Genomic DNA, 72,089 nt, shown 5'->3' with positions numbered 1-72,089 from the left:
TGTAACACCTCTCCTGCGCGAGCTGCACTGGCTCCCGGTGGTCTTCCGGGTGCGCTTCAAGGTTCTGGTTACCACCTTTAAAGCGCTCCATGGCTTAGGACCTGGTTATTTACGGGACCGCCTACTACCACCAACAGCCTCCCACCGACCAGTACGCTCCCACAGAGAGGGGCTCCTCCAGGTGCCGTCGGCCAAACAATGTTGGCTGTCGGCCCCTAGGGGGAGAGCCTTCTCTGTGGGGGCACCGACGATCTGGAATGAGCTCCCCCCAGAGATACGGAGGATTCCGGATCTGCGCACCTTCCGCCACAAGTTGAAGACGCTTTTATTTCATCAAGCTGGCCTCGCCTAAATCTTCTCCCTTTTAATTGTAAATTTTAAATTTTTAATGTATTTTAAAATTATGGGTATTTTAAATTATGGGTATTAATTCAGCCAAATTTATTTAATTCATTTTATTTGATTTTAAAGTAGGGAGTAGGGCGGTATAGAAATTCAATAAAATAAATAAATAAATAAATAAAATAAATGTCCTTTCGGCCCCGTTCCATCCGGCTAGTAACAGTCAGGCTGAGAGATTTGTGAGGTCAGCAAAGGAGGCCCTTTCACGATTAAGCCCCGGAGATTGGCAGGAAAGGGTAGACAAATTCCTAATAGCACAGCACTCCACACCCTGCACAGCCACAGGCCGAAGCCCAGCAGAGCTATTAATGGGGCGGAAACTCCGAGGAATGCTAGACAGGCTTAATCCCAATTACTCCCCAGAAGTTTTCAAAGGGGGGGGAGAGGAAGATTAGAGAGTTTACCATAGGAACACCGGTACACGCCAGAAACTACGGACAGGGCCCACTCTGGGAGACAGGGACCATCACAGAAATCACAGGGCCCAAATCATACCGGGTAGACATGGGGGATGGGAGAGTTTGGCGCCAACCCCTGACCATGACTTACCAACCAGAAACACAAACTACAAGCCCGAGTAGAGCGGAGGACTTAGCTGAGGATTCGGGTATCCAGCACCAGCCCATCGAGGTAGTCCAAGCCGCCGGAGAATTCACCGCCCACAAGGAAGTCCCGGAGGCCTCATTGGCGGAGCAGGGAAAAACAGAAAGTACCTCCAACCTGCTCAATGCCGCCCCTCCGACTGAACTGCGCAGGTCAACTAGGACTCGCACACGCCCTAATCACCTGAGAGACTTTGTATGCAAATAACACCCCAAGTGACTTCTGGGAGGGGAGGAGTGTTATGTAAATAGGTTTGTTTGGCGGGAAGTTTGAATTAACTGACCTTCAGCTGATTGGCTGACCACCACAGCTGCAAGGTATATAAAGGGAGCTGGCTCCCTGGGTTAGTTGCTGGATTCTCACTATACAATAAAGAGCTGTTGTCACTCACTACTCTGGCTTGCTGCGTCCTCATTCACCCAACTTAACAGAAGGATCCCAAAATTACCCCACAAATAGAAAATTCTATGTAATTACATGCCAAATACAGAAATCACTTAAAAAGCAACAAGATTAAGTAATTATTTTAGGATAATTACATTACAAAACTCACGAAAGCTGATTAGTGGCACTTACTTGTAATTTTAAAAGAGAATTCGATAGTATCTTATCAGTCAACAGGATGTAGACAGAGTGAGAGGGGGACAGAGAGAATAAGATTAAAATTTGAATGTAGAGAAATAGAGAGGCAGAGGCAGAGACAGAGACAGAGACAGAAGTGTGTGTTTATATGTATATGTGTGTGTGTATAAATATGTATATGTGTGTGTGTATAAATATGTACCTGTGTTTGTATGTATATCAGTATATTAAAATATTATTTAATGCTTATATTATTAAGGCATATTATACATATAGTATTTTATGAAATTAGTCAACCAGGGTTTTTTGGGTTCTAAATACGATGTAAGTGTTTTAGAATCTGTTTTCTTTCAAAAAAACTTTTCCAACTATCTCAGCATATGTTTTTATTTATGGTCATTTTATAGAAATTCTTTCCATAGTCTTATTCAGGATTTATTATTCTGTTTTCAAAATAATATGCTGTATTGATCAGTTACCTGTGTTTATTTATTTATGCTCATTTAATAGACATTCTTTCTGTATTATTATTTAGGTATGGAATATGGAAGTTCCCTAAGAATCTAAAAATATGCAAGAACATGATTCAAAAAAAGAAAACTAATGTGAAATTTGTTTCATCCAGCTGGAACAGGAATAATAGGAACTATTAAAAATACTCCAGATCAGAATATAGTGGAAAGCAAAGTACAGAGACGCCAATGGGAAGAAATGGAATCTCAGGCTAGGTCAGAAACACCTCACATAGCTCAACTAAGTGGAAACACTAGCTACTCTTAGCTGCTCTTGAAAGCTAGCAGATTTCAGTTAATACTATCAGGAAATACTAGAGAGGGGTTTTTTTTTGTTTTTTTTTTTTTAAAATCCCCTAGGAGCCTTGGTGGTACAGCAGACTAAAATGCTATTAAGTAGCACCAGCTGCCTGCAATTACTGCAAGTTCAAATCTCACCAGGCTCAAGGTTGACTCAGCCTTCCATCCTTTCAAGGTAGGTAAAATGAGGACCCGGATTGTGGGGGCAATAAGATGACTTTGTATAAAAAAGAACACCGCTTGGGGGCCCCGAAAGCCCTACTAAGCAGGTATATACAAAAGTATGAAGGCTATTGCTTAACGCATTGTAAGCTGCCCTGAGTCTCCGGAGAAAGGGCAGCATATAAATCGAACCAATAAATAAATAAATAAATAGATTTCCGAATCCCAGAAGAAGGAAATGCAAACTTCAAGGATGTGTCTATGGATATACCAGAAATCTAATTCTGTTTGAAGCACACTTTTCCTTTACATCTGACATTGGTTGCATAGCTAGCAGCTACATTTGAGTTTTTTCTTTTAAATGAAAAATAAACTGGGGAAATTCACTAGAAACTATAGTGCAAGTGAAAGAACATTTTTAACTTTCCTTTTTTTTTTCTTACACTTTTAATGAAAACTCCTTCCTTTCACACAGCAATTAGCGGGGTGGGGGTGGGGTGAGCTGACATTGATGCCAATAGAACTTTTCCCCTTCAGGCTAATTGCTGCATGGGTGAAGAGGGAGACTTTAGTCTAGATCACAACTCAAGGAAGGGGATTGTAAAAACTGTCATCTTATGTCCTCCAGTTTCAGTGAAAATTGTGGTTTCCTGCCAAGCTTACTATTAATTAATTAATGTCAACAAAAATAGATGTAGCTACTAGCTGTGAGCTTATGAGTAGCTTAGAGTTTGTTTCTTAGCAAGATCTAACATTATTGCCTTCACATAAGAAACTTCATGAAGCCTTATTAAAATTGCAGGCTGCTTCCCTGTTGGCTGTTTATCCATTCTAATACATTGTTCTGCTTAGCATGTGTATTTGGATATATTGGTCCAGTGAAATCCTCAGTGACTCTTTTTTAACTCTAACGCTAAAATATGGGAGGTGGCCTGTGAATTATATTTGCTTCACAAAATATGTCACAATATGATTTTTCCTCCATTATGGCTCTACCAATACCTCAGGAGTGGAACGAGGTGACTAGCCACCGAGCCTGACTAGGTGACTCAGTGGCTAAGACAGTGGGTTGGACTAGTTGATCTCCAAGGTCCCTTCCAACTCCGTTACTGTTACCTGTATCCTTACAGCAAATCTGAGAAATAGACTAGACTGAGAACTGTTAATAGGCAAAATGCCATCTGATAATTGTCGTGGCTGAATAGAAATATGAGTCCAGATCTTAAGTAAAGTCAGAGCTTATATCATGCTGGTTTTATAACACCGTATCTATATGATTACACATCACAACTACTGTAGATTGGACTGGTCAACGTAGGGGCATTTAAGGAGGGAGATACATCAAAAAAAGTCGACAGCATTCATGATTATGTCATTGAAACTCCATTTGTTTTATGTGTGCCATGCTGGATGTATAAAAGAGGTAGGACTTCACATAGTTGGAGCCACTGTCTTGTTTTTGTTTTGTGGTTCTTACCTTGCTTTCGGTGACAGGATCTGAACAAAAAGATACAAAGTAATAACACTGGCAAATGTCTTTGAACTAGTGCAGAGTGCCTTTTATTCCCCTTTCAGGTTTCAGAGACATTGATATATGCCTGCAGGATTCAAAGGCTTCCAAGCAGCAGAAGAAAAGTCTTTCTTGTTGAAAAAATATTGGTTTTTGCAACAAAGCTTTCCATCTGGAAAATGTTATTTTTAATAACATCAAGGCCCAAAACAATGAAAGCAAACAAATCAAATCTAGACCCAGAACTGAAGCCATGTCAATCAGAAGATAGTTTAACTACTGCCTAACTGACAAGCCAGAATGAAATGAAAGGAGACCTTGATTTGCTAAGAAGCAGCTGCATCTCAACACTGGGTGAAAGGCACCAGTGAGTGGTGTGCAGGATTAACCTGGCCAGCACTGGAAAACAGAAGTCTGTTTGTTTTCCTTTTGTATTTGCATGCCAAATGGAACAAGTATGTAATGGCACCATTGTCTCCGAAATGTGTGTGTGTGTATCCAGAAGAAAACATATGATATGAATAGAAAACAATTAACAATGAGACAGAGTCAAAGTGTGAAACAGATTAGACAAAGAAATCCTTTTTACATTAGATACATAATGAATAATAATTTATAATTGATGAAAGTGGAAAAAGGTTCCTCAAAATATAATATACATATATAGATTTATGCTCAATCAATAATGCTCTATAGATATTCCTTTTTGTGCTGAAACCTGATCTTTTAATAAATTGCTAAGGGCTGTACTTAAAAAATGGGTGGAACCAAGATAAGGAAATAGGCAAGGCTTGGATAAAAAATTAAATATTATTAAATATAACAAATATGATTATTCCTCAATTATGTCTCTCTTGGTTATCTAAATTAGGCAACAGATGACTCAAACTCATAATGTTAACCTTTCAAAGTAAGGGTATCAACATAGATAATCAGATTGTATCAACTTGTCTTTTAAAAAAATTGGAATTTCATCAAAGATAAGACAAATAATCTTATAGATATTTCAATAACAATTTTCAGATACTCTCTTCATTTTGGATGATTTGTTGTCTACAGAATTTTCCACACATGGCTCAGCAGCTGATCTTTGTTGATTGCATAACCATGATTTTATCTCTGGTTGGGCACCGAAGTGATTGATATGTTTTTCCAAATGTTGATGTACACAGGATTGAATATTTTGCATATCAGGTGCAAGTTTCTATATTTTGTTGAAATGTCATTTAGCCAGCATTCTGCTTCAACACTGTTAATTACAACAGCGCATATAGCACATATTATCATATTGGCTCTAACTATAGATTCTAAATCTATAGTTCTTTTAGAAACTATAGTTCTTTTTATATCTTGAAGTCATGAATATTATTGGTAGAAATGTCAAAATTCATCTGGTGAGAAGTTTTTAAGTAGGTTTTCTCTGTTACACCAAAGGCAAATTAGGTTTTTTGGCCAAGTAACTATTTCTAGTAGATTGAAGCAAGTTATTCACTTATGTAGCAAGAAAAATTGTGTTTAAAAAACTGTTGATACTAGTTGCACTTTTATTATTACACTTCTCTTGTTAATTTTGGAAAAGATCTTTACTTTTCTGCCCTATACAAAAAGATGAACTGTAGGCCACTCTCCAATAACTTGCAGGGCTCTAATAATCATTTTTATATAATAGTTTACTGTTGCAAAGGTCCTTATGCTCTTTTAGAACTTCTTAAATGGCTGAACTCTTGAACAATGTCAATAATTAGTGCCAAATTGATGATAAAATTGATTGTAGTCTTTCTTCAATTCGTTACACTCCTTTCATCTTCCAAAAAGTTTGCAAATAATAGGATACTAATATTACTTATTTGATTGATAATACATTGAAGATAGTCTAAAGATATCTTGAAGTTGCTAGCCTGGTTTATATTATATATGACTGAAAATGCTACTCAGCAAAATTGGGTACTTCTGGACAATATACATTGTAATGTATGATGTTTCACCTACCATTCTATTGGTACTGTGGAAACATTATACAATCAGTTAGGTAAGAAGATATCTAACTAGATAAGAATAATCAATGAATACATAAACCCGTTTTAATACTGCTTCCATTTGAGTTGCTGTAATTCAATACAATTTATAGGGCTTTCTGTTTTTTTTAATTTCATGTCTAACACCGATGATCCAAGTGACATGCATTGCCACAGCATAGTTGAGACTTTATCAATAATAATAATAATTACAACCATTTTGCTGAATATTTTTGTCCTTAGTTCTTGTGAGAAACTACTTTAATAGCCATCAAACAAAAATATAGACTAGTATCTGACATTGGTCTATTCCTTTTTGCTAAATTCAGTATTGAAAATAAGAATTATTTCCCACACTTCATGAGAATTGAACCTGTCAAAAACTTTAGGGAGTTCATTCTCATCAGCATTTTCTAATGCTGACCCAATCCTATATTAAGGATGCTATGTCCTTTTCCCCAGAACAATCGCCGTTTTACTGCCTTTGTTTCACCTGCACTGTCAACAAATATTCTTTCTCATTGCATTGACATAGGATCATTTTTTTACAACCTTAACCAAGAATAGAACATATTTTGTGCACATTTTGCATCTGAAAAAATTCACTTTGCACTCTTCTCCAGGTTCTGCTTACTGAAGTAATTAATCCTATTTTGATATCCAGAAATCAGGTAATTAATACAGCACCATACAATGTTTTATGAACAGTAGCACAGGTCTCCTCATTATTTTTAGTGTTTTTTCTTTAGGTTTTATTTTCTTGTTTATTGTATCTTCCTCTATTCAGTTTCTCTTAACAAATATCTCTAAGATGAGCAGTGTTGAATGTTTTATGCTTTATTGAAATGCCATATTTCATTTTAAAAGTCTTTTTAAAAAATATTCATATGATTTGGCTGAACAAGCAATGAAAATTTATGGCAATCACTAGCACAGTAACAGGAGGTTTTTGCAAAAATTCTACCTCTACCTCTGCTTTTGCTACAGGGATGAAAAGAGATATCTGAGATATCCTGTAATGTTGTTATCATTTTTGTTCTTCTCAGGAATCTGAGACTCTCTTGATCAATTGAGATCTTTCTAGAGGGGAATTTTGAAATTCCACGCTAATGTTCCTCAATACTGTGGGGACAAGGATGACTCAGACTCACATCAGGTGTTAACAGAGGGGAGAATAAACAGCATTCAACAAAAGCCAAGCATAATGTTTTCCTCAGTTTAGTACAAAAATGACAAAAAATAATAAGATGTAACTTTGTGGGGAGGAGGGAGGAAGAACAGCCAGTTTTATCTAAACTGAACTGGCTAGAATTATGTGGCAATGAAAAAAAAATGACTGTATTAAGAGCAAAAATCTAAACTGAATTGAAATGAAGCAGGTGGCCATCTATGTCAAAATTGAACAGCTTTCTCTCAACAAAGGAGGAGGGATATGACATCATCTATCTCCAGTCTACCACACAGTCCTTTCAGAAGTTCCAAGAAGGGTCCACCCCCATTGCACTACTCAGGTGATCTTGATGACACAGATAAACTTCCAAATGGCCTCAAGGACTCTCTAAAAGAATGCAAATGATCAGCTGCCTGCAAGGAAAATAATTCCTTCCATTCCCCACCATCCAGTCAGAGCTGAAGAGGCTTTTGGATGTGAAGCAAAATGTCTTCAAAGAAAAACAAGAAAGTCCAGTTGCCTCTTGAAAAAAAACACCTTTGGGGTTTGTTTGTTTGTTTGTTTGTTTGTTTGTTTGTTTGTTTGTTTGTTAGATTTGTATACCATCAATCTTGTGTAGAGACATTGCCTTTCTCATAATGACCAGGATTCTCTACTTTATGCAGTTACTTATCTGTTTATGTGAAAAAAACAACAAGGAAACCAAGACAAACTATCCAGGATTAATTAGTTAATTAAAGAACAAAGAAAAATATAACTTGAAAGCTTCTCTGGAAATGCAGCAGGATTCATATCAGTAGTGGCTTTCAAAAAATTTTACTACCATTCTCTGGGCGTGGCTTGGTGGGCATGGAATGGCTTGGTGGGCATGGCTTGGTGGGCGTGGCAGGGGAAGGATACTGTAAAATCTCCATTCCCACCACAATCCAGGAGAAGGATACTGTAAAATCTCCATTCCCTCCCCAATCCAGGGGAAGGCTACTACAAAATCCCCATTTCCTCCCGATCAGCTGGGACTTGGGAGGCAGAGAATAGATGGGAGTGAGCCAATCGGAATTTTTACTACCGGTTCTCCGAACTACTCAAAATTTCTGCTACCCGGTCTTCCATAACTGGTCAGAACCTGCTGAAACCCACCTCTGATTCATATGATACCTGTGGTAGCACAGATGTGGGCCTTGCTTGCCCCTTTAAGTCATCTTTTTCCCCCCAGAACCCATATAGTTCTCTAGTTAGCATATGAGCAGCATAAACAGGCTGGGTTTACCAATTACATCAGGCCACTACATAGCTTATAGGACTTTGTTTGCAACCATGTTTCTTTAGCAAGTTATGGTTAAACAAGCAATTGCTTTTCACACTATGTGAACCCTATCAGACTGAGAAACAACTCACTGATCAGTTATTCGATCAGTGCTGGTTAATTGAGGTATAGAGGTATCCACAGAGGTTAAAAATAAACTCAAGATGGTGGCTGCACAATTACACCCCTGATCCTTTTTAAAAGAGACAGGGATATTTTAAAAAGGTTCTATGTGATTTTTTTGACCCCTGCCCCCTGCAGACCCCTGTCCTTGATTATATCTTTGCTTTTCATATGACTGTAGATCTTGAGCTGTTCTGTTGCTAACAAAACATGCAGTCTAGTTTTATCAATGCTTTTCTTCCCTTATTGAACAGCTTCCTTACAGAACCCGAACCTGTCTGAAAAACCTTTATCTTTAAAGACTTGTCAGTCTCAAGATGTTATAAAAACTCAAAGTACACAAGCATAATAATTTTAAGAGTTTTTTTATGCTGGTAATAGTGCCAGAAATGGATACTGTAAAGTTTATGGAAGTATCCTGATATAAGAATCTGTCTTTTTCCCATTTGTATTAATATTTTTTAAAATTTGATTTATATGCCGCCCTTCACCGGAGACTCAGGGCGGCTTACAATGCATTAAGCAATAGCCTTCATACTTTTGTATATTTATACAAAGTCAGCTTATTGCCCCCACAAACTGGGTCCTCATTTCACCTACCTTAGAAAGGATGGAAGGCTGAGTCAACCTTGAGCCTTGGAGAGATTCGAACCAGCAGTAAATTGCAGGCAGCTGTGTTAATAACAGGGTGCTTAGACCACTGTACTATCAAGGCTCTTAATAAATTTCCTATTTATTCATTCACAAGTGTGTCATTTCTGCATTAAGGTATGTTTAAAACAAACAAACAGACAAAAACAGCATACTATGGAAAAGGGAATTTAAGTATTTATTTTTTTAATATATTTTCCTGAAAAACAAACATGTTTGTGTTTCTGTTTGATGTATCAATTTCCAAAACATCCACTTGCAAGTGCAAATATATCTTCTTTTAAGAATTGTTTGATTGTAATTGTAGCCTCGACTATGTAAGCATAACATGATTTTATCTTTCCTGCAGTCCAAAAAGTCATTGGTAATGGTTGACTGGGCATAATTCTTTTTCTTTAGTCTCTTCTAGCTTCACTAGCAGCCATATGTTGCTTTTCATAATCTCTTTATTTTTAAAAATTATGGTGTTATTTTTTTTTCCTTCTGGCTGAAGGGTGTCCAGGAAATTGATAGTTTTTCCTCCCTACTCTATAGCTAGTCAAAATCAGGTGGGTGTGTGTGGGATAGCATAAGATTCTGTATGAGAAAATTAAATATCTTTCAGATTAATAGACATTCATTCATTCATTCATTCACATCTGACTCTGGCTGATCTGGAAAAAAGATAAACGGGATTTAAATTTGATAAATAACCTGGATGGAAGACCATCATGAAATCCTATCGTGATAATCACTACATTAAGAAATGTAAATACCTTCTTTATACTTTGATGTCATATTACTTAACTTACATATTTCTCACAAGGAAGTTACTGAGAGATGTTCATGCAGTCACAGGTATTGAACTTGATTAGAACAAAGTAAACCATTAAAAGTTTCTCACATCCTTATACTCTTCCCCAAGAAACCATATAAATAATTTACCTTTAACATATGTGGATTATGGCTCAAGTATTATTTATATCAGAAGCTCAAATTCAGTAAGAATACATACCAAACAATCTTATGTAACATAATTCCTCTTAACTTGGAAGGTACTACATAGAAGCTGGAATTTTGCCCAGAACCAAGATAAAGTGAATAAAATTCAAAATTATAAATTGATCTTATATAATACAATTCATTTGAAGTCTCTATAGCATTAAAACAAAATAAGAGCTATCCAAGTGGACTTTTTATTCTGATCTAGTAAACCACATCTTCCATTTAATTCCAGTGGGCTTACGATTAAATATACTGCTCAAAAAAATAAAGGGAACACAAGCAGAAGACATCTGAGATCTGAATGAATGAAATAGCCTTATTAAATACTTTGTTCTTTACATACAGTAGTTTATACACTGCTTAAACAACTAAAGGGAACACAAAATTACTTTATGTAACGAACAAAGTATTTAATAAGGCTATTTCATTCATTCAGATCTCGGATGTCTTCTGCTTGTGTTCCCTTTATTTTTCTGAGCAGTGTATATGAATAGGGCAAAAACAGTTCTTGATCTCTTTAATTTTTAAGTGGAGTGGTTTTCCCCCCTTTTGAATTGAAAAATAAGATGAGAGTCTATTCTTAAAGAAAACAGCTGCAGTCTTTCAATGTTTTTCCATAGCAACTGCCCAGCATTGACTGAACAGAATTTTACTGCCTGTTAGAATGAATATTCAGATTTCAAGAAATCAGCTTCACATTTGTTAAGATTGGATGTTGTTGGACTGAGGCATTTTGTAGCATCTTGAAGGTTGTACTGAATTGATTAAAATGAGGAACTTACCTAAAATATGAGACTGAAATACATAAAACCCAAACATTCTGAAGTGTATTAGAGAAGAATACCTTTATTTATTTGATTTCAGCACTACTGAATTCCAAAATGAATTTGGGTGTATGTTCTGTCTAAGCGGGTTGTGTGTGTGCATACACACGCATGCACATATGTATGCACACTACTTGTAAAACACACACACACACACACACACACACACACACACACACACACACGGTAAAAGTTGAGCACCAACAAATTGTTACCACAAAATAATAACAGCTGTAGAATGACAAGTTGCAACTCACAAGGAGTCCTGCACAAACGGATTACCTTAGTTTTGGTGGAGGTACCTTTTATCTGGAATAGCAGACAGGTGATCCTTTCCTACTCTTGCAGATGGAACTGACCTGTTCTGGATCAGACCCAACTAGCGACACCCTAGCCATCACCCTAGACTCTACCGTGCACAAAGGAGCACTTCTGTCTTTCCTCCCCCAAAAGTTTAATTAATACCAGTTGAGTTTCAAGCCATACAACTGCTATGATCATTAGCAACTGTATAAAAATTACATGTTAGTTAATAATAATTAATGTTTAAATAAATTCAGAACATCTATTTATATCCCACCTTTATTATTATTTTTACAAATAATCTAACACATATTCCTCTTCCTATTTTCCTGACAACAATAACCCTGTGAGGTGGGTTGGACTGAGAGAGAGCGATGGCCCAAGGACACCCTGCTGCCTTTCATAGCCAGCTTTCATATATCCATAGAAGTAAAGAATGATTTTTTTTTCAAAAAGAAGAAGAAGAAGAAGAAGAAAAAGAAGAAGAAGAAGAAGAAGAAGAAGAAGAAGAAGAAGAAGAAGAAGAAGAAGAAGAAGAAGAAGAAGAAGAAGAAGAAGAAGAAGAAGAAGAAGAAGAAGAGGAGGAGGAGGAGGAGGAGGAGGAGGAGGAGGAGGAGGAGGAGGAGGAGGAGGAGGAGGAGGAGGAGGAGGAGGAGGAGGAGGAAAATGAGAGGGGCTGTCTTAATGCTTTTTGTATAATCCTTTTCTTTCTAAATGTTCCTCTAATTACTAATTCCAAAAAAAGCAAAAAGGAAATGAACAATTTTAAATGCATATAAAATAATTATCAATTATCAGTGACTAGTGAGTTTATATTATAATCTTTAAGAACACACATACCGAGGCAGTTTGGTTTTGTGGGTAAGGCAGCAGGCTAGAAATCTGGAGACCATGAGTTCATGTCCCACCTCAGGTGACTTAGAGTCAGTTATTCTCTCTCAGCCTCAGGAAGAAAGTAATGGCAAGATAAAACCTAAAGGGGCAATTGCCAGGAGCCAGAAATGACTCGAAGGCAAAAATTTAAGCATGTATCTGACATACTAGTATATTTTATAGGTCCTATAAATATGGAATATGTACAAATTTTAGAATATTGTTATTACTTGTACTTTTAATTTACTGATATACTTATATTGTGGTGCACCAGTTTATTTTGAGGGGTTTTTTTACACAGCATGTCTGAAATTAGAGTGATCATTGCTCTAGGTGACTTACATTGTTAGCTTCAGGATTCAAAGTTTTCTCCCATCAGGTTTCAGAAGTTAAATTGAAATCTTAGCAACACTGAAGTCTATTTTAGTCTATTTTTCAGGGCAACAATGCTGTAAATTCTTTGAAAATGAAAACTGTAGTGAAGGTGTTTGAATGGGAATTTTCTGTTCCTTTGATTTGTTTCTATTAACTTGTTATCTTTTATCTAGCTCTTCCAATTAAAGACAGAGATAGTAAGAAAAGGGCAAGGACTATACTGAAACACCTCTCACTTAGCCAGTTGATATCGACAAGACGAGCTTTCAAAAATGTTATTGAAAGAGTGGATTGAAGCAGAAAGTGAAATGAAAACAAATAGGCAGAGGTTCAACAAAGTGAACAAAGTGGTATTCTTTAATCAGAAATCAAGATGGTCATTGTTGTAAAAAAACATTTCTCATCCCCACTTGCTGCTCAATTGACCCATAAATATCAACAAGACAGGAGAAATAATTATTGCAAAAATTTGATCCGATTCTGGTTATATAACCTGACTCCTAATTCTGATTACAAAGTGCTATTTTCATGTGTAAAGCTATATATTTCTTCTCAGTAATAACTCAGCTGAGAATTTCAATTCATATTCTGCTGGCAAATTTCTTTCACATGGCTACCAAAAACTGTGTATTACTTCATGTGCCAGTTTCTGTAGTAGATGTGGTATTCTTCCATATGCCATTTTTTAAAAAGTTATTATATTTTGTTTCTTTCAAAGTGTAGATGTTTATGTACTGTGAGAATTTAATCGCCTTTTGAAGAATTGAATGCTTTTTATGGGGGTAAAATTTCATCTGAACCCTAATGCAGTTCTTGTTTCAGTTTCTCATTCCAATATTCAAGCCATATTAAATAGAATGTTTCTTTGAATTATATATGACTCAATTTTTCAGTTACTTTTCAACAACAATCATATGTTTACATAAGTGGGCAAACTCTCATTCTCAAGGTCATTTATGTCTCCTGTATTAAAATGCCATATAAAAAATTCTTGTTAGATGATTCTCCACCCTGTAATAGCTTTGCATAATGATTCCAAAGGACTCTATGGCCCCTCAAATGATACTACCAAATTGCAATATTTATTGTGAATGAAAACAATATTATAAAATGATATTATAAGTAATCTTAACTGTATTTTATTTATTCAAATATAATTATATGCTCTCTACCTGGGGTTCCCCTTGGGGTGCACCTGGAGGCTCCAGTTGGTCCAGAATGCGGCCGCGCGGGGGATTATGGGAGCAACGGGGCGCTCCCATGTGACACCTCTCCTGTGCGAGCTGCACTGGCTTCCTGGGGTCTTCCGGGTGCGCTTCAAGGTGTTGGTGACCACCTGTTGGTGCTCCATGGCTTAGGGCCGGGGTATCTATGAGACCACCTTCTGCCGCCAATAGCCTCCCACCGGCCAGTTCGCTCACACAGAGAGGGCTTCCTCAGGGTGCCGTCGGCCAGACAATGTCGTCTGGGGACCCCCAGGGGGAGAGCCTTCTCTGTGGCGGCACCTGCCCTCTGGAACGACCTACCCCCAGAGATACGCACGATACCAGACCTCCAGACTTTTCGTCGGGCCCTGAAAACACATCTATTTCATCTAGCTGGGCTGGCTTGATCCCATTCTTGCGGTTTTAATTTGTAATTGGTTTTAACTGGGTTGTTTTAAATTGATGGCCAAAATTATTTAATGTCTTTTAAACTGCTTTTAAATTTTATATGTTGTGTTTTACCGTGGCTGTTCACCGCCCTGAGTCCTGTTGGAGAAGGGCAGTATACAAATAAAATAAAATAAATAAATAAATAAATAAATAAATAAATAAATAAATTTGTAGTTTTGAACCTAGCTTGTCCTGTTTTTTGGAAGGAAGCTTTTGGAGTAATAAAGTTTGTGCCTTGTTCTAAAAGGGGGAAAATAACAAAGAAAAAAAATAAGGAAAATTTTACTCTCCAAATCATGTCAGTGAAATGCATCTAGTATAAGTGCAGATAAAATTAAGCTTCTAAGGCTTACTTAACACTGCAATCTCTTATATATGCAACACAAAGAAATTTGATGACCCAATGTTATTTGACTATTCTTTCAGAAGTCTCTAATTCTGTTTCAAGAAAGGCTTGAAAAGAGCCTCTTTTTATAACTTTATCTGGAATTCAGATAAAAGTACACTTAGCAGCAATTTACAAAAAAGCATCAGCTCATCCATTGTAAAACTGATGCCGAATGTTTCCACTATTATAAGGCATTGATGGTATGTTAATCCTTTACATATTCCTGGCATTCCAAATTGCAGCTCTCCCACAGTGCCAGTTCTGCGGAGGATAGACAGACGTATTCATTCAGAAAGTAATTAATCATTAATAATAAATCAAACACAAATTATTAAAGAGTGATGCTGATGAAGTACACACTAACAGCCTGTTCTTAATCTAAAACAACCTAATAATACCAAGTGACAAGTATGTAAAATAATATAGCACAAATGCCTTAGATAGAAAGGAAAGGAAAATAGAAAGGCCAAACAGGGAGCAAGATTTGGGAAAAGAGGGGACAATAGGGAAATCACAATCAATGGGAAATTCATTGAATCCAAGGAGGATGGAGAGCAAGTTCAAAGAAAGGCGAGGGAAGTAGGATTTCAAAAGGTGATTCTTTTTAGCACAACAGATAACTAGATATGAAGAAACCAGAAAAATAGAAATAGAAATTAAAAACACTGCAAGCCTTCTTCCCAAGGCAACAAAATGTGAAGTTCAGAGCAAGACTGAAACTAGAAGCTGCTTGCTAAGCAAAGGAAGGAGAGGTTTAAATATGTATCATTAATGTTTCCCATCACGGGAAATAAAATAAGAGGTTTAAAAAGACAACATTCACTCGCACACTTTGCATGGTCACAACTTATTTGGGAGGGAGGGAGGGAGGGAGGGAGGGAGAGAAGAAGAAGGAAGGAAGGAAGGAAGGAAGGAAGGAAGGAAGGAAGGAAGGAAGGAAGGAAGGAAGGAAGGAAGGATTCTCAATTTTTATAAGGGTATTTGCCCTGAGCCAGAAGTATTGCTAATCCAGCTATGTCTACCTGAGAAAAATGGGGGACAAAGAAGAAGACAAGGACTAACAAAGCAGGATCCCAAAGAGATAAAAGGGGGAAGGAATGTTGAACTTGATTAATGGTTTTGCTTTGCAGGTCAGGCAGCTTAGTATATGGATAGAGACAACCAAGAAATAGCAGGGATGTAAGTTAGTTTAAAATTTGAAAAATCATCCTGGAAGATGGCAATGAAAATCCATTTCTATACTTTAGTCAAAAATGTGTAGAGGTCACAAAAAGTTAAACTTAATTCAAAAGAGATCTTCTTTTATAGAATGCCATGTATTTACCTTCACAGGGTATGAAGGCTGCAATCTGTTTTTGCTTTATAGGGCAGCTGGATTTTTTATGTAAATGATACTTTTGACAGTGCTTTGAACATCTGGGACATTTTTTTACTTTGTAAGCATTGTTTATTTTGATATAATTTAACTCTAGAAACTGTTTGTTAAGGCAAATGCATTTGAAGAAATTAAAAAAAAACTATTCAAAAATATGTGGCAAATATTCCTCATAGCATTACTGTCCGTAGTTATTCTCCAAGTTTTATATAACCTGAAACATAATGAACTCCATTTCCTTTGTTAGCTACCTGACACTGAAAAATTCATTGAATTGGGTGAGTCTATCTCATATATTAGTTTCACCTTTTAAGTTGCATTACTGAAATAAATGAACTTTTGCACGATATTCTAATTTTTCGTGTTTCACCCTGTATTTGTATTTAACAGACATTTGTATTTATTTGGTTTTTTTTTTTTAAATAAAAAAATAAAATTTGGACTTGCAACTTGATCTATTCAAGTTTTTCTCCTCTTTTCCTCCATTCTACTATTCTAATGTGAGTATTAAACCAATAAAAAGTATATTTTAAGTACAGTAAAACTTCAATTTAAGGGATCATTTGGCTGGAAGGAATGGTTCGTTAAATCCAAACGTCTATTAAATCCAAATTTAGTCAACGTGCATAAATTTGCAGCTTCTGTGTAACCATAAAATTGGAATGGAAATGGAAACAATAGCAAAACTTCTATTTAAATGTCTGGGGCAACCCAATGGATAGAATTGGCTTTGGAAAAAATGACAGCAGTTGTTCTCTAGTGTTTGGGATTAATTGTGCTAGCATATACAACTGTACTAAAATCTTGTTGTTTCATAATTTTAAATATCTGGATAAAGGCCAGATTGACTCAAAACATCTATATACTAATTTTAAAGGATGGTTTGTTTGTTTGCTTTGAACTGATCATTGAACATTAAATTAAGCTGTAATCATATTTTTAGTTCTTTCCAAGTTCCCATGAAAATGTCTGTTTTAATAATATCATAGATTTAATACAAGGATTAATTTACCAGTGTTGCAGCCTACCTCTCATTCCTGAGGATATCAAAAGTTTGCAATTCAGTTGCTTGTTATAACTCATGGAGGAGATCACAGAAGCATTTTTAAAGCTTTTATTTGTAAAGAGCAAGTAGCAGTTTTATTTAATCTCTGTGGATTACAGTGTTTATCTATATGAGTATATAAACACACATTGTTAAAGGAAAATCAATACATTTCTGTCACATCTAGTAATGATGCACAGCAGAACTCTAGCTTGCATTGAATATGTGCCATTGTAAAAAAGAATATTTTTTAAAAGTTATGACACTATCATTTAAATTTTCCTAATTCAAAGCTTTTTTCAATTTCAGAAAACCTATTTTACCTGATGGCAACTTTCTGTTTATCCTCTATCTGCTGTACCTTTTAGAAGAGAAATTCCATGGAGTGACCCTGTAAGTTGCCCAGGTAGTGCACGAAACCTAAAATAATCTTGAATAATAAATGATGTAAGATAATATGAAATGCATCCTGTCAATATATCTTGTCATTTGAGAAAGTATTTTTCATACAGACAATCAAGTACAGGGCCCTTAAAAGCACACAATTTATCATACATTTTCCACATAAAGTTGTTTGGATTTACTCCGAGTTGCACTCTTAACTACATAGGTCCTATGAAGGTACATGAGATAATCTGGGAAGATTTTTTTTTTCATTATGGGAGGGAATGAAGCCAAATGCTTTGAAAGAGGTGATCTGCCTTTTTCTCAGAAGCTAGTAGTGGCTAACAGAATTGGACAATTTTCATAGAAGGGTTTGGCTTGTAGCTCCAGAAGGTCCTGAATGAAGCAGATTATCTTGACCGTTTTCAATCAGAATTCAGAGCTACTTATAGCCTTGAGATGACATTGATCATATTTGTGGATGACCTTAAGATGGAGATAGAACATCCATCTGTTGATGTCATTTATCATGGAATCCTTTTAGATTGCCTCAAAAGATTGGAAGTGGGAGGCACAGTATTACAGCGGTTCTCTTTCTTTTTCTAGGGCTGTTTCCAGTTGGCGAGGATAGTGGTAAAGAGCTTGGGACAAGGGCCATGCTTTGTAGAATTCATCCAGGTTCTATACTCTCCCTGGTTTAATGCTCTCTTACACATTAATATGAAACTGCAGGGAGATAATCTGTTGTATACTGAGGTATATCAGTATGCTAATAATATTCAACTATGGATCATTGTCCCAAAACAATCAATTGATGCTATCAAGGTTCTTTATAGGTCTTTCCTTTTGGCTGATTACTGTGATAGTCTGAATGGGGAAGAACAGTCTTTAGCTCAAGGCTACCAAGACTGAGAGGCTATGGGGTTTAAGGTTCTCTGGATCCATAGACTTAGTGTGTGTGTGTTTTTAGAAGATTATTTTTGCAAACTATATTGCTGTTTTTGACTTTAATCCTCGGTTTACCACCTAGAGTCACTCCTATGAGATGGCAGATATATAAATTGTTTAAATAAGTTGTTCAGGATAGAATGTATGATGGGGTGATTCATTCTCTGGCTGATAAAAGCAATACAGATGGTAGTATGATAGATGATCAGCTATTTTTTTCCACTTGCCCAATCTCTGCTCTAAATAATAATAAGGCCCACATAGAGCGCCAATGTGTTGTACAATGTGTGACTTTAATGGAAGGATTTTATGACTAATATATAATTCCATCTTGAGAATGGACAGAGAGTAAGATTGTCTTCACTTGCTTGACTAAGCTCAAGAACTGTATACCACAGTTAGTGTATATTGGAAATTCCTTTGTTTTAACGGCATGATTTAACTTTAGGTTAAAATTTTAAATTTAGTTAATGATTTAACTCTTTGAATTTATTTATTTATTTATTTGTATTCCACTTTTATTATTTTTATAAATAATTTGAAACTGCAAACATATCCATCACAACTTCCTTCTTCAATTTTCCCCACAACAACTTTATGAGATGAGTTGGGCTGAGACAGAATAGCTGGCCCAAGGTCTCCCAGCTAGTTTTCATGCCTAAAATGGACTAGAACTCACAGTCTCCAGCTTTTTAGCCTGGTGTCTTAGTATGCAATGCTTTCTACATGGGGCTCCCCTTGAGGAGCACCCGGAGGCTCCAACTGGTGCAGAATGCGGCCGCGCGGGGGATTATGGGGATTATGGGAGCGAGGGGGCGCTCCCATGTGACACCTTTCCTGTGTGAGCTGCATTGGCTTCCAGTGGTCTTCCGGGTGCGCTTCAAGGTGTTGGTCACCATCATGGCATAGGACCTGGGTATTTGCAGGACTGCCTTCTGCCACCAATAGCCTCCCACCGACCAGTACGCTCCCACAGAGAGGGCCTCCTCAGGGTGCTGTCAGCCAGGCAACCCCCAGGGGGAGGGCCTTCTCTGTGGCAGCTCCTGCCCTCTGGAACGATTTGCCCCCGGAGATACGAAGGATATCGGATCTTCGGGTCTTTCGCCGTGCCCTAAAAACTTTTCTTTTCCATCAAGCAGGGCTGGAGTGAACTCCCCCCCTTTTTTTTCTAGCTTTTTTAGTTTTTTAAATTGTCAATGGGTTTTAGTTTGAATGTTTTAAATTTTGGGGCCAAAGTCATTAAATTCTTTTAAAAATTTTAAATTTTGTATTGGTATGTTTTAGTTTGGGCTGTGCACCGCCCTGAGTCCACTAGGAGAAGGGCGGTATACAAATTGAATTAAATAAATAAATAAATAAATAAATAAATAAATAAATAAATAAATAAATAAATAAATAAATAAATAAATGTTTGAGGTAAGATATAACTGAAAAAGACAAAGCAGAATAAGGATCATAATAATATTAAAACTAATAATTCATAAAGTATTTTTGATAATAATACAGATGCCTGTAGCATTTATCACACTAAAAATATAAGAAAAATATCTTGCTCCAGTAGAACCTCTTGATAAACTATTCTTCAGCAGTTACAATGTGCACTCTCTTCTTTAAGTTCTATTGCTTAAGAATAACCATCTTGTGGTTGTGACAATGTGGGAGTTTGAAATACTATTCTATTGTTGAGCAATGCCATCTCTATCCATTGGCTGGTGGCTCATTTGTTCTATATAGAGTACAAATTCATAGGAAAAAGGTTCCTGGTTTCTTGTATGAGCTCTCTTGTATGAGAGCTCTTGAGATCCATCTTCTCAGAATGCTTGCTCCTATGATCCTGAGGAGGACATTCAGAGGGTCTGAGTTGATTCACAAGACATAAATTACCTACAGTTCAGTGGTGGATTGCCCCCGGTTCACACCGGTTTTATAGAACCGGTAGTAAAACCGGTGGGAGGCTCTGCCCACTGACCCCAACATCATCAGAATGCTTCTGCGCATGCGCAGAAGAGTGCGCGCCCTCGAGCGAAGCAAGCACATGAGCGTGGCCTTGTTGCGATCCGGTAGTAAAGGTAAGTAGAACCCACCCCTGCTACAATTGAAGATTAAAAAGGCTCAAAGGATTTACTGTATTCCTTAAAACCCTTTCTAAATTCCTAAAATTGTACATTTCCCCCCCTTTTAAAATATATTTTGTGTGTCAATATGGCTTAACTGATGTAATATGAATATATATTTTATAACCATGGCACTTATATTAGGGTTACTTTTTGCCAATAGGCAGTAACTAAAATGTGGGTACTCACTCTTTGAAAACCTTCTAGATTAACCTGCTGTTCATCCAGATGTTTATAGTTCTTCCCTCTTGTTGTAGTAAATGATCAACAGAGAGCTACATATGGTACCACTTAACATAAGAGAATTATATACTGTATGATGAGAACATCAGAGCTCAAGTATGCTATATAGATACCACATTGTATGCCTTGCTTTTATTGTAGGGATGAGTAAGCATAACATATTCTTTAAAAATAATAGAACAATAGAACAGGCAATGCCAGTTTTATATACATGCTTATATCCCTTTTTTTCCTCTAGAAAACTGAGGCTATAGATACCAATACCTATTTTAATACAGATATCAATACTGATACAGATATAGATGATATAGATATATACTGTATGTCTCCCTTAATTGTTCCCTTCACCAACAATTTTGTCTAATAAAGTGGATAGAGGAAGATAAATAGACTCAATCATCTGAGTGGAGACTTGAAAATAAATCTTCCCAGTCAATGACCAACCTATTATTTATTCCATTGCACTAAGTAAAAATTTGTGAAATCAAGGTGCCTCCACTACCATTAAGTTCTTGATTATATCACAGTTTCCATTTATGTTCAAATGAATTGATTAATGGGCCCTTCCTTCTCAAATCAAAACAGTTGGGGCATGCCAAGAAATTAAATGTGAAGTTAAGATATTATTTCCTATGCCCAATATCTAATCATATTTATTTTATGAAAACAAAGTTCTTGCTTCTTGCACTATCTTTGTTTGCCTTTTTAAAAAAACAGTTAATAGGTAAAGCACAGAAACTGTTCATTAAATATTGGGTTACCACATTTGGGCTGTAAAAGTTCAGACACCACCAGATGGTGACAGAGAGATGTAGAATATCCTAACTCTTTGATGCCATCTAGTAATCGCCAGGATTGCTGCAACCCAAATACAATAAGCCTAATTAAATGCCACAATGGCTTTCTTTTTGAATTTGTGCAAAAGTGTATACTGTGATTAAATGTTTGTAGATGATATCCATGATCGTTAGTTACTGTTTGGCAGAGGAGTATAGCTAGATAGAATTAAGTATATCAGCCCACCTACAGTACCTTAGCATGATGACAAAGGCAGGCTTTGTTGGAAGATTTAGAGCTTGTTTTAAAAATAAAATATGAAGAGTCCTATTTCCAAGGAAATAGTGATGATTTTTTTCCTTCAAAAAACGTAGAAGTAAACTCAATATTTTCTTCTTGGAGTCAAATGTCCTTTGACTCTGGATGGATTGTTCACAATCATAATTGCCCTCTGATTATTATACATGACTATAAGAAAAGCAGCCAGTGTCATAACATAACGAGGGAATAGCTGAATATTTGAAATTGTCATGAGATGTTCACTCTAGTCTTCGTCTATGCTTTTTATTTATGCTTCAGCTGAATGTTTTAAAATTTAGCAACCGGCAACAAAGCACACTTGTTTTTCTTTTGCAATAAGATGTAAGGGTGAGCTCCACCAGGTACACAGGTTACTTAATTGAAAGGCCATAATAACAAGATCTTGGGAGTCTGATTGTGTCTTATCCTTTCTTATACCATGTGAATTAGGAATCAGTCTGTTTGAACTTTAACTAAGTGGCACAAGTAACCAGGCCAAAATTATCTTCCTTTGGACACATTATGTGAAGATCCAATTCCCGGTAAAAAATCTTAATGCTGGGAAAGGTAGAAGAAAATAGAAGAAGAGATGACCAACAGCAAAATGGATGGACTCAGTTTACAGTAGTGATCAGTGCACCATTGGGAGACTTGAAAGACCTGCTTAGGAACAGATCACCATGGAGAAAAGCTGTCTATGTGGTCACTAGGAGTTGAAAATGACTTGTTGACACATAATCAATCAACCAATCAATCAATCAATCTGTCTGAACTGCTCATACAGCTTTCTGTTTGTTTTGGATTTATGCCTTATTTTTCTGCTCTTCACTTTGGTAATGTATGTGACTCATCTCTGTGGAAGTCAACTTACTTCTCACAGTAAGTGAGAATTTACTTCTTCTGAAATCATTATTGTTGGGGGTACAGAAGAACTGGGTTTTTAAATGTCTGCTCTAACTGACCTATTCTTATTAAACCTGCTGCTAGAGGAAAAATGAAAAATAAATTCTTGCTTTTTAGAATTGACGAGCAATATAATGTGTCCTATGGTAACTAGCTAGCTATCTCAACAGCTCCTGGGCCTTATTTCTGATCCCCCCCCAAATTTATGTACAGCAGTTTGAGAAGGAAGGAAAAGCCCTACTTTATTTCCATAATTAATTTTCAATGGCTGTATTAGTCTTTCACAAGGTAATAGTGTTAGAATATTTTACCTACATTGCTTGTTAACAATCACATTGAATTTTATAAACTCCAGGTTATTTTTTTTCAAAAGACCAAGAGGAAGCCCCCAGTTTGTGGGGGCAATAAGCTGACTTTGTATAAATATACAAAAGAATGAAGGCTATTGCTTAGCGCATTGTAAGCCGCCCTGAGTCTCCGGAGAAGGGCGGCATATAAATCAAATTAAAAAAAAAAGAGTCTGTGGGAAACCAATTATGCAAGGGGACTTGGAACGTTGTCCAAATGGCTGCCTCTCAGTAGGAACTTCCAAAGACGGAACAGAACAGAAACCAAATTTGCTACAGGGGAAGAAGCTGGCCAAGAAAAGTTTAGTTTTGAAAAAGGGTTGAATCCAGCTGGCTGCTATAGAAAAAAAAGAAGAAGCATATTTTCCCTGTGGTGAATGGCAGATGGAAAATTGCTCAAGATGCTGGTAACTCCTCCATGGTCAGCAGGACATGGGGTGAGGACCCCATGCAGCTCACTTCCTAGTGTGCACAAACACTCAAACGTATATACCTATGCAACATGAGAAGGTAGTAGAAACACAAAGGAGGATGAAATATGTGATTTTGTTACATAGAACAAAGCAGACCCCTTCTATGGCCTCTGGTAGTAAAAGGTTGGAAAGATTGTTGAATGCTTATGCATGTTTTCCTGATCTTGAATCACTTTCTTGCAGAAGAAGCTGTTAATATCCTTGTTTAGTACAGTATTTTTTGGAGTATAAGACTCTCTGCTGTGCTTTAACGAGGTGCTAGCGAGTGAAGCGATCTCCATGCTTTGCTCTGACTCTCAGCTGTTCTTTAGAAGCTTTTTTTTCAGCCCTAACTAGGTGCTAGCCAAATAAAGCGATCTCCCTGTGCTTTGCCTGCTTTTGTCATTGCTGCTTCCTCTCAGCTGTGCCTTAGAAGCTGTTTTTTATCCCCAAGCAGGGGATAAAAAACCAGCAAACTAATGTGCTGAAGCTGACCAGACTAAGGACACTAGTCAGATGAATACCTGCTGGCAGATTTTTTTTTCCTATTTTCCGTTCCAAAAACTAAGCAGCGTTTTATATTCCGGTGCATTTTATACTCTGAAAAATATGGTACCTTGTCTTAATTGCGCTACTTCAGTGTCCTTATTTCTTAGGAAGAAATATATCAGTCATTGTATTGATAATATTTTTTTTATTTCATTCACTCTTTACATACTCTATTCTACTAGATTTAAGTGCTGTTAAAACAGTCGTCATACTTCAGCAAATAGTCTGCATATATATTATGCAGTATGCTCTTTAGGGGACTTGCAAATTAGATAGCTAAACGGACATTAGTTCTGCCAAGTCCCAACCACAGTGATTTCTAGTTCCCACATCTCTAAAAAGGATGAAGACTGGAGCCAGTACCAGATTTTGCAAGCACTTTAATTGGGCTGTTTCTGACTCCCAAAGTACCAATGCTGCTATGCATACAGTTCCCTTCTGATTTAATGTGCCCATATCAGCTTGTTTCATGAAAGAGGAAGATAATCATTCTGCCAATCAACAGATTAAGACTGTGCTGTATTTCAATGAACCTGGTATTGGAGAACTAAGTTCCATTCTGCCTGGAATTGTATGCTTTTGATTTGAAAATCCTCTCTTTAGTTTTGATAAGAGTTGGCAGAACCTGCTTGGGAATTAAAAGTTGTCATATGGCCAAAGAAATATAGTCAAAGACATTGAGGAATCTAGAATCTGAAGAGATTTTAAACCACAGACCTCTGAAGATGTTATCAAGGTAGACTTATAAACCACAGGAGCATATTTGAGACCTGAAGCCTGAACGTATCACTGTAGATAATCTTAAAAAAATAGTAAAAGCAGTCTCAGTCAGATTACGTTGGATTCATGATGCTCCTATGTAGCTTGCATTTAACTAGCAGTTAGCATTTAAGTTTTAACTAGCAGTTAGAACTTAATATGATGTATGAATGAGCCATTGTGGTTTGATCAGCAAATCATGTGCAATATGAAGTGCATCTTCAGATCTCATGGTGAAGATTTTCATTTCCTTTCAGCTTCATGACCACAATTTAGCCAAATATTGTGGTATTGTGATGCTTTTGGTGAATGTTATGGATTCCCCCTCATTTTTTAACCATTCCAAATCCTTTATGCATTCAAAATGCTCATGTCTGAAGACAAGACCTCAAACTATAAGCATAGTAACATTTTTTTAAAAAAAATTTTTTTTGTCACACTGTGGTAATGAAATGTTCTGCAAGGCCAACATTATTTGGCCTTGCAGAACATTTCATTACCACAGTGTGACAAAAAAATCTTTTTTTAAAAAAAATGTTACTATGCTTATAGTTTGAGGTCTTGTCTTCAGACATGAGCATTTTGAATGAGCATAATTTGAAATGATTTAATTTTAATGTTGCCTCTATTTCTCACATAAATTACATAATTGTTTTCATGGTAGATTAGAGTCATGGTTCAAGTGTATTTTAAAAGAGGGTAAGCACAACAATGAAAGAAACAGACCTTTTGAGTGCCATTCTGCTATCTTTGGCCTCTGAAGATGTCAAAAGCCTGAAAGCAATACAAAATCATATATAATCTTAGATTCACTGATGATTTCAAATATGAATATCGCAGCACCATTGAGAGTGTCCTGACATACGTCATTCTTGCATGGTATGGGAGCAGCTCTGCAGCGGACAAAAACGCTCTACAGAATCATTAAAACTGCCCAGAATATCATTGGACTACAGCTACCAGCCTTGGATGACATCTTCGAATCTTGCTGTTTGAGAAAGTTGCATAACATTCTCAGAGACTCTTCCCATCCTGCTTACAATGTTTTTGGACTGTTGCCTTCTGGCAGAAGATACAGAACAATTAAAACTCAGACCACATGTTTTCTGAATAGTTTTTATCCCAGAGCTATAATTGCACTCAACAATGAACTAAAGGGCCATCATCAGTGACCTGTTGGACAGTATTACTTGCTCTGTGGTGTGGATGTTTGGGTGGTTTAGGGGTGGGGAATTTGTGGTGGGTGGGAGTGTGTTTGGGGATTGTTATGTGTGTTGAACCTGGTCTTTGGGTGTTAAGTGAATTTCGTTGTATGGGTGTACTGTGTATACACGTACAATGACAATAAAGTTGTTATTATTATTATATGAAACAAAGAGACTAAAGGACCAAGATGTTTTATAGATCCTGAAAAGTACAAATTTGAAATGAGCAGCAAACAACTATATTAAAGGAATTTAGATTGGCTGTGATCATAAAATGTGCTTAACCAAGTCACTTCCAAATCTAGTAGCTGCATTTGCACAAATAGCATTGAATGGATCATTTAAATAAGTGCAAGGCTTAAGGCATTCATTTTGTCCATTAACCCTCTCAACCTTCCCAAAACATTGCCTCAATGACTATAACCCTGCCACCTCTGGAGGCATTATTTTTTAAGAAAATAAAATGTATGGTCCTCCAGCTATAGGAAACTAGTACATATCCTTTTTAAGCCACTTTGTCTGTAGGCACAGCTGTACACCTTTTAAAATAAAAGTCTGAAAGTTAGTTGATGAATAGAGGCTAATTTGCCAGCATTGTACCATACACATATAACTTTAAAAAATTGCCCTGCATCAAGGAAAGCTGGTAAATCTCAGCTGTTGAAGATCAAATCAAGGCAAAGGAGGACAGATAAAGGAAAAGGGATTGACAGTGAAAGGAAGGAAGGAAGGGAGGGAGGGAGGGAGGGAGGGAGGGAGGGAAGGAAGAAAGGAAGGAAGGAAGGAAGGAAAGAAAGAGGGTGTGTGTGTCTGAATTTGATATCCAGAACGCTGCATACATTTCCTGTTCCAGATGAATCACAGAGGACAATAAATTACCACAGAACAGACAGATCAGCACTTCTATGGGAAGAAATGGAATGCTTAGTGAATATTAAAATATTTTAAAATTAGATTATAAAGTTTTGCTCACAGCTGTTGACAATATATAAAATTGGCTTGCATTAATACAGGAAAATAGTACTCAAATATAGGAATTGCTAAATAAACTCCATAAGTTTTTATTGGGTCGCATTTTACCTCAGATAAAACATCTGAGTATAATTTGAAGGATTTGTTTCATCAATCAATTTATTTTATGTGAATAAGCTGCTGTTTTTAATTCTCCAGAATAATAACAGAAGGTATTACAACTATTTCACTAATTGCATGAATCATTTTTCTCTCTCCTAGTGTTGGTCATATACAGTGGCCATCTGACCATTTGTAACCAAAAGAGAAGATACAAGATTTTATTTAAGGGTCATTTCCTTCATCATGAGTGAAGCCAGAAAATGTTAATGTGGTTTAGGAGCTGTGGAGGCACAGTGGTTAGAATGCAGCATTGCAGGCTGACTCTGCCCACTGCCTAGAATTCAATTCTGACCGGCTCAAGGTTGACTCAGCCTTCCATCCTTCCAAGGTCAGTAAATGAGGACCCAGATTGTTGACGACAATATGCTGACTCTGTAAACTGCTTAGAGTGGATTGTAAAATATTATGAAGTGGTATATAAGTCTAAGTGCTATTGCTATTTTGAACAGAAAATGCTAGCAAGTTTTTCTATATTTTTTTTATGCAGATAAAGTTGAGCTGCAGATGCTAATAGTAGTCCCCGCTAATGGTTACCTTGTTAAAGCCCCAAAGTCCTCATTGGTGGATTGAAGATGGCTGTTCAAAAAGTAGAATCCACCTTTGCAGCCACAAATAGGGAACGAGTAAGTGACTGGTTCTTATAACTGTCTCTGGATAAAGAGAGGTTGTGAAATTGGCCAAGCTGTTCTCTTTCCAGGTGCTCCTTGCAAAGAGACCACAAGACAACAGTTTCTGGAGGTGGGGGGGAGAATCAGGAGATGAGGTAATTTGTCATAATTGCTCCAGCTGCAAATAAGTCTTTTAAAGGATGCTAAGTTTGCATTTCCCTTGATAGACACTTTTGGAAATTGCTTATTAATTGTTTAAAAGAAGTTAGACACCTTCACAGTTACAAAATTGCAACTACTGGGTGAGTGACTTCAATCCTTAATAAAAGAAAATGAAGATCTATTTTTATAACTGTTAAGAATTTAAAATAAACAGCAAACTACAAGAAAAGGTATTGGCTATAGAAAGTTTTAAACAGGTTAAGGGCTTAGAAAAAAATTCTGAGGAATATTGAATTTTGAATAATAAGACTTTGAAATTATTTTTAAAAACTAAATACACATTTGTGGGAAACAAAAATATATTTTATACTGGAGGCATAATAAGATACTGTAAATAATTTTAATAGCATTCAGAGATATTGTAGAGGAACTGCACCAAGAACTGTGGTGTTGGAATATCAATTATGTTAGCTATGTTCGTCTTTTGGGGAACAGTGTGCTCCCAGAAGATGTTACAAAAAAAGATATGAAACAAAATCTACATGAGAACAACATGAATAAGATTTTGAATAAGAATTTATCATCAGATATAAAGAAAAAACAGGATAAGGCTGTAAACATTTAAGAAGAAAATTTAAAAAAATGGCAGAAATCTACTGTCACCACCTATTCTTGAGGCAGTTTCCTCACTTGGAAACTGGATGAAGCAGACCTGGAAATCTCCATGAATAATCTTACACACTGGATTTTTTAAAAAACATACCTAATTAAACCAATGAAAGAGAGATTTGAGAAAACAGTTTAATTGCTGTAATTTACATAAAATTGAGATGTGGCTCTGAAAACCCGTATTCAGTAGTCTGTACAAAGGTTTTTGAATACACAGGTTTGGAACAGATATGTAACCACTCCAAATTGAATGTACAGCATTATTTTTTTTAAAAGTCACCTTTGAACAACTAAACGTTCTCAACAGCTATGTCAAAAAGCCACACATCTGTCATGATTATGTTTGCATCATGATAGCTGAACCAATTTTGCAAGTTGCAGCATATGCATGATGAAGTATACATGCAGTATCACTTGCCCCCATTGTAGAGTTCTCACTGGTTCCCAGTCTATCACGGTTTTTATAAAACTGCCCATTCACCTATCTGATTCTGTAGGGTGGGGTGAATAGCAAAAACTTACTCAGAACAAAGGAGCTCTTAACTTCCTCGCCTCCTGAATCTCACTCCTCCTCCTAGTTAAGGGAAGACTGTGATTGCATTTTGAGATTATATAAAGATCCCTTAGCCAGGAAGCCACTAAGAATTAATTCAGTACAGCTACAAATCTACCTGCATAATAACACCTTAACAATATGATGACAGAAGTACTTTAAAAATGATGTATTACTGTAAGACTTTCATAAAAATGATGCATTAGACATTTTATTTATTCAGATGTTATAGTAATGTATGACCTTTATTTTTTAAAAAACAAATTTAATTTCTATTTCTGCCCTTCAAAACATGTTGATTTTAACATTTATCATCTCATTAAAGTTAATACGACTTAAGTTGGTCATGGTGACTAGTCGTTTCAGCAATATTGCTTATCCCAGAATAATTTATTTGGAATACTGACCCATTATAAAGATGGCAGATTAAATTAGAATTGCTTTTTGTAACTGAAACAACTCCTATAAACTGCCCCCAAAGGGTGTGTGTGTATTTTTTTTTAAATTGAAAAGAAATACTAGATTTGAATCCTAAACCGTTTTTTTTTTTTTTTTTTAATAATAAGGATGAATGGCACTTCTTGCCTGTAACTATTCTCCTGGCCATCTCATTCTTTCCCACCTTGTTTGTTCTCTCTCCCTCTAATGATATAGTTTGCCTATTTTCCCTGTGTGGCCCCACATCTCCAAAATCACCACACTGACACCTTTTCCCTCTCGTTCCATTAGCTTTGAAAATAATACAGATTCACTGCAAAAATGCTTTCTCACTTGATAGCCTTGGTTCTACAGAAAGCCTCCAGAAGAATGGGTAGATGGGGGAGGAAATGAATGTATATGGCACATTTGTGTTCCAAATTAATGATTGGATTTTTTTTCCTCCCATTTTATATGCTACCTTATTCTTCTCTGTCCTTGAGTTCAAAATTGGATGGATAAATATATTGGGTTAACTGAGGATCAAATTAGACCAAACTAAACCCATTTAGTTTTAATTAATTAGCAATCAAAGCATTCCCCTGAAAAAGTCACTCTGGGAGAACACTATTTAACCTGTTGTCCAAAATAAACTGGTCCCATCCCTCAACTGATATTAGCATCATTGGGTCTGTGTTTGAGAGAAAGGACATGAATAGCTTCTATATTTGTTTTTCTTCTTCTTCCCAACTTCCTAATTTGGAGATTTAATTATTTCATCGTATTTATATTGTTTTGGTCTGGCTGTAGGTGGTTTCAGAAATAATAATTCCTGTTTGGATCAGAAAAAGACCATTTTAGTGTTATTCTCACTTGGGTAATAAGAAAAATATGTCCATCATCTCCATGTAATACTTGCTAAAAATCTGCTCAAGATTTAATTTTATATACAATGGAATTTGGTAGATTTCTAAAAATCTAATGTCAATACTTTCCCTCTTTGTTGAGAAAAAAGTTTAATAACAGATAATACCATAGAAAATACAAGAATTTGCATCTACAAATTCTAGAAAGCAAATCTGTACGTTGAAGATTGTCACTTCTGTATCATAGCTGTCTTTTAGAGTTTGAATTCTAGACCTTTCACTCTTTTTAAAAATGTATTTTCTGTACTAAAAATATTTCTTTGAATACCAAATATTCCAAGAAGAGTAAAATGTACACAAATGAAAATTAGTTTTTCTAAATGGTTAAAGTTACAAATTCCACATGCCACAGGGATATTTCCAAGAATTCCTTGCTTGTGAAAAATTCTTAGGTTATCAGGTATAATTTCATTTGGCCTATTAGTATTTTTAGCTCTAATAAAAATGGCAGAAATATGAGTCTCTATTAAAGAGAGCCAGATGGCATCAAAAGTTCATTCCAATTCTGAATTTTACTATTCTTACTTTACAAAGATACTTATGTTTGCTTCTTTAGTTATAATAGATGCTAAATAATAGCATACATTATAATATGGTAAAACTACAGTTGCCTTTAGCCTAGGGAAAACACCCATCAAATTTATGAAATGTGAATTCACCATACTCTTATTCATAGTGTTTTGCTTGTATAGGCACATATTTATAAAACATAAATACAGTGCAGAATGGAGTTAAAATTACTAGCTATAGATTATACAGGTAACAGAGATGCAACTGGCACAAAGGGACTTTAAAATGCATAAGCAATTCTTACATGCCAATATTTTCCTCTTGGACAATGTGACTGCTGAGACATCATTACAATTCTGTACCAACTTGCATGACGATAGATCACATTAAACATAATGGAACTTGCATCTGAGTAGGCAGGGATGCAGTTACCCAACCCTATTCCAAAGATTCAAAATTATTCATCCTGAAATATGAGTAATATTGCTTACCCATTAGGAAGAGAGATGGGTATATTTACTTACAACAGAGGTGGACAATTTTTTTATAGCCAGGTAATTCACTTAATATTTTGGGGTGACCAAGTGCTGCAAATGAGTATACCATATAACATATATGGGAGAGGAAAGGATTGTTTTAGCTTTAGAAGTCATTTAGGGCAGTAGTCACCAACTGGTGATCCCTGAGAAAATTTTGGTCTGCGGTGAACCTGGATGGAGGAGCTGCTCCGGGATGAGCAATGACCAGTCCTGTGACTAGAGCTCTGGAATATGGCACTGGCCAGGCAGCTCATGGTGGGCCTGTAAATCTCCACCATAGAGGGAGGTTCATGCAACTTGCAACTTTGCAGTGCAGCCCTCGCCGGCCAGAATGATGTAATGGTGCAAGGGGCGGTGGCGGTGCAGGCAGGCCAAAGCAAGGCAACCCCGGGCTGTTTCGTCCCCCCGCTGTAGTGTCCTGTCGGTTGAACCCACCAGTGGCTGTCCCCGCCCCTCGCCATCCCTTCCTAGTCACTCCTCGCCTAGCCTGAGAAGGGAAGGGTGGGGGATGGAGATTCACTCCATATTCCAGAGCGGGACCGAAGCTTCGTCTCTTGCTGGATCTTCCGGCAAAGTGGGTGTTTCTTCCAGCCCTTGTTGGTGCTCTGCGCACCTCGGTGTCTCGGGGAGATGCTTGACTTCCTCTCAGCCCTAGGACACTGGCTGGCTCATGAGATGAAACAGAATGAGAGAGAAAGAATGAAAGAGAGAGAATGAGAAAGAAAGAGTGGGAGAGAGATGGGAGAAAGAAAGAGTGGGAGAGAGATGGGAGAAAGAAAGAGGGAGAGAGAAAGAGGGGGAAGAGATGAGAGAGAGAGAAAGAGAGAATCAGAGAGAGAATCAGAGAATGAGAGTGAGAATCAGAATGAGAGAGAATCAGTGAATCAGAGACAGACAGTATGAGAGAATCAGAATGAGAGAGTAAGGGAGGGAGGGAGAAAGAGAGGGGGACAGAGAGATGAGAGAATGAGAATGAGTGGGAGAGAGAGAAAGAGAGTGGGGGGAGAGAAAGAGAATGAGTGGGAGAAAGAGAGGGGGAGAGAGGGGGAAGGAGAGAGAGAGAGAGAGAGAGAGAGAGAGAGAGAGAGAGAGAGAGAGAGAGAGAGAGAGAGAGAGAGAGAGAGTGTGCCTGAAGGACCCCATCCCGTCCCTGGGAGTCCAAGCGGCGCGCCTGGACTCCCTAAAGCCTCCTATCCTTATCATATAATAAAATTTTTTAATGACAAATTATTCCAAATGTTTTTATTATTATTAGAAACAATCCTTTTAGCAGAAAAATACAAAGCAGTTGTGAGGTTAACAATACTAGTCCTATATAACAATAGAAATCCTGAATGAACAAGTGGGAGGATTTAAGTAGGCAGATTTTTTTTAAAAAAAATTGCTGAAATTAATTCAATTACCTAACAGGTATTGTGGTTAAATCAAAGTAATGTTAATGTGAGTAATAAGAAAAAATTAAGCACACACAGATAAATTATTAGCTAAGCAACACAAGTGGCACTGCAAGATTTATAGGTTGTCCTGGTTCCAGTTTGAGGTATCACAAGGCATACTGCAAAAGAAAAGAATCAAGGGAGGCCCCTGTCTTCTGATTAACAATATAAATAAATCCACTGACAGTTTAAGATCGTTAACAGTTTTCAAAATCTTGTCCAAGAAGCAGGCTGTTAATGCTTGCCTGGTTTTAAGATTAAACACCACTGTGTTTGATAGAACATCTGGCATACAATTCCATGTCAAGCTTTCAATCCATGTTGAACAATTGAGAATGGAAGAAAGGAGGCAAAACCCTGCAGGTATCTATAGTTGTTTTAAAGTAAGAAACCGGCTTTGTACTGATCCCATTTCTCATTATGAAAAGATAGTTGTATGCAATAAACCTTTTAGTACATAATAGGTAGTGATCACTTGAATTCAGCCCAAGTTACTGCTGATGAATTATTAGAATCCCTTAAACTCCAGGAAGTCAGTGAGAGAGTGTTTTATTAAGGCACTGAAGCAAAGGATAGTTCATAGAAAGAAAACAACATCTTTCATGTCCAGCATGAACTATATGCTTGCTGCACTGACTCTGGAGCAGACAAATGTTTCAAGGATCAGGACATCATCTATCCAAGAAGATTTAAAATAAAGCAGGAAGTATAACTGCAGCAGTGTCGATGCTCACTTTTCCTGGAAACTCCATGGCATACAGTTGAGACAGTAGAATGAGTCATGGGGAAAAGCACAAGAAGTAGGTTTCAGGAAGCAAAATGATTTAAGTTTAATGATTAAATATGACAGATACTCCTTCTGGGCACACCTTAGTATTGCATACAAGACCTCTTTCGTAGTTTCTGTAGAAGAAACTCTAGTATTTATTGAGAAATGAATGTGCCCTTCGTCATTCTTCTGCATTCAACTTTGTTTTTGCAGATTTTCTCAATTCTTACTTTCATATAACAAAATGGGTAGAAGCATGCACCCATACACATATATTTTTGTTTCTTTTTAGGCACATTAATTCCCCACTACTTCTGCCCCTTTACTAGTATTCTTCCTCCATTTTCCCCATCTTCAGTAAACATTATACCAAAGAACAATAATACATTTGCTTGCTCTAATTTTTCAACTATTACTTATAACTTGTTATAATTCATGCCATTTCCTCTATCACGTTTTGAGTCATTTATGAAGAATCAACAAGAATGGAGGGAGGGGAAGCAATTCCCCGCAGTTACAAAGATTACGCAGGTAATCTTTGGCTTACAACTGGTTGCTTAGTGATAGTCAAAGTTATGAGAGACGTACCTGAGGGACAACCTGGATTTGAAAACTGGCCCATATCAAACCACTGGTTTGTTTAACAACTGCAGCATTTGCTTAATGAACATGGTGGCTGGCGTTCACTTAACTGCATTATTGTGACCATGATGGGAAGACTCTATTACAGTTATAAGTAGGAAACTCCCTGTAGCTGTTTTAATCTTTTTCAACAGATTAATTTTCAGATAGCTGCATCATATAATCTGCCTAACACTCACTACAAATAATTTGGTATTGTCCCCATTCAAAGACTACACATTCATTTACATTCTCAACCAAAAAAAATTTAAAATTTTTTAAAAAATTTAATTGCAATTTGTCTGCTGGAGTCTCCTTGTTGAGCTCTGTTCATCTCTCTTACTATTTTTCTCTTAAAATACATTGTACAATCTATTTCATCCTCATTTTTCCAGCCACCATCCTCTTATATTTTTCTCATCCATTGATTTCCTTTTTTACTTCATTATTCACAGAAGTTCATGGTTAATGTGTGAATACATGTGAACACATTTTCATTCTGTTCCAAGCAGCTTCCACATTGTTCTTTCGTTACATCCAGTTATAGTTTTACCTATAAGACCAATCTTTTCTCTTCCTGCAGCTGTCCTACTTCCACTCTAATTTCTTTCTTTGCTTTTCTTCTACATCCATATTTCAAGATCTGCTCTTATAGACCTGTATAAACTCTTGAGTCTCAGAGAAAAAATTACTTTCTTGAGATCAGCACTGGTTTGGAGAAGCTAATAAAAAACAAACCCAAAATCGCGGAATTATAGCACTTTTCCACTCCCAGAATGTCTACTGATCTATTCTTACAAAACTTTTGTGACTAGGGGAAGTTTCAAATTACCCAATGAAAAGAGAAAGTAATGCACAAGTATTTTCTGGTATTGAAGTAAGAAGAATGGGGATGGGGAAGTGACAGTCATAACTGAGTATTTTAATTATTGCTTGATTACCGGATGTACTTCCCTATGGTTGTATAAATAGAAATTTCCCCCAAGTTTGCGTCAACAGTTGATGTCATTTTTACTGCCACCATAGCCAATTTAAAGGGAATCAGTTACTCAGATCGTGTCCTTACAGATTTAATGAAGGACAGCTTCAAGGCACTAATTGGTTGATTCTTCAACTTCTTTTCCTTCTGAGTCACTAGTTGGCAGAAAAAACAATTATCAATCATTTTCCATTTATGAGACACAACTCAGGATTCCATATGCTCCCTCCTGTTTCATCTTGCAATCCTCCTATACCATATCATCTACCCAAGGGGTGTCAAACTCGCGTTGACTCATCATATGACGTATCCCAACTTTTCACCTCTTTGCTAAACTAGAGGTGGGTGTGGCCAGCATATGACGCATCTAGCTCGCAGGCCACAAGTTTGACACCCCTGATCTAGCCAGATGGGTTTTCCCCTCATAGGACTAGCAATTCTAACAAAACAAAATAACCTGTCTATTGGGATGGAGCTTGCACCGAGATCTACAGATATATACTAGGGCCACCAAGTGACCATCAAGACCATTCCCACCAACACTGACAGGAAGCCACTAGACCAGTGATGGCAAACCTTTTGGGCTCTGTGTGCCACCTCTGGCACGGGTGCCATAGGTTCGCCATCACGGCACTAGTATATAAAAAGAGAGCAAAACCTACATTCTACTAGCACAGATGATGTTATCTAGTTTGGCAATGAAACATCTTCAAGAAAACAATCAAGCTCTGACCTAAAAATCTAGTATATAATTAGGTTAGGATCCATTACAGATTATAGACATAGACTATAATGCAATGCAACCTAACTAGGTAGTTCTTGAGTAAAATGAGTTTTCTAGAAATTTCCTAGCTCAAAAACAACAAAGTACAAACTGGATGAGACAGACCCTGTGATGGCTCATTGTCTTAGAAAAAGGAAGGCAGTCTTGCTAGTGTTTACAGTTAACATGTTTTGCAAAAATTTATTTTTGTATAGGATTTTGCTTTTGAATGGTTTTTCATTTCAATGCAAATGCAATCCAAAACTTTTACTGTACTATATACTTGTTAAAGTATTTTCTCTCTACATGTCCAGACACACATACATACAAAAACACACACACAGTAGGTCTTGATTGTAAAGCATAATCTTTTTGTTTATATACACAGCAATAGATTTGCAGCATGACATAAATGCAAAAATATATTATGTACAAAATTTTATTAGCATAGCATTTATTTTAAAAATTAATAAGTACCAACAATTGAAGAATCTGGAATTATAGTAGCATGCATGTCTCTTGTCATATTTGATTTTTCTTTCAACTTTGATTGAAGTAATGTGTGTTCCACTACACCAATTCGTATGTCCATCTGAATGGTTTCTTGCTTCAGTTTGGTTAAAGCCTGTTTTATCTTCACTAATGGAGCTATTAAAGGAAAATGTAAAAAACAGTATGTTTTTTCCCCTTTCAGATTACTGCACAGTTATTATTTTTCCCCCATGATTCAATTTCTTTTAATCAAGAAAGCTAAATGAACAGAAGAACGACAATATTCTGAAATCATTTTATAGATTTTCATTTCATATCAAACCTACTTATAAAACATAATGTATTTTCCATCTTCATGACATTTTAGATCTGAAGATATATATTAAAAATGTACATATATTCCCAATAGTTACAAAGATAACACAGAATGTTCTATTTGAAAAATGCCTGCATATTACCTCACTGTGTTTTTATCAACTTTATTTACTTTTATCGATATCTTCAGAATTAAGCAACCCTCCCAATCTTAAAAAGACTACAAACATGATTCAGCAATAAACAAGAAATCTGCTACATCTTCATTCCAGACCACATTTAGGTTTGTGGAGATATAAAAATAGAATCAAACTGCAACCAGTATCTTCTATTTATCTTTTCACAGCTGAATAGCCTATTTTTGTACCTGTTATACAAATTAAAATATCCCAGAATGTAGCAGTGTCAAAGCATTTCTATTATGTTGCCAAGAAAATAGTCCAGGTGTGTCCATCAAGAGATATTTGGGAATATTGAGATATTTTTTTATATTTGGGAAAAAATCTCAAGAAAAGACTTCGAAATGCCTTACCTCCATCAGTCATACTGCTTCCCTTTTCTTCCATTTCTTGTTTTACTTTCTCTAATTCTTCAGTAATCTTAGACAAAAAAATAACAAGTTTTAATACTTTCACTTTGAAGTTAAGGATATCTCTTTCTCTTCTACACAGAAAAACCTATGTTTCTTTACACTATTAAATTGTTGTCGGAGTTAAATTGACTCCCTTTTGCTCTGCGAAAATGCCAGCCTAATATAAAAATCTTATTGACATCACAATTCAAAAACAGCTGAGGTATCAGGTTCACAAAAGTCAACCTACGTTCTTCATAGAGCAAACAGAAAAACTAAAAAGTATAAAACAGAGCAGAAAGATGAAATACTAAGCTCATTGAACATAATGGGAGAGGCTCAATTAACTGGAGTATAGTCTCCACTACACAGACCAACACAAATAAAGAAAAACAGTGCTAAAAATTGCACTGTGAAAATACTCTGATTCTAAAACAGGTTAAGGAAAGCATGTATATTTTGCAGGGTTCAAAAGAATAAAAAAGTAGGCTTTTTTATTTAAAATGTGCCTGGAGGCTGTGAGGGTCTAGATAAGGAAGAACAGGCTTCAACATAACTCTAGGAAGACTGGAGAGGTGAGTTTGTGACCCCCACCCCCACCGGATCCAGATCTGGAGACTTTCCAGATTGGTTCTGGATGGGGCTTCACTTCCTCAGTAGACCTCTAGGCAATTTTAGGGGTCCTCCTGAAATCTATATATTGCCTGAAGAAAAGACGGGGGAACATAGCCAGGAGAGCTTTGCATTACTTTATCTTGTGCTCAAATTGTAATCATTTCTAAATCATGGGGCCCTGCTTATGGCCATTCATGCATTGGCCTTCTCCCAAATAGATTTCTGCAATGTGCTGTACTTTACATGGGGTTGCCCTTGAAGACCATCCAGAAGTTGCAAATGATCCAAAATGCAGCAGGATTGGTATTAATGGACCCTTCAGTACACCTATGTGACACTACTATTTCATGAGCTGAACTAGGTTCTAGTAGACTTCTGGTTACAATTCAAAGTGCTGCCTCAGGACTTTGTGGTATAGACAGTAAGGAAGATGATCTTCCATTGCTAGGCAAAAGGGGCTGAAGCATTTTTAACAAGATAGCATTTGGAAGTGGCTTAGGCAGGTGTTTCTCTAATTCACATAAGTATAGGAAGGAGGAGGAAGTACAGAACAATCAGGCTTGCAAGATTTTTTTATTTGATATTCTGAAATAATAGAAATATGTTTCCTACACATTTGAAAACTTTATGGAGAATGGACCTCGACTTGCTTTATTTTCTCTATATTTTCCTTCTTTTATGTATTCTCAAAAACTAAAAGTAAATAGCAGATCAGGTAAAAAGAGCTTCACTTACTGAAGAACCAAGTTCTGTTTTGAAAACCATCTCCTAACCAGTATCATTCATCTCTAAAGCTGTTTGTTCCCAAAGATCAAGGAATTCTCTGGGTTCAAATATCACACTAAAACATGAGGTGGTTTGTTTAGGTTTGCATTCTGTAAAGCATATGCAGCCTTTTTGAATTATATTTACATTTTTAGAGCACAAGATGGGCACACTTACAAATGGCTGCAATAAGGGTGTGGCCTATTACAAAATATTTATTCATAAGAAATTAAAAGAACAAGATAATTGCTCACCATCTTCTTTATTACTGTTTACCTGCCACTGTTTAATGGCAGATGGCCATAATTTCAATCAGAATAGTAATGATGTTTCATTTTTATGTTATATGTCTTTCTTTGGAGTCAATGTGATGCCCAGAAGATTAAAAAAATTAAGATGAGGCTAGACTTTGCAGCATATTTCCATTTTTAATTAATTCCTTTAAAAAATTAGGTGAGGCATGGAGCATACATATCAAGGAACATGTCTGAATCAAACATATTAGCATCCCAATATTCCACAACAAGTACACAGAACTTTGAGGGTTGTATGAAGTCAACCACTGAGGACAGTAAACCATGATTCATAGTTTGGTCTAATATGTGAAGCAGACATCTATGCATTAAAAAATAATATAGTCCTCGATTTATGACACAATTGAGCACAACATTTCCGTTGCTAAGCAAGACAGCTGCTAAGTAAGTTTTGTCCCATTTTAAAACCTTTCTTGTCACAGTTGTTAAGTGAATTACTGCAGTTGTTAAGTAGAACAGCTGTTAAGTGAATCTGGCTTTTCCTGATTTTGACAAAAGGTAACAAAAGGTGATCACATGAACCCAGGACAGTGCAACTGTCATTAATACATGCTAGTTGCCAAGCGTCCAAATTTTGATTACACGACCATGAGGGTGCTGTAACCGTCGTAAGTGTGAAAAACGGTCTTAACTCACTTTTTCTGGTGCTATTGTAACTTCGAATAGTTACTAAATGAATGGTTATAAGCTAAGGACTACTTGTAGTTTCACTCAAATAGAAACAGTGTGAGTGTTGGAACACAAGAGATATTAAAGCCACTAGAAGCCAAAACTGAGAAAAATATCAGAAACAGCAGCTTGAGGAAGGAAATTTTGTACTTTAAGAGACTAACATCTGGCTGTTGCTGTTGTAGCAGCCTCTACAACCTGGCCCAATCTTGAATGTCAAAAGCGCAGTAAGTAGCTAAAATATCTGCAGTCTAAGAGAAAAAAAAAGACCATTTTCCTTCCTTAAGTAATGATTGTCTGTTTTCTTATCTCTTAGATGCAGTATCTGCTGTTGAGAATTTCTGTTTGTAGGAGGGCTAGAGATACTCAAGTTACGTTATGCATCTATACATAATGTTGGTAGTTTTGCTTTTTCATTATTTTCAGTAAAATAAGATTCCCCAAAGTAAATCTGCCATTTGGCAAGATGCAGTGGCCAGTTCAAGTGGGAGACAAATAAGGATTACTTAGCTACCACAACCACCTCAGAGCAAGGTATTCCAGCTGGCAAGAGACTGTGGGTGGAAAGAGCAGTATTGCTGTGGCAGCCAGCCAAGTCAAACAGATGGAGAACAGGCTGGCTGCAGCAGCTCTGGGTTTTTTATGCCATTCTGCCTCAATGCTTAATAAAGTAAACATAATTTAAAATCAAGTGAAAATGGAAGAGGGTAAATGAATCACACTCAGACAACTGACCCTTGCTGAGGAATACATAACTATGACATATTATTTTTTTTAAAAAAAAACTCTTATAGTATTGCAAACTACCCTACTGAAGCTCACAGAAACCCAACAAACTTAGGAAGGTATATGAAAGAACTATTGCACACTAAAAACTAAGATGATAGCTGAAGTGGAAGAAATACAGAAATCATAGTTAATATATTTTGTCAAGTTTTGAAACAGAGAGCCGCATTGGAAGGAAAAATTTACTTCGAACTGGAAATGTATGAATAAGCAGAGCAAGTGGTTTCATAGCCGAAACAGCACTGTGTCTCTGAATTTCACATGCAATAGCAATAGCACTTAGGCTTATATACAGCTTCATAGCTCTTTACAGCCCTCTCTAAGTGTCAGCATATTGCCCCCAACAATCTGAGTCCTCGTTTTATTGACCTCAGAAGGATGGAAGTCTGAGTCAACCTTGAGCCATTAGGATCGAACTCCTGACAGTGGGTAGAGTTAGCCTGCAATATGATCACTGTGCCATCACGGGAAACCTTTTCAATCTCTTTTATCTATGATGATAATATCATGTTCAGGGGCTTTTTCACAGGATGGTTCCTACGAATTACAAATCTTGCTTTAATAGGTCATACTTATAATGGCTCTGTTAAAAAAAAAAAAGACTTTATACCCAGGGTTTCCTTCTTCCGTCGACTGACATAATTAAAACACATTGTACAATTGTATCTTGTTCAATGCTTAATGCATAAGAATAATCAACAATACAAAGTAGATAAATGAAAAACGTCTATTATATAAATTGATTTGATTCTGATGAAACACTCGCCAGAGGCCCTGCCTTTTAGTCATGTAAAGTTATATACTGTACATTCATTTATTTAATATTAAGATCTTATAAAATTTAAGTTATTTGAGAAGGAAAATCAGTAATTCATTCATCCTGAACCATTTCACAGAAGCAGAGTACAGTAAATCATTTAATTGAGGTCAGTGAACTGGCTTCAGGGAGTGAACTGACAGAAGTGGAATTTTCAAGTGTCCATTCAGAGTGCTCTAAATTTCAAATCATACAACTTATAACAACTAAGCCTTCATGACTACTTCAGGATAAACCCACAGCTTACTTTCAATAAGGCATCCACAAGTTAAGACATTTAACTCTATCACAAACATGCTAAAACACCATATACTATGTACCGAATTGGTAGCTTAGCACCACTATTTTAATGTAATGAAATTTTATTGATTTATAAGATTTATATGGCTGCCTATCTTATACAATATAATCTTGGGCAGCAAATGGGAAAAAAATCCAATATAAATTTGATAAAAGATACACATAGAAACCTCACACAATTAAAAACCATCATCCTCTAAATGAGGCGCCATAATAACCTAACACAAATATTACATATACTGATTCAGCTCACATCCTGACTCAGCACCTCAGCGAACACCATATATTCATGGTCTTTACTGCACTCTGAACACATATAGACTCGGATAACCTTCAGATGTTTGTTCAAGCATACCTCATCCAGTCTGGGGTGGGAATGATACTCACTACAAGAACTAAGCGACATTGCATGGTTATGGCTCACCACCCAAACTGCCAGGAGAACGTTTTTCAATGGCTTCATACAGAAATTAAATATTGAGGAGATAATAAAATCCAGTGGTACTCTATATTGGAACAAACAAGGTTTCAAACATCACATCTCATGATTACAACCTGGAAATGACCACTGATGAGCAGAACTACTAACTCCCAGTCCTTGTAGACAGTCCAGCAAGATACCATGGTCAATGGTATTTAATCTGCTAAAAAGCATAATGAGACCAAGAGAGATGGATTCCCCTATCAAGAAGAATGTTATCCACCAGGGTGACTGATGCTGTTTCTATCCCATGACCAAATCTGATTACTAATTACTGACAGGATTATCTGTAGCTGAATGCCACATTAACAACCACCTTCCTCTTTAAAAAAAAAAAAGCTTGGAAACTAGGAGAAAGTTGTCAAAAGTAACTGGGTTAACGGAGGTTTTAAAATAGCTAGGTTAAGGAAGAAATTCAACTTTAAAAAAATTCATAATCCCCAAACCTAGAGAACACTGACATTTTTCCTGATCCAGCTGATCATCTTTCACCAAGAGTCTGAAGGAATCAGCCGAACATGGAACAAAGTGACAGGTAGCAGAAATCATACTACAGGGGATCTTAACTTCTCTGGAGTCAATAAGCTCAAATAAATACTGGATAACAACACAAGATCCCATGCCATTAGTCACATTGGATTAGCTGCCCAAAAATGCTTAAAATCAACCAGTAAACCTAAAGTCTTCTCCCACACAGCCTTCTCTAAATGATCCTGATAACATGAAGAGAAACCAGGTAGGAGTCTTTGGATGCTGAAAATATAAAAAACTAATGTTTTGCCACTCTTATTACAATTACGGAGCCTTGAGGCTTATCAGAGCTCAGTTGCAGCCACTTCAGATTTTGTGCTACCATTACTCTGGGCATCTTTTCAATTGTTTCATTTCCCTCAGTGCAATAAACATATGGGATCAATGATTGAGCAGAAGCCTTAAAGGAGTAATTTTACTGAATATGTTGTCTGTTTTCATATTCCAAAGGTTGACTAAATGTGAGCTAGAACTGCCTGCCAAATTGTCAGGAAAATTTACAAACCACCCTTTGGAAGCCATCGGGTGCCTAAGGGTAATCAATTTTGACCATGTAGAAATTCAGAAGAGCCATAAGATCCCATTTCAACAAAGAAGCAAATCTCAATACTGCAAAGGACAGATATCACTAGTCTCCATTTCCAGATTGATCTGCTTAGATGATGATAAAGCAGGATCCCTCTCACATGTCACGAAGCCGAGATTACTTGGAACATGCCCATAGTTGCCATGGAGTTCTTGAACTCAGAAGCTGTACCAAAAACCACCCTCCCAGTGGTTGGGAAATGCAGTCCCCATGACTATAAATCTCTACCAGATTTTTGGAAATAACATATCCCAGTCTCCACAATTACATCCTTATTTTCACCATATTTAAATATGAGGGGAAACAGATATGTATTCACTTGATATATGACGTAATACTAAGATAAACAAGTACCTCAGACAGAATTCTTGTCCTCTCTGTCACACCACCACTTCCTTGCTGATATTTCTCTTTGGCCTGTTTGGGGGAAGGGAAAGGATGAAATATTAGGAAATATTTTAATCAGGTGCAGAATGTCTATGAAAATGTCTCCTTTCAGAAGAACAATGTTAAATGTACATTTGCTATATTTTTATGAGTTGAATTATAATATAAATATAAAACATATAATACAAAACATTCAGCTAGCAATAGCAGCAGCTATACTGTAAAAATACTTTAAAAAGCAAAATAGATTACCTCACTCAAAAGTGCCTGTGCAGAACGATATTCTTGAACCAAATGTTCCAGCTGATTGTTAATATACTTTTCTCTACTGCTAACCTTTTCCAGCGTTCTGCTGATTTCATTATGAAGTTTGTCAAGATAGCCCTGTAAAAGTTTGACAAGCATGTTAATTATCACTGAAATTGATTGAGATCTAAAGTTCTGCTGAACTGTTAGTCAACAGTTCTAACATGTCCAATGGAATGTCTTTTAACACTTTTTCATTTGAACATCAGCCCATGTTCCATGTCTACACAAGCTTTGAAAACTGTACCAAGTTTTAAAATCACATCTGCAGCATTAGAGAAATACAAACACAAAGAACACTAAAAATATCCAACACTGGATCCAAGGTACTTATACTATTTTTCTATCCAGCTTAAGTTTACTTGTATCAAGAAACATAAAATAAATCCTAACACTAAAACCAGGGTAAACACTCTAGTTTCTCAATTATTTTGCACTTGAAAAGTTTAAATAATGAAATGAACGTTGGACTTACTTTGAACGTTCCATCTATGTGCACTGCTAGAGAGTCCAAGCATGGGTTAATTTCAGTCTGTTATGACGTCACTGAGTTGGAATTTCTTTGGCCACGCCCCCCTCCTCCAGCCGAGCCTTAGTTTTTTCAATGAAACCGGAACCAAGGAAGACGCGATACATCCGAAGAACTGACCACTCCTGGACCCCGGACCGGTACAAGTCAGGGTGGGATTGGACTCTCTAGCAGTGCACATAGATGGAACGTTCAAGGTAAGTCCAACCTTCAATCTCCTGTGCACTGCTTGGAGAGTCCAAGCATGGGATATACCCAAGACAAAGTGATGTTGGGAGGGAAGCAGGTTGGTCCAGGGTCCCCTCGGCCGGCAGGACTCTCTGTAAAACACGCCTCCCAAATGCTGCTTCAGCCGAAGCGTACTGATCCAACTTGTAGTTCCTCACGAACGCAGAAGAGGTAGCCCAAGTGGCCACTCTACAAATTTCCAAAATGGATGCTTGTGTAGCCCAGGCCGCCGTGGTGGCCGCACTGTGAGTAGAGTGTGACGTGATGCGTCATGGTACAGGATGAGCTTGTTGTTCATACACTAAGGCAATGCATGCCTTGAGCCAACGTCCAATGATGGATGGAGATACCTTCTTCCCCATCGAGGTGGGCTGTAAGGACACGAATAAAGCCTCCGTCCTCTGAAATGACGCGGTGCGCTTAATGTACCTCTTTAAGGCACGGCGTACATCCAGCGTATGTCAGCACTTTTCCCTTGGATGTTGTGGATTGGGGCAAAAGTCTGGCAGAATAACCTCCTGTGCCCTGTGGAACCAGAAATTTATTTTTGGCACAAATGTAGAATAAATCGAAGAATAACTCTGTCCGAGTGAAAAATGCATAAATCCTGGCTTACTGAAAGTGCAGCCAACTCCGATATTCAGCGTGCAGACGTGATCGCAACTAAGAACACAACCTTAAATGTAAACAGTCTATGCGTGGTAGTCCATAGTGTTTCAAAAGGAGGCAAGGTGAGTGCCTGTAAAACCAAAGATAGGTCCCAGGTCGGGTACCTATGTACAGTTGGTGGTAATAAGTTGGCCGCACCCCTCAGAAAGCTACAAACCTTAGGATGGTGAGAGAGAGGAATAGGTCCTTCGCCTGGTAAGATGGTAGCCAATGCTGCAACTTGGCGCTGGAGCGTATTGGTCGATAATTTCTTCGTCAGGCCCTGCTGTAGGAACTGTAGCACCTGTGGGACTGTGGCGGAGGTAGGAACTAAACCTACTGTGGCGCACCATCGACTGAAGGAATCCCAGGTGGCATTGTAAATCCTGGTCATAGACGGTTTCCTAGACGCAGGGATGGTAGAAATCACCTCTGGTGAGTAGTGTCCCTTCCTGAGAGTCTCCCGCTCAAGCGCCAAGCAGCCAACTTGAGCCACTGAGGGTCTGGATGTTGAAGGGCCCCTTGGCTGAGCGAGACCTTGTGCGATGGCAATATCCATGGAGATGCTATTGACAGTGACATCAGGTCCGCGAACCAGGGACGCCTCGGCCAATGCGGGGCCACTAACAGCACCTCTGCCTCCTCCTCCAGAATCTTCCTGATCACCCTCTGGAGAAGAGGAATGGGAGGAAAGGCATATAGAAGGTCGGGGGATCACGGACAACGAAGGGCATTGACCCCCTCTGCTGTTGGAGTCCAAAATCGGGTGAAGAACCAAGGCAGGTGAGTGTTCTGAGGTGTGGCAAACAAGTCCAAGACCGGAACCCTGAAGCGAACTGTGATGCGATGAAACAAGTCCAGATGAAGATGCCATTCTGACTGGTCTATTGTCATTCGACTCAACCAGTCTGCTGTGGAGTTGGATGCCCCGGTAATGTGTTCTGCCCGCAAGAACAGAAGATGTCGTTCCACCCAGAGACACAATTTCTTTGCCTTGCACATAAGGAGTTTGGAGCAGGTGCCTCCTTGGCGGTTGATATGTGCCTTGGCCGTGACATTGTCTGTTAACAGAAGAATGTGCTGATTCGCCAACTTGGTTTGAAAATGACGGAGAGCCAGATGGGCCGCTCTCAGCTCCAGCCAATTGATATCGTTGTGTAGCTCTCGCTGAGACCATCTTCCTTGAGTCACCTGGGTCCCCAGGTGTGCTCCCCAGCCGAAGAGACTCGCATCCGATGTCAGGATCAGTCTGGGAAGATCTCGAAACAGACAGCCCCTTTCCATGGCCTTCAACTTCCACCAATCGAGGGATCGCCATACCTGTAGAGGAACTCTGATTCTGCACAGTGAGTTGCTGTGCCCTGACCTCTGACTGGGAAGAAGGAGCCACTGCAGGGGCCTGGAGTGCAGACGAGCCCAGGGAACTATAACTAAGCAGGAAATCATTTTCCCTAACAACTGGGAGTCAGTAAGGGCACTGAAACTGATGCCTGCACCTGTTGAACTAAGTCTTTTATGCTTTCCTGTCGGTCTGGAGACAGAAACACTTGAGATAACTACGTGTCTATCACTGCCCCCAGATGAGTAAGCCTGGTGGATGGTGTCAAATGGCTTTTCTCCCAATTTACTGAAAAGCCGTGATCCTGAAGTGCCTGAATCATGAGCTGCAGATCCAGTTGCGCCTGCCTGAGCGACAATGACTGAATCAGCACATTGTCCAGATAACACTGCAGACAAACAGGGTGTGCTCTGAGACGTGCTGCTATCACGTCCAGCAATTTGGTGAAGGTGCGTGGGACTGAGGAGAGGCCAAAGGGAAGTGCCTGATATTGCCAGTGGTGTCCTGCAAATGCAAATCTGAGAAGCCTCCTGTGAGACTCCCTTATGGGGACATGAAGGTATACCTCCTTGAGATTTATTGATGTTAGATAATCTCCCTGATGGAGGCAACTCAGAATTGAATGAAGAGATTGCATTTTGAATCTCTTGTAACTTATGTGAACGTTGAGCTCTTTGAGATTCAGTATAGCTCTTTGGCCGCCTGAACTCTTGGGAACCAGAAAGAGTACGGAGTAAAACCCCAAACCCCTTTGTCCAATTGGTACCAGTTTGATGGCCGAGATATCCAGCAAGTGTTGAATCTCGGCCTCCATCATGGCCTTTTTGATGGGTTCTCTGGGAACAGAGCACTGAAGAAATCGAAGAGGGGGTCTGGAGCAAAATTCTAAGGTCAGACTTAGGGTAATTGTTTGTAAGACACCACGCGTCCGTGGTGGTATCCCGCCACTGGTCGGCAAACCTCTGTAGTCTGCTGCCAATCGGGATTTGAGCCCATGAGTCATTTGGAACGGCGGTAGGGGCGTCCCCCTGAACCCCTGTAAGGCCGCCTTGACTGCGATTGTCGAGATCTGTTTCTATCTTGCGCTCTGTCGCCCCCAGGGAAGTATTACGTGTTACTGGGAGGCGGGATTCGAAAGGACTGCCTACGGTAATAAGGGGTAGACCGTCTATCAGTTCTCCTAGTCTGCTGAGGAAGAACCTTCCTCTTATCCTTGCCCTCCACTAGGATGGGATCTAGTGCTTCTCCAAACAGCTGGCTCCCCTTAAAGGGTGCTGCAGCCAAGCGCCACTTGGACTTTGTGTCCGCTTGCTACTGGTGCAGCCATAATAAATGTCTGGATGCAACATTAGATGCTAGGGCTCTAGAGGCAAACTTTGCCGCAGCAATAGTAGCATCAGCCGTGTACTCAGTTGCAGCTATTAGTTTGCTGATGTCCTGTTGTAGATGTACATCCTCTGGAGAAATCCTGCCCTGCATCTGTTTTAGCCATAAAAGAGACGTTCTAGACATGCTGCTGTGGCGGTCCTAACTGCCCAAGCCACTGACTGATGAGTTTTGCACGCAGTCATATCCTCAGTCTTCAATCCTTCAGCAGTATCAGAAGGGAGAATTGCAGATGAAGCCAAATTAGCCAAGGGAGGATCAACTGTGGGAATCTGAAGAAGTTCCTCCAGTTCCTTCTCCACAGTATACATCTTTTTGTCCATGCCACTAAGTGCAGGGATCGAAAGAGATTGAGCCCATTGCCTCTGAATTACATCTTTGTAGAATTTTGGGGAGGGATTAACTTCCTGTGTTGTAACCCACTCTATAAAGAGACTGGCACAAAGATCCTGAGAGTCTCCAGCCTCAGTGATGGATCTTTTTATCTGACCCATATTAGCAGTAATTTTTGCTTTGAGTAGCAATGTCTTGAAGAGATGGGGACGAAATAACCCAGAGTAATAAGGCTTGTCCTGAGCAAGCCCTTCATCCCCAGACATTTCAAAGTCACCTAATTCTTCCTCTCCTTCCAGCAAAGCCTTGCTATGAAGTGATGGAGATGCATCATGTGACCCCTCCCTATGTTCTCTGTGCCTATGTGAATGTTGATGCATAGGATCTGATCTGGAAGGCTCTGGATGTAAAGGAGCCAAAATTCCCCTTTGTTTAAGGGCCTCATCAATACCTTGGGTAATGGTCTGAACAATGGCAAAACGAAGGTCTGAGGATAAGGATTGCTGAGTCATCTCTAGGGGGCACAAGCCCACTGATGTGGGTGTAAATGTGGCTGATGGTGCACAACGCTGCCTGCCAGGCACCTGAGAAGAATCAGAGGGGGGCTGAGGAGGGACAGGTATAAAACCTTCCTGAAAGGGAACTGCCTGAAAGCCATGTGATCCCATAGGTACAGTGGGAGACCAGTTAGGCTGATCCTTCTTGCAGTTGCAGTTCTGAAGATACAGGATTAGAAGTCTCACCCATATCCTTAGACTCTTCATGGGATTTAGAAGCTGCAGCTTGTTGCAGAATGCTTTTCTAAGGCCTTTTGTCTCCCCGGTGCATCTTTCTCAGCAGCCACAGTTGAAGATTTGGCTTGAGTGGTAACAGAAGCCTTGCTAGATCTTAATCTGGGCTTTTTAAGGACAGGACAATCAGCCTGATATTGGGAATCTTCAGAATCACTGCTATTAGTCATATCTAACCCTGAAAACAGGCTTTAGAACCCCCAAGAGAATAAAAGCTGAAAGACTTACTCACTGCACAGATCAGAGTTCAAATCACACCCAAACCAGCAAAATGGTTTGTTAGGCTATGATTACAAGTAGCAGCAACAATGACCAGACACCTCAGGTGTTAGCAGGACTTGCTCCCAGCAACATGGCAATCAATCACTCAAATAACGCTTTATAAACCAACTAAATGGTTTTTACTTGCGTGGCCACAATTTTCTGCGATGGTCAGGCCTCCGGAGAAGGACCCTTGCTCCCAATACTGCCCACCTGGTCAATTTTTCCAGAAATTACTGCATTGTGTGCTGCTACAAAATGGCCACCACCCACAAAATGGCAGCTACTGGCCCCACGATCAGCGCGCTTTCTTCCGGCCTGCTGCTCGCCAGCAGCTCTCAAAATGCAGGGAAACCGAAGCCTCTGACTTTCCTAGTGCCCACGATGCCTTCCAGATGGCCAGGGATGAATCTGTGCCACGCGGTAATGGCAGCCGCCCGTGATCGAAACGCTGTTTGCAGGGTCTGCAGCGCTAATCACTCTCTGCGCTCCGTTTTCGCCACTCCCAATCCAATTTAGAGGCTCTAATTACATTAATTTGAAAGTAAGTTAAAAATAGCCAATTTCCTAATTTTTATTTAATTTATTTTAAGGAACCAACTCAAACAAGTCTTTCATTCAGACTGAGTTGAAAAAACTGAGGCTCAGAAAGAGGAGGAGGGCATGGTCAAAGAAATTCCAACTGTTATGACGTCATAACAGACTGAAATTAACTCATGCTTGGACTCTACATGCAGTGCATAGGAGATTGGGATGTACACTATTAGACCTTCTGAGTCATTTAATTATGAGTGTAAAATAATTATCATTGTGCACCTGGACTCTGTAAACACTTTTGTAGTCTCAACAATTATTCATATTTGTTGCTCTGCTTAAAATTAAATCAATGAATACTCTAATAAAAAAAGGTCTTGCAACTATCTGTATCTCAGAATGAGAGCGAACAGTGTACAGTTGTACAATGTTCATCTGTTCTTCATAGGTGTCAAAAACTTAATATTAAATTTAATTATTAGGAACCCTAAGGTTTTAAACCTTAATATAGGTCATACCTTCACCTTGGATGAAGGTGAAGGTGTGACCAGATGTTAGATTACCAGCTAACATCTCTTAGAGGAAAAAACTGATAATCTCAAAACAGTGCAGAAATCTCATTTGAAAGAAAAATCTTACAAACATGTTGACCAAACCCAGTTATTTACAGAAATCTCCTAAAATAGGCATTATAAAAAAATAGCTTTTTGGCAGAGACATCCCAATTCAAAAGGAAAAAAGATGCTTGGGGAAAAATACTTTTTATTCTTTAGAAGTGGTTTCAGAGAGAAAGCTGATGTTATAGTTCTTGGCAATCCTTGATGGAAATAACCTAACAACAGAATGGTGTCACAATAATGTTATAATAATGTAACAACATACAACTAATTAATAGCATGCAGTAGCTGAATTGCCGTAATGTCATTCAAAATGTAACTTTTGAATTACATATCAGACTTACACGGGTATCTTTTAAAGCTGATTCAATTCCATCTTGGTGCTGATGCATTTGATCCACGTGGATTCGCCAATCCTAAATAAAAATTTGAAAAAATTTAGAATTTAGAAAGAACTTTTAAACAACCAAAGAAATTTAACATCACCAAAATCCCGTCTAAGTATGCAATTGAGATGAAAAATAGATTTGAACCAGGGGTGAAATGCTATCAGTTCGCACCGGTTCAGGCGAACCGGTAGCAACGGGAGGTTCGGGAGAACTGGTAGCGGCGGCAGCACAAGGCTCCACCCACCCGCCTGGACAGTTACTTCCTGGTTTTAACCAGGAAGTAACCTGTTTTTTGCCCACTGCGCATGCGCAAAGGGTCCAAAATCGCACACAGCACACGCACTTCCAAACCAGTACGGAAGGTAAATAGATTTCACCCTTGGTTTGAACAGCTTAGAAGATGCCCAATGTACCGTAGCAAGAAATTCAATCAACTATCACTGAAACAACAGTTGAACATATACCATACAAGAAACCAGAAAAATGCAAAAGTGGCTCTCAGATGAAACCATCAGTATAGCCAAGCAAAGAAAAGCAGTGAAAGCAGTGCAATATAAGAGGAAGCAAGGAGATTGAATACCGATTTCCAAAGAGCAGCAAGGAAAGACAGCAAAGTTTACTAGAACCAGAATTGCAAGCAGCTAAAGGAGGACTGTATGAAGATTCATGCCAAGAATGCATTTGTGCAAATCAAAAGGATTTGAACACCATTTATTGCTAATAAAAGCATCATCAAAAAAAGCAAGAGAAATAAAACTGTCTGACCAATGATGTGTCAAGAATAGATAGCTTCAGAAGTGGCACTCATGACCATATTACAAATCTATCCTAAATCATGGGGGGGGGGGGGGAGAGAATAATACAAGAAAGCCTTTGACTGTGTCAATCAAGACAAGTTGTGGAAAGTCTTAGAACACATCTGACAACACATCTGTCAAGTTGGTGTAGTTGCTGTACACAGATTATGAAACTACTGTGCCATACGGAAACATGTACTGGTTCAGGATAGAGAAAGGAGTGCGGCAAGGTTGCATTCTTTCACTTTTTTTATTTAAAGTAGACTGAAGTGATCATGAAGAAGCTGGAACTGGAAGAATTAAAAATCAGAGTAAAAATTGGATAAAGAATCACTAACAATCTTTGATATGCTGATGATATAACTCTCCTCTTAGAAACCAAAATTCTGAAACATCTGATCACAACGATTAAAAAAGAAAACAAGAAAATTTGGCCTTTTCCTGAACATCAAAAACAACAAACACATAACCACTGCAAAAATGGAAATGTCAAAGTAACAATTGATGGTGAAGAGATCAAAAGCATGCAAAAATTCACTTTCCTACGATTGCCGATTGATCAAAGCAGTGAGTGCAATCCAGAAATAAAGCATTGAATTGCACTGGGTTGCTCAGCAATAAACATGAATTGAGTATGGTAAAGCTGGACATCAGTACAACAGCCTGGAACTTAAATGCAGATTAGTTTTCACAATTGTCCATATTTGCAGTTGCAAAAGTTGGATCATGAAAAAAACAGTCTACTTGTTTGAGCTGTGGTGCTGAAGAAGGCTCCTGCACATTCCTTGAACAAGAAAGATGATAAACAAAAAAATATAAAACCAGGCGTAATGCTGGAATCTTAAAATTCATAATTCCATCTTATTTTAGCTAAGAACTTTTTACACATCCCCACATTTCTCCATGCCAACCTGCATGTAACATGGTACAGGTTTTCAAAGAAAAATCTTTTATAGGTGCCTCAATTGACTACTCAAGGTGCACACTTTAAAGTTGACAAGTATAATTATAGTAACAGGAAGTCACATAATTTAGCAGAAATGTTCTGAATAAAAGATAATAATTGAAAGTGTGGAAAGGCAGCAAGAAAGGAATTGCAATACTTGAAATAAACTGAATAAAGTGTAATCTCTTTACCATCTAAAATAATAACTACTCTGATTTTCTAGAATATACTCTGCAAAGCTGCAGTTATCAACTGACTGCGCTGAATGATGGCTTGAGCAATCACTATTTTTTTTGCCTGTATTGATTGTAATAACGATGGGCAGCAATGAAAACTTTAATACTGCATGCCAAAACACAGTCACGTTAGACATACAAGATAGCAGCAATGTGATTTAGAGAATAATTCAAGTACTTGATTTCAACACCCCACGGAAAAGAGAGACATTACAATACAAGAGAGAAGAGAATTGAGTGAAGTGAGCAAAAGCTGAATTGCCAATGTTGATTAGAAATAAATGGAAGAACTAGAATAAATGGAATTGATACATTTAAGCATAGTTAGATGGAGACGAAAAGTTATGGGTTAGTGTGTAAAAACATTCAATTTAAGAGGGCTCCAATAAAGAATCAAGCAAGTACAAACAAACAAAAAAGATCTACTGGTAAACAGCATAAAATAGTAGAGTTAAGACATGGTTCAATAGAATATATTAGGCAGAGAGATAATCCTCACTTAACAACCATTCGTTCAATGAGAGTTTGAAGTTATGAAGGTGCTGAAATAATAGATCAAAATTTGGGCACTGGGTAGCTTGTTTGCATTTACAATCACAGTGTATGCTTCAACTTTCCCGCATCCACCTATCTCCCCCATTTCTGTCTTTTCGTCATCCGGCACTCTACAACTGCCCCCAGCTGACTTTCACTGTTTTCTTCTGCCATTGCTGACAAGACATGGCTGACTGACCCTTCCTGAACTAGAGGAGACTTGAGCGGAGGGGAGCATGACAAGGCAGGAAAAGTGTAAGGTCCTCACCTAATGATGGTGCACTCCTCACCTACCGACCACAACTGGACTACTGGAACTGCTGTCACTAATTGGTTTAATCTCATAATGTTTTGTTTAAGTGATGGAAATTCTGATTTGAGTTAGGGTTGTTAAGTGATGACTATCCATACATAGCAGCCATGGGAAATCAATTAACCTTCTAAGAGCTTAAGTGAGTAGACTTAGGTAAATTAGTAGATCAAAATCCAAGATATGCAGCTTAAGAGTACTTCTGATATTTTTTACATTTTAAATAATGAATTTGGGCAGTTAACGGTGAAGATTAAAAAACAACTACTGTAGGTGCAAATATGATTTGATTTCAAACTAACATTAGTAAATCAAGTTTTTCCTGAGGGGAAACTGAGGAAACTGTAGTTAAATGAAGCCATCATTCTAATCACATTTACACTCATAAAATTTACATGCCTTCAGTTGGTATTGAAAGTTAGGGTACCTAAATGTTATCTTAATGCTTCTCAAAATATATTCACACATCTGCACAGCTTTCAGTAAGATCTTTGTGTTCAGCAATTGCAGCATGTTTATTCTGGAATAATAAATTCTTTATTTGTATATTCTTACCTATGCTAACTATCTGATATTAGTAAAGTATAAAATGCCTTTATTTTTAATTATCTCGTTTAGCAGAGGAAAAGACAAATTTGGAAAGCCTGTATATTTCACAGATATTATGAAAATAACTGAGGTAAGAAGAAGGTGTAAAGTTCTTCCTTTTCCTTATATGAGCATTTTAGCAATTCTCCCTGACTTTCACACATATAGCGCAAATATCTATGGGGAAGAATGCTTCATTAATATACATATACTTGTGGAAATTTTCATGTGATGCCTTCTTTTAGCAAAGAAGTTGCTGACCTACATAGGTAGACTGTTTCTGAAAGATGACGTGCTAATTTAGAAGGAACACACTAAACAAAATCTTCCTTACCTTATTATCTGTTCTGATTGTGACTTTCAACTGAGGAAGAACACGTTCCACTTCAAGGTTCCACTCAGCTGCATCTACTTTAGATTCTAAAATCTCCTCCTGTTTAGACTCAAGCATGTCCTGTCAAGATATTGGCATTACACACACTAATGAATTATCATGTTATAATATGCAGTGATACAGAAAACACCCAGCCCATACGCAATTTCAAATCTGTTTCGCCAACATAAAGACCAAAGGGTGATTTGCCAATTATATCAGTACAAGCAGTAAACACTTTACAATTACTTTTAAAGTACAACACAAATAAGCAACATGGGAAAAACTCGAAGGATTTGCTTTCTGATCATATAACCACAAAAATACCATACTAGTTCAACAAAGAAATTCATACAGAAAAAAATTAGTCTAACCCAGGCTGTGGCCTATTTGGAACTGGGGGTGCGCAGCTCCACTCAGATGAGTAGCTAGCGTAGGTGCACGCATGGCGCTCCACTCACCAAGTTGTGGGCTGCACACACAAGCTCACGTGGTCCGGTTACCCTCTCTCCCACCCAGCCAGCTGCAATGTCACAGAGGTTGAGGAAAGCTGTTCTAAATGGCTATCAACTGACTGTTTTAATATGGCAAAGGCATGATATTATTATAGCTCATATTCTTTTTGTTTGCTTTGTAAAAACTGCATCAGGGGAGTCAAAAGAGAGAGAATTCCAATTAGAGACTGGTATTCATCCATTAATGATGCCACACATATAATTGTGCATTTCCCTTAATTCTTCTGTCATAGCTCCTTTGATTATCTGTACAACCGCCAAAATTGTATAAATGCTAGGACACTTCCCAGATAATCATAGAAAATTGTACAGAGTTACTGAAAGAAGGGGACACTTCAGTCAAGCAACAATGCATTGTGTTTGCAAATCAATACTTTAATAACTAGCATTCAGTATTAATTGAAGAAAACACTTACTGATTTGTAAGTTTGTGCCTTTAAAACATTCAGATCAATATAATTTTCCTCATTGTCTGTCTCTTCTTCCTTAAAAACATAAAAAATATTTTTAGCAGGACAGTCAACATTATTATTTTTTAAATTATTCTCTGAATGCCATCACAAAATTTATTTTAGATGAAACAAACTTTAAAATGCTATTACCATCCAAAACTATACAATGTTACTCACAGGGCTTTTTGTCAAAAGCACAGCTTTAGTAATCATTCCCAAAAGAATTTGTCCTTTGTACCATTAAAATATTTACTGCAGCCAGTTCATGTAAAACAAGGATAGTCGATTTCCTGATATTTTTTTACTTCAACTCATATCAGCCCTAGCCCACACTGACAGTGAAAAAAGGATTGTACAGGTTGCTATTCAAAAGCTAGAGGACATTAAGGTCCTTATTTTAGATATAACCCATTTGTGAAAAGTATTGGCTTTCCCTGTCAAATGTATTTATATGGACAATGTAACATGAGAGCCAAGAAGCAACGACAACAAAAAACAGCTGGCAGGAATCCAATCGTAGTGACATGTGAAAACCTGGTACTGTTTTGACAAGAATTGCTGCCGGCTACATCAATGAATTTTTTATTTCATGTATTAACTTTGACTACACAACTGTGTATGTGACAATAATTCAGTCAGCAAAATAAGAGAAAAACAATGCTTTGGCATTTAAATATGCAACAATTTAAGCTAGATGTTTTTCTTTTTTTCCTTATTTGTTTTATCATAGAAAATAAAATACAAACAGTAACTAATCAAACAAACTGAAACAAAAGTATACATTCAATCCTAACAACAAAAAAGAAAAAATAATGTGCAAAAAAAAAAAAAAGATTTTTTTTTCTATAATTGTATGGGTATTATAACAAATCCTCATTTTAACAGATTAATTGGGAAGATGGGATAACCATTACTCACAAACATGCATTAAATATTTGGTTTACTGAATTAAGACTCACTAAATTAAGATTTCACTATATTCCTTCCTAAGTGAAAAGACAGAAAAGGTTGATTTGAAGTAAACTGCACTGTACTGCTAAATTTGAAACAGAAGAAGTAGAAGAGTACAGCCTATATATTTAGGATATTTAGGATAGAGGGATAAGAAGTGAATTTTTCAATGCTTACTTAAAATTAAAAAATGACACCTAATTAAAAAATATTCTTGGCTAACTTCTATTTCATTCTTCCATTCCAGAACTTGACCATTCCATCTCTATGTTGCCCAACAGACCTGATTTGTTTTTTTTGTGTTATCTCAAAACACATTTAACTTATTTTAGTTCAAAGATATATCCATATATCAGCCATTTTCTCACTTGTAGTCAACCTAGTGCTAAATTGAATTCCCAGACAGAAAAGCTTATAAATTTAAATTTGAAAATGATATCAATCGTCTATCCAGTTTCAAAACTAAGCTTTATTGCACTAAATATTGTCTTTTTTTGAGTGCACATATAAAACTGAACTATTGAAAACATACTTTTCTTTCTTTCAGAATAGTGGCAATCAGTCAAGACAAGTTACATAAACTTACTGCAATTATTTCTTCTATTTTATTAAGCGTTAATTCAGCATCATCTTCTGTTATTGCTTCTTCTTCTAGCTCCTCAGTAGGATACATAGGCCTTAAAAGATAAATGCAATAAATGCAATTCTCTGAGACTTATGTAGTCACAGTGATATTTATTTGAATTTTAAGATACAGCCCTTTTGAAAACATAAGTTTACATTTATCTGATATGGAGAACTTTCTGCCTCATTTTTCCATAATTAGTAAAATGACTGGATACAATTCCAGTCAAACAATGCAAATAAAATTGTAATTCACTTTTTCAAATACTTATCCCAAAATGCTTGTATGCATACAGAATAAAAGTACTATGTGTAAAATGTTTAAAATGTAAACATGTTGGATGACATATATAAGCAGCCATGATTGTGCAAGAGTTTTTCCTTCTCTGTCTGCAGTTCTCCATCTTTTGCTTAGTCAAATCTACGTAAGAAAGTATATGTAATTGAGTTTGATGACCCTTAGTATTTACAAATGTTCTAATTATTTAAAAATTGCTAATTTTCTTAATTTATTTGGATAGGCATTTTGAATCAGTTTCTAATAATACCAGTCAATGTAGTCTTAAATAAATCATGGGCTCTTCCATTTTAAATTAGATCTATTTGAAATTATGAGACAATCAATAAATGACAGAGAACTCGATTATATATAACCTTATACAGTATATACAAAATAGCAAAACAAAGATTAGTAAATGTGAACACTGCAATTATTTCATATATTTCTTGCTAAAATTTCCATCAACAGATTTGCAAAAAGAGAAAATGAAGGGGGGAAAGTGTGTTAAGATTATGTACACAAAGAGAAATCACCATTAAACTTGGTTTACTAAAAAATGTACAGAACTAATTATTAACTTAGTTGTAGTTCTCAAATATGGCATTGGCAAATTTCCTGGAGAAATAAAAGAGCTGCTACAGCTCACTAATTTTTAGAGATAAAGAGATTACTTTCATGCTTCTAGTAGAGAATGAGTTGCCTTGTGGCAAGGTGGTCAGCAAACAAATTTAATAAATAAAAATAAATTCTACACACTAGTTGTTATCTGTCAGTGTTCATTGTCAGGGCCTCCAAGGTTATTTTGTTCCAAGCTTCTGCTATTATAGGGGGCAATGATGTCACTTACTAGATAAATCTACAGCCAATAGTACAGAATGCTGTAGTCTTTTATCAGGCCCAGACTTAACATATTCAAGCATGATCCATTAGAAAATAGTATTTTGTTGCTAATATTATCCTTGCAAATCTTTCAACCAACCTATTCAATCCATCCTGGGAACTGGCAGCTGAGGGAGAAGAAGGGTTTTTCCAGTGTGGGACACCAGCGGGCTAAACCCTTTCTCCATACTATTTAATATCTGTATGAAACCAGTGGAAGACAAAATCAGTTTTTGAAATAAGGTAGCATAAATAGGATACTATAAATATGTTGATGATAGTGAGCTGTACTTTGCCACCTCAGAGCATGCTGAATAGGATAGTCTGATTCAGCATCTGGAGGTTGTTAGGGAACTGATGGAGCAAAAAGACTAAAGCCTAGTAAGATAGGAGTGTTGCCTCTGATCTTCTGTGTTGTCTAGAAACAATAATTTAAGTAATAGCATTAGACAGAGTTGTACTTTCGCTGAAGAAATAAATCCATGACTTGAGGATACTCCTGGATTTGCAGTTTGACTAGTACATCATTTGCAGCATTATCTTGATCAGCAAATCCTAATACAGTGGTCCAAACCATAATCATCTCACAACTTGACTGCATAATGCTGAATGTGGGGCTGCCTTTGAGGACCACTCAGAAGTTACAAATAATAAACAGTGTTATGTTGTGATCTCTGGCACCGATCATCATTGTACTTAATCCTAATTCTAAATGCTGGTTATTCCTGTAAAGCCTTTTATATAAACAAATGAAATTCTTGTTTATCACACACACCTTACTAGTGTATATGATCCAAATCACAAATTAACAACTAAAAACCGTTATACAAAAGTGATATCAATATATGTATTTTACATATATGTAAATATACATATAAATACAAATACACACATACATAATATACAAATACAAACACACACATACATACTATATAATATAAACCTGATACCCGTTAACTAGTAAGATTTAAGACTAAACAACCCTAACATCTAATTTTACTAACCTCCATTGTCAGCACCTGCTGATAATGGTTTCTACCATTCAATCCACTTCTTTATGACATGGCTCCTGGTTGTTATATAAGAAATAACTTCTTAAAATGACAGTTGTTAGGTCATCTAGAGTAGGTCTGTTCAGGATCCATGCTTTGGATCCATTCTTTGGATCATCTTATTGCTAGAAATGTATCTAGCCTTATTATTGATACTTTGTGTCAGCGTTCCAGAAAACCCCGACTCCCAGTAAAGACACTGAAGCAGACATTTTCCAAAGTTCTCTTTACTAGCAATAGGTAAACTGGCACATCTGGGAAATCCCGAATCTGAAAAACCAGGGCTTTCCTTCAATAATACAAAGCTCCCAAAACCAACCTCTGTCTCCCCTTTCGGTCACATGCTCCAATCATCGTCCGTTCCACCTCAATCCAGCCCCTGACCACTCCTCCTCCAGATGCTGGCTCACCCTGACCTTGACCGATAGGAAGAACACTATTATGTCTACTAATTCCCCTCTCCTAAATCCCTCCTCCTACTTTCCCACACATGAGGAGGTGGCAGCATTGAAGCTTCCGGCCTAATATGGCTTCCAAGGCTGACACATTGACTGTGAAAACAGTTTTCTTCAGGTGTATTTTCAAAGCTTAACAATAGCAGGGCTATAAGGTCACTCTTCTTTTCTATGTTTTTATATAGATTTTGGGAGGGGGGGAGGTTATTTTACTCTGTGTTAGGGATGTTTTACAATAAGGATGATATATCTTTCTACATACTATTCAAAATGTGTTAATATGGGCAGTTACAAAAAAGTTTACTGTATATGTGCTCCTACAGCTAGTAATTTGGCCACTTCTATGTTAGATCACTGCCCCTCCTGGCTACTCAAGGCTGCTTGAGAGGGAACATGTAATTTTTTTCTTGAGGGAGGGGGTCCGCTGACTCTTAGAAAAGTAATGATGCACCCTTTCTTCGAGGGATCATCGTTCAACTTTTGTCCAGTTTCAGTTTCCCCTTTTTAGGAAGGTTGTGAAGAAAGTGGTTGCATGATAGCTTCAGAAGACTCAGGATATAGCTGATTATTTAGACCCCTTTCAGTCAGAGTAAGATACAATACCTTTTCCAGCTAAAGGATGTGTATTTCAAGGCTTCTTCTGCCAAACAATCAAGAACGTAGCAAGCTTGTTCTCCATAACCAGCCTTTAACTTTGAGGGAGGAAAATCTACAGTTCTTCCCTGAAGAAGTAGTAAACATTATTAACAGAAATAAAGCAGCATTCAATCAAATAATATTGTCTACCTTCTCTAGTTTGTCACAAGAAACTACCTGTACATGTGAATCACCAAATATCAATATGGCATATGGGGCTGGTTACTTGTTTTGACCCAGAATCAGGAGAGAGCCTGGAAGGTATTTATGTACAGATGGCATCATTATCTCTAGACACCTGCAGGGCTTTGGAAAGTCCCAGGGAAACACCCAATGTCCTGAGATGGCAGGGACCACCCAGTGTCCCTAAAGAACCTCCCTATGTACTAAGAACACCTTGATATCTTATCTACTGTGTGCCAGACTTTCTAGGTGATTCCTGTATCTCTTATGTGCCAGCCTTGCTAGGTGAAGTTTAAGAAAAAAGTATAAATATAAGAATCTCCATGTGTTCAAGGCTTATTTGCTTATTGCAATTTATTTCTTTTGAATGTTGTGAGCCACCCAAAGTTGAGAATTTAATAAATATGAAGTTTGCATGAATTCAAACATAGCACTTTTCAATGGACTTAATTTATACATTCATCTGCCAATAGTAAATCATAAGAATTCAACCCAATGTGCACACTAATCAAGTAAATGCACCAAGCAAACTCATGACTATTATAATTATCCATACTATTTTAATTTTGTTTTCTAACTGGATACACTATTCTAAAATAAAAGAGATAGCCAAAGTATCTCAAAATATTTGGGTTAGGTTTCTAGAGATTTTTCATTGTAATGGAGCACAATCAAACCAGAGCACAGTTTTAATTCATACATTACATCAAACCAAACATGCTTAGAGAAATTTAGGAAAATTTAGTCATGGATTTGATATGCTGTCAAAATTGAAAAATCAGGCTTTCACTTTCAAATCAGAATTAGACATTATGATTTTAACTGGGTTTGCAAAGTGCATTAAAATTGTTGTCACTCTGTCAAAGGAAGAGTGCATAGATACAGGGAGTGCATAGATAAAGAGAGACTGCTTTACTATGTAAACAAGAAGCAACTAATGAATCTGAACAGGCAAAAAAAAAAAGCTACTGAAAACTTATACACTTGCAAGCTCAAGCCATAATTTAAATTCTGTATTATGGCTGGTTCAGATGCAAGTCATTGAAACACAAATTTGTGTCTGTTTAAATTTCTAAGAATATTATGAGATTAAAATTAAATAACTCATAATTAAATCTGATCTCCAAACTGCATCTGGTTTTCTTTTCTGAAATATCTGACCTTACTTTGCAACTGGAAAATAGTACAGAAAATAAGAGTACACTTGGATTTAGCTGAAATACTATGCAGGTTCCAGTACTAGCATCTTTATTTACTCAAATTGAGCACTCCTTACTAATTCCCAAGGGATGCAGTCAATCAATTATAGGGCTAATTTACAGAGATAAGAAAGATGATTTGATAAATTTCACCCAATTAGTTTCTAACTAAGATCAGTAAATCATACATTAGTCATATATATTAGAAACTGGTTTCTGGCTGGTACAGGACAATCTACCGGTTGAGTAAATTCAGTTTGGAGTGGAATGCATAAAACATTTGATTAGTGCATCATTTTGCAGCATCTTAATAAAAGGTGCTTTAATTGCCTTCATGTACTCTTTCTGCTTTTACTGATCTAATGACATCTAACTCAGTCCTAATATATGAGGCTACGAATATTTGCCCACAGTTTTTCTATTCACTTTCAGGGAACACAGGAAATTCTCACTTAACAACTGCCCTAGTTAGCAACTGTTTAAAGTTTTGACCGAGCTGAAAAATTAACTTTATAACCAGTCCTTGCACTTATGACAATCAAAGCATGCCTGCAATGAACAAAATTTGGGCATTATGCAACCAGTGGGTATTTACAAACATTGCAGCTTCCTGCAGTTACATGATCGTCATTTGCATGTTTTACAGCTGCATTCCAATAGTGGACGAGTCAACAGTAAAACTGCAAGTCATGGACACATGAGGTCTCACTTAAGGACTGAAGGTGTTTTGCTTAACAACTGCAGTGGGTTGTAAATTTGTCAGTCACGAGATATCTCACTTAACAACCATGTCAATTAGCAATAGCACTGTTGGTTCCAAGTGTGATTGTTAAGCAAAGACTATCTGAACTTTTAATTACCAGATGGTAGGAAAATTCTTGAATTCAGATTACATATTGTAGCCTAAAATGATTTTCTGACCCAATTCAAACAAGTGCAAGGTGGTAAGGGCCCCCAGTTTTCAACATTTACATAAATTCTATAGGACAAAGTATGAAAAAACCCTTAATTGGACAAATTACAACAAATAAACCTCTTTAAATGTTTCTACAACATAAATAGATGTAAGCCAGAACATTTCAACTCTTGCTTTGTATAGCTAATAGGGAAGACTTAGCATCAGTTATGCTGAAATAAAAGTAGTACGAGACATGCAAGTTACAAATATTGAGAATCAATAATACTTGCATAGAGCAAATTATGGCATTTAAATCTTGGAAGTTACTTTACAATTGTGGATTGCTTGGACACATAAAATAAGAGCTGCTATTGATTGCTAAGGCTATTTTGCTAGCAACAGAAGAGATAATTATATTTTCTGCTCTAAATTTCTAAGGCATAGGTGGATTGACTTGTTATATAGATGAGTTTTAAGATCGTGAAAAACAGGATCATCTATCTTTCTAAAAGTCATGGTCCAAGTTCTTCAGAATTTCCAGTTCATTATTATATCTGGAATGTGGAATACCTGCTTTAGAGGCTTGTTTGAAGGGTGTTAGCTAAAATTCTGGCTAAAATTGATTTTCAGTAATCGGTCCCTTGGGTCTTCAGGTTGTTTTTGGATAACTTTCTATTGACTTAGAAAAATGGTGTTATAAGATTGAAGATATTAAAGACTCTCAGCCTGGTATCGTGGGCTTTAAGAAAGCAATAATGAGTTGAGCTAATGTGTAATTTTTACTGATGATCAGAAAAGATCTGAGCTATCATCTATAGTTTGGTACCATATGGTGGCGGTTTTGTCTGGAACATTTTTCACTCGTTAATTATCTAATTAAAATTCTGCATTCACCTCACTAAAAAGCCCCTTTTTGCCAGATGTAATGATTTAACATTGCAGTGCAAGAGGATTTATGTGTATGCCTAGAGGAGAAACTAAGACAATTATTCATACATTATTGTGCTGCCCATTCTATATGGCTTGGTAGATATTTAATAACATCTTCCTCACACCTTGAATGAGTAGCATATTCTCCACTTACTAACAAATCTAAATCTAGTCATCTTTAGAACAATTGCTAAATCATATTCTATAGCTATTGCTGTTTCGGAGGGAGCAAGTATTGTAAGATTATTCATATTTCTTTTAATTACAGTAAAGTTTTAATATAGTTTGATAGTATTTATCTTTTGTACTGATTATGTATAATTAGTATCTGATCTTTTATCATAAATAAAATATATACAAAACCAATTATTTCTATAACTTTCTTAAAGTCTAATTTGAGTCAAACTTGACTATGTGGCATCAAATTGGTGTATCAGATTTTCTCCAATACAATCTGTACTTAATCTGATCCTTTCAATAGTGCATCCATCGCCACTATAATTGAGTCCACACCTTGCTGCTGGTCATCCCCCTCTTCCCTTTCCTTCCACCTTTCTGGCATTACAAACTGTCCAGAGAACTGGATCTTAATGTGTCCAAAGTAGGATAATTGGCTAGGTTTACTCCAGTTTCAACTGGCTCTATTGTAAACATACGGTGAAATCCTAATGACCAGTCATGAGATGACTTCACTATATCTTCAATTGGGGTAATAGAATCACTGTCTAAAGAAGAGTTAGGTGTGAAAGTCTGATTGAAAGGAAAAAAAATCTGTAATCATTGCTTGGCTTCCTCCATCTTTATAATTTTCTACTACTTCAGTTCTAATTCTAGTCATTGATAGCCATATCTTGTGAGGACCATTTTAAGAATTTAAATAATAATAGGAGATATTCTTCTCATTATGTTGTTAATCATTCTTTCATCCTCCTGCAGTTAGTTCAGAGAGCTAAAGTAAATTTTGTGAGTTAAGACATTTGGAGTTTCACCTTTAGTTTACATTCTTTGTTATCGCCAAACTGCTTTGCTATAACAATTTAGTTTATCACGGCTTATTTATTTGATACTAATGCTGTGTGCTTCAATTTTTTAAAAAATCAATATTTATGGTATAAAATTTAAAATTATCAGATGGTGCCTATGAGCATGTAGCAGTGGTGAAATGTAAAATTTGTTACTACTGGTTCTGTGGGTATGGCTTGGTGGTGGTGGGGTAATGTAACTGGGTGGGCTGGCCAACTTTTTTTTTTTTTAAAGCATTTTTTTCTACAACCTCTTCAGCTGAAGAGGTTGTAAAAATGCTTTTAAAAGCCTCTGATGATCAGGTAACTCAGCTGGGATCGTCAGAGGTTTTTAAAAGCATTTTTTTCTACCACCTCTTTGGCTGAAGAGGTTGCAGAAAAAAATGCTTTTAAAAGCCTCTGACGATCCCAGCTGAGCTGCGCAATCATCATAGGCTTTTTTTTTTTACTTTTAAAAGCATTTTTTCGGCCAAAGACATTGTAGAAAAAATGCTCTTAAAAGTAAAAAAACAGCCTCTGATGATTGCGTGGCTCAGCTGGGCATGGGGGGTGGCAGGGATTTTTGCTACCAGTTCTCAGAACCACCCGCCACCATCGTTACCAGATAGGGTGATCCGGTCTGAACCGGTAGCATTTCACCCCTGGCACTTGGCCTCCTGCGTCCAAGTAGGATAATTTGAATCTGGTCATTTGTCCCTTGACAGAGAATTCTGGGCTGATTGATTTAATGACCCATTTGCTTGTTTTCTCAGCTATTCATATATCCTTGGGAGTCTTCACCAACACCAAGATATTGTTTTTATCATTAAAAGTTATTTTGACATTCATTTTTTTATAAAAAAAATCAAAAATATCAGTACACTTTATATACTGCTTTTTCAAAGGAAAGCTTGTTTTTGTCATAGGGAAAGCCGCTGCCTGCACTATTCTGATCTTTGTAGCTATAGACACATCATGGCGTCTGAATATGGTTTTTCAAGTCCTTCATTAGAACTCTACCAAATACTAGTCTGTGGAGTATTTCTGGACTGATGGTTGTTTTACTTATTGATAGTCCATACCAAAAGGCAGAAGATATCTACTGTTTCAATCTCTTCATTGTCATTTCTACTGTTGATTGCTCTATCTATTGTCGTAAATTTGACATTATTTACCTATTAGACCATTATCTTCATTGTGTTTCTTGATTTTCATTACTAAACCCTGCAGATCATTGTATTTTCAGCTCTCAGTGTTATCAGCATAGCGCAGGTTACTGACCTTCTTCCTCCAATCCAAAACCATGCTAATCTTCCAAGCCAAATTCTCTCAATATGCAGACAGAATAAAGGGACAGTTTACACTCTCACTGCTTTGCCAACTGGCCTCTCATTCCATTTTACCGTGTTCTGACTGGCCTCTGGCTTTCTGATCTGTGTCTACATTTCACATATTTCAGGACAATCAGTTGTTCTGGGATTTCAGAATAGAATTATATGCTTAGAATTTTTCTAAGAACACTCTACTGACATGATTGACATGATTGATACAATCAAAGGTCTGGAAGACATACTGACAGTTTTAAAGCATTCTTTGGCTTTTTCAATCATCCAATCAAGCTTGTATCCTGGTGATTTCATCAACGTCCATATAGTTTTACAGGTCCCTGATTTTTAATGTATTTATTTATTTTCCAGTTCACCCTACCGCACATTTCTTTAGTAGTGTCCCATTCCGATATTAATCTGCTCCAATCTTTTTAGCTTTCAAGATCAGTTAGCTGCTCAGCTATAATACTGTCTTATGTTTCACCACTACTAGTACACAGTCATCCATTTTTTCTTAAGTCAATATAATTTTTCTAAAAAGTAAAAAAAAAGTTATTTTGCAGTCTACAATGTTAATAGAAATGATCAAAACAATTCAGAGATGGTAAATCATTTACTTACAAAGGACCGTAGCTCTGCTAGTATGCTAGATATTGTTGCATTTGGATCATCATATTCCTGTGGTTGTTCAAAAGGATGCCCTGCCTTATTAATTAGCCAAGCAGCAAGGGTACAAAACATGTAGAACTGTTCGCCTGGGTTAATAGGCAATGCAAAATAATGCCTGTTTTAAAAGAAAAAGAAGCAGAAATTAGTATGCCTATAGTGAACAAAAAAAGTTCTAAAAACTAAGAAAATTTCTCTATTTGTACAATCATTTATGCCCCCAATCTTTTTTTCTTCTAAGATACTATATTTCACTGAGAGGTAATTTTTTAAATATATGTGCTATTTTCCTTAAGTGCTTTCAGAATGTTACATCACAACTATGTATGTATACTCTACAGAAAAATTATGTAAGTCAAAGCTTTTAAAAGCAATTCTTATACTTATTTACCATATTTTTGTACTGCCATATTGTATAATAACAAATGGCAGTAGCTCTATTCAAAAGGTATGAAGTTATTCAACAGATTATAAAATATATTATCTGATCTTCTATGGAAGCATCCAGCATACTTACAGAAATACAAATGGCTCAAATAAAATGAAAAAAGTTAATCATTTCTGATATAAATATGAACTGTTATAAGACCCGAGAAAATATGTATAACTATTTTATTTATTTTTATTTATTTCAAAGTGTTGGTTATCACCTTTAAAGCGCTCCATGGCATCGGGCCTAGCTATCTTCGAGACTGCCTGCTGCTACCGACGACCTCCCATCGTCCCGTGCGCTCCCACAGAGAGGGCCTCCTCAGGGTGCCATCAGCCAATCAATGTAGGCTGGTGACTCCCAGGGGGAGGGCCTTCTCTGTGGGGGCACCTACCCTCTGGAATCAGTTGCCCCCAGAGATAAGGAGAATCCAAGACCTTAGTGCCTTCCGCCGTGCCCTTAAAACCCACTTTTTCCAGCAAGCCGGACTGGCTTAAGAAGAAATTTTAAATGTTTTAATTGGTTTGTATTTTTAATTTTGGGCCAAATTTATATATATTTTAATTGTTTTTAATATTTGTATTTCATGTTTTTTTAATTCTGGCTGTACAGCGCCCTGAGTCCTCAGGGAGAAGGGCGGTATATAAATTCAAAAATAAATAAATAAATAAATAAATAAATAAATAAATAAATAAATAAATAAATAAATAAATAAATTTACTTATTTACCAAAAATTTATATGCCGCCCTTCTCCCTAAGGACTCAGGGCGGCGAACACAAGTTAAAAACATACAATAATAAAAAGTAAGGTGATTAAAACACAGATTAAAACAACAATCAAAATAATAAAACCCAAGGATCAGGGTCAACCCATTTGTTGGAACAGCCAAGTCTTTAAGTCCCGACGGAAGAAGCGGAGACATTTTAATATGTTATTTAGTAAGATTGAAGAAGTTATAATATACATTATAACATAATATGCAACATAACATGAATGCATAAGCTATATTACAATAATGTACAAATCTAACTATAATAGAAAACTTACTTTCAATTCCATATATCTTCACGATATATTTATTTAAATTAGTTTTTAACAAGATCTTTTGTTATGTCCAAACAGCAGGTTAACATTTATCCTCTCTATTTCATCTGTCTATTTGGATCCTATTGGTTTGCTGACTGCTTTAATATTAGAGGCTTAATCTTAGGGGATAATTAGATCTGAACACAACAGTTTAGATTTGTTTTTAAACTTAGTATTTTCTATTCTGAGTTCCCAGATTGATTTGGATTTCTTCAGAAGAAGCTTCTTTGAGAACAGTTCCAAAATATCTATTATCTACTGTAAATTATATTTCTGTCAAAGAAATTCATACAATAGACTATATAGGAAATATTAGAAAGCTCCAAATTGGGGTTATTTCACCTTTTTAATGCCTTGACATTACACTATTATGCAATTTCACATTAAGTATATTAATAAAACATTTGGGAAATGATTTTTATAATGTGTATTCTATGTCATAATAGTTTTTATTAGGTTTGTACTAGTTGAATTTGATTTTTTCAACCTTTATGTACCTATTAATCTATCTTCATATATTCTAGTCTTAAATCTGTAACAAAATTGTGTGTGTATATACATACATACAAACATACATATATACATATATATATATAAAATCTTTAAGAATATAGAAAATTATTTTAAAATTGTTTATTAAAAAAATTCAATTACAACTGGAGATTTAAAAACACTGTGTTGTCAGCTTTATATGTTGCTGAAAGAAATCAGAATGTCAAAATACATACAAACTCTGATTGAAGATTATTTCCAGTTAAATGTCAGGAAAAATGTCCTAACACTTTGACAGTAGAAGCAATTACTCAGGAAAATGACAAGCTTTGTTTGATGCAAAGAGTCTGGACAGTCATCTGTCGGAAATGTTTTAATTTCAATTCCTATGTTGTAAAAAGAATTGTACTAGAGACCAAAATGCAGGTCGAGACACAAATATATTAATCTTACTCAAGTAATCCTGACAAAATTAATAAGGCTTGTTTTTTATGTAAATATGTATATGACTACATTCTGAGACTATTACATGAATATTATATGAAGCCCAAGTCACAAAAATAGAACTGGAATCCATATCGACAGCATATAAACAATATACACCATAAATAAATTTTGCTTGCATGACAAAAATATAGTCATTGATTGGTAGAAAGTTTTATTGGCAGCATTTAAACTATTGCCCAATAAGAAAAACTGCATAAGCAAACCCAATTAATATATATTAAAATTAAAAGTATTTGTTGTATTTTAAAGATGGATTTAATGCATACTAGAATTTAATGAGAATAATGTCTTGAAACATGGCACTATTTTTGTACTCATTATATAATCTTGAACTTACAGCTACACACCTCAACACGTATTTTAGAAGCTTATAACAATAGCCATAGCCTGGCAGACTCAGTTTTTACAATATGAGAATATCTCCATAGTTCATTGTTAATTATCTATTAATAACATAGCTTTTTACCCAAAAGCTCTATAGCCTAAGTAAAAAAGTTACTCAAGAATCCCATGACCTAGAGTACATTTAGAGACTCAGAAAAAAAGGAGCCTAGGGAATTTAAAATTATATTGAATATGCGACTTCTCAAAATGACACCAATAGTATTCTTCACAGGTAAGACATTTGCCTGATGCATGCTTATCCTGTGGCCTTAACACAGATGTGTATTAGAAAAGACTGCATACATTTATATCACCAGTTCGATATAAAAGACATTCCTAAAAATTTCTCATTTATTCTCACCTGCATTAATTTATAATTACTTTCCGTTTTTAGAATGAGTCTGGAAGAAAACATTCTATCCCAAAGAACTTTATCTATTGAATCACAACCACTTATTCTGTTCAACAATTTGAATTTGTAAGGAGGAATCTCTAGGGAAAGTTTCTTTGCAATGAATGAACAATGCTTGTCATATATCTGATATTATATTTTTCAAAGATTACAAACACCCTACAACAAAGAAGAAATCACCAACAATTCCAGCACAATTTCATGCAAGCCAGTCATAACTTCTAAGTGGTTTCACAAAATTAACTCTCAAGTTAATATAGAGGTAGAGCACATTACTATTTGTGCAAAGTAGTTTTTATGTTTCCTTATCAAATCTTTCTCTTTTTTGACTTCGTCTTAATTTTTCTGCAATTTGCAAACCACTGCTTATTCTGAAACAGCACAGTATGATTAGCATATGTCAGTTTCCTAATTTTTCTTAACTCTAGAGAAAGGCCCACATAAACAGAAAAGCGTCTGATTTTACTTGGCACCGGATTCTCATTGAATAAAAAGTCTCGGTCGAAAGTTTATTTACACACTGAACTGCAACACAAAACGCTTCCTTTTTCCAAGGAGCCCTTCTCGAAAATAACTTCAATCCTTTTTGCTGTGCAGATAGTCTTGAGGGGGTCGTTCACACACGCACAATTCCAACCCCCAACTTTACACGCGAAAAGCCCGATACACACTCATTGAATTAAATACACACGTGAAAACTAGCTTTATAAATCCACAAAGCCCTTGAAAGAGTTACTGACTGGGATCAGACAATGTATTCAACCAACTGTAAAAGGATGTGTGTGTGTTATCTTCTATGACACCCAACCTACACACACACAGACACCCCACATACACACACACACCCCCCAACAAACCAGGCCCACTTGCTTGCCTTACCGGGAAAGCGGCCGCATGTTATGGCTCCGCAACGCGGCGTCTTCCTCGCAGTTGAGTAGCTTCAACTTCTCCAGCAGATCCTCCATCATGACAAACATGTGATAAAGCGCTCCCGGCCCGCGCTCCACCACCGCCGATTCCCCGGTCGCGTCCCCTTCGTCGGCGGCCGCCATGACACCTCTCAATTGCGGCTGCCCGCTTCCAAGTTGTTGCCAGCACAACGCGCTTGGCAAGCCTCAAGGCCGCTCGCGTCACCCGGGAAACAAACCCCGCCTGCTCGAACGCTCACCTTCCAATCGCTTCTTAATCCGAGCGGTCCTTCCGTGATCGGTCCGACCAATCAGCTCCACCCGAAGTGATTCTTGGCGGCGTCTTCTCGTATAAGGCTTCCAGTTCTGAGTGCGAACGTTCGGGGTGATTGCTAGAATTCTTTATTATCCTCTAAAGCAGTGTTTCTCAACCTTGGTAGCTTGAAGATGGGTGGACTTCAATTCCCAGAATCCCCCAGCCAGCAGCGCTGGCTGGGGGATTCTGGGAATTGAAGTCCACCCATCTTCAAGCTTCCAAGGTTGAGAAACACTGCTCTAAGGCTCGTTGGGATTTTACAACGCACGCCTGGAAAACGGAGTGTGATGCCTGGAGCTGCAATTTTAGTCAAATGCAAATGTACAACTCTCCGATCTGGGCTGCAATAATCCGGACGACCCGTACAAGGGAGCAAAGAGCAGTTGAGGTGGAGTTGTGGAGAAGCTGATATTGGTTCAGATTTTGCGACTCGGATCTGGATGCCTACGCTTTACAGCTGTGCGATCTAAGCCCTCAGAATTTATTCAGTACCCTCAAAATTGGGA

At 37.1% G+C, this 72,089-nt stretch overlaps 1 protein-coding gene across 2 annotated transcripts; it reads right to left on the bottom strand.

Moving 5' to 3' along the window:
* Positions 1-36,340: 36,340 nt before the first annotated feature.
* IFT57 (intraflagellar transport 57) lies at positions 36,341-71,413 on the bottom strand. Of its 2 annotated transcripts, XM_070943764.1 has the most exons (11): positions 71,239-71,413; positions 67,002-67,164; positions 60,809-60,927; positions 57,502-57,592; positions 55,929-55,997; positions 54,959-55,078; positions 51,169-51,240; positions 44,105-44,236; positions 43,820-43,882; positions 37,563-37,629; positions 36,341-36,871 (listed from the first exon to the last, which is right to left on the bottom strand). In XM_070943764.1, the coding sequence occupies exons 1-11, from the start codon at positions 71,409-71,411 to the stop codon at positions 36,690-36,692; spliced, it is 1,251 nt and encodes a 416-aa protein (XP_070799865.1). In that variant the 5' UTR covers positions 71,412-71,413; the 3' UTR covers positions 36,341-36,689. The 2 variants fall into 2 exon arrangements, with proteins under 2 accessions (XP_070799865.1, XP_070799866.1); XM_070943765.1 differs by lacking the exons at positions 57,502-57,592; positions 60,809-60,927.
* Positions 71,414-72,089: the final 676 nt, after the last annotated feature.

Source organism: Pituophis catenifer, unplaced genomic scaffold, assembly GCF_029215685.1.
Source record: "Pituophis catenifer annectens isolate HBS135680 unplaced genomic scaffold, rPitCat1.0.hap2 SCAF_4, whole genome shotgun sequence".
Taxonomy (NCBI): Eukaryota; Metazoa; Chordata; class Lepidosauria; order Squamata; family Colubridae; genus Pituophis; species Pituophis catenifer.
This window is presented reverse-complemented; position numbering and strand designations above follow the sequence as displayed.

What these genes read in the sequence shown, in the direction of transcription:
- IFT57 (XM_070943764.1), bottom strand. Translation starts at nt 71,411, where the DNA reads ATGGCGGCCGCCGACGAAGGGGACGCGACCGGGGAATCGGCGGTGGTG. An exon ending in TAGCAGAGCTACGGTCCTTT is followed by an intron (nt 60,928 to 67,001) that starts GTAAGTAAATGA and finishes CTACTTCTTCAG; the next exon opens with GGAAGAACTGTAGATTTTCC. An exon ending in CAGCTTTAAAAGATACCCGT is followed by an intron (nt 44,237 to 51,168) that starts GTAAGTCTGATA and finishes AAACTTTTACAG; the next exon opens with GGCTATCTTGACAAACTTCA.